The 72,089-nt window shown below is 42.8% G+C and overlaps 1 protein-coding gene and 2 long non-coding RNA genes across 3 annotated transcripts; 2 read left to right on the top strand and 1 right to left on the bottom strand.

Moving 5' to 3' along the window:
• The first annotated feature begins 6,164 nt into the window (after positions 1-6,164).
• On the top strand, positions 6,165-12,463 carry LOC106587392 (ammonium transporter Rh type C). The gene is made up of 11 exons (XM_014175744.3): positions 6,165-6,472; positions 7,228-7,420; positions 8,580-8,730; positions 8,923-9,070; positions 9,257-9,423; positions 9,677-9,814; positions 10,042-10,178; positions 10,485-10,609; positions 10,727-10,800; positions 11,051-11,136; positions 11,365-12,463. The coding sequence occupies exons 1-11, from the start codon at positions 6,247-6,249 to the stop codon at positions 11,402-11,404; spliced, it is 1,485 nt and encodes a 494-aa protein (XP_014031219.1). The 5' UTR covers positions 6,165-6,246; the 3' UTR covers positions 11,405-12,463.
• Positions 12,464-50,917: 38,454 nt separating this feature from the next.
• LOC106587390 (uncharacterized) lies at positions 50,918-67,901 on the bottom strand. Its single transcript, XR_014382831.1, has 5 exons — positions 67,097-67,901; positions 65,092-65,317; positions 63,059-63,147; positions 61,361-61,702; positions 50,918-52,465 (listed from the first exon to the last, which is right to left on the bottom strand). It is a non-coding gene; the product is annotated as an uncharacterized LOC106587390 (long non-coding RNA).
• LOC106587391 (uncharacterized) lies at positions 53,716-64,544 on the top strand. Its single transcript, XR_001324435.3, has 2 exons — positions 53,716-59,471; positions 62,727-64,544. It is a non-coding gene; the product is annotated as an uncharacterized LOC106587391 (long non-coding RNA).
• Positions 67,902-72,089: the final 4,188 nt, after the last annotated feature.

Genomic DNA, 72,089 nt, shown 5'->3' on the forward strand with positions numbered 1-72,089 from the left:
TTATTTCACTGTAGAGCCCCTAGTCCAGCTCAACATGCCTTAGATAGCTCTTTTGTCACACACCCCACACATGGGGAGACCTCACCTGGCTAAGCTGGTGTCTCCAGAGATGCAAGCTCTCTCATCGTCACCCAATGCCTAGGTTTACCCCCACTGTACTCACATCCTACCATACTCTTGTCTGTACATTATGCCCTGAATCTATTCTACCACGCCCAGAAATCTGCCCCTTTTATTCTCTGTTCCCAACGCACTAGACAACCAGTTCTTATAGCCTTTATCCGTACCCTTATCCTACTCCTCCTCTGTTCCTCTGGTGACGAGCTAGGCCAATCTCCCGGCTAGCCGAAGAGGTATACCCGCTAATTCGTGGGCTTCAATACCTCTTTTGCCAATCGGCCTGGACCCTTTATTGCCGACACAGAGCCCCGCATTCATATTGTAACGTAAAGTAGGCCCTGTAGCCACCAGCATCACACCTACTCTCCAGGCGCTCTCATTTGTTGACTTCTGTAACAGTAAAATCCTTGGTTTCATGCATGTTAACATCAGAAGCCTCCTCCCTAAATGTGTTTTATTTACTGCTTTAGCACACTCCGCCACCCCTGATATCCTAGCCGTGTCTGAATCTTGGCTTAGGAAGGCCACCAAAAATTCTGAAATTTCCTTCCCCAACTACAACGTTTCCCATCAAGCTAGAACCGCCAAAGGGGGCGGAGTTGCAATCTACTGCAGAGATAGCCTGCAGAGTTCTGTCATACTATCCAGGTCTGTGCCCAAACAGTTTGAGCTTCCACCTTTCTAGAAATAAGTCTCTCACTGTTGTCGCTTGTTATAGACCCCCCTCAGCCCCCAGCTGTGCCCTGGACACCATATGTGAATTGATTGCCCCCCATCTATCGTCAGAGTTCGTACTGTTAGGTGACCTAAACTGGGATATGTTTAGCACCCCGGCCATCCTACAATCTAAGCTAGATGCCCTCAATCTCACACAAATTAACAAGGAACATACCAGGTACAACCCTAAATCCGTAAACATGGGCACCTTCATAGATATCATCCTGACCAACCTGCCCTCTAAATACACCTCTGCTGTCTTCAACCAGGATCTCAGCGATCACTGCCTCATTGTCTGCGTCCGTAATGTGGCAGCAGTCAAACAACCACCCCTCATCACTGTCAAACGCTCCCTAAAACACTTCAGCGAGCAGGCCTTTCTAATCGACCTATCCCGGGTATCCTGGAAGGATATTGACCTCATCCCGTCAGTAGAGGATGTTTTTTAAAAGTGCTTTCCTCACCATCTTAAATAAGCATGCCCCATTCAAAAAATGTAGAACTAAGAACAGATATAGCCCTTTGTTCACTCCAGAGTTGACTGCCCTTGACCAGCACAAAAACATCATGTGGTGTACTGCATTAGCATCGAATAGGCCCCGCGATATGCAACTTTTCAGGGAGGTCAGGAACCAATATAAACAGTCAGTTAGGAAAGCTAAAGCTAGCTTCTTCAAACAGAAATTTGCATCCTGTGGCACTAATTCCAAAAAGGTTCGGGACACCGTAAAGTCCATGGAGAATAAGAGCACCTCCTCTCAGTTGCCCACTGCACTGAGGCTAGGAAATACTGTCACCACCGATAAATATACGATAATCAAGAATTTCAATAAGCATTTTTCTACGGCTGGCCGTGCTTTCCACCTGGCTACCCCTACTCCGGCCAACAGCTCTGCACCCCCTGCAGCAACTTGCCCAAGCCCCCCCCCCCCCGCTTCTCCTTACCCCCAAATCCAGTTAGCTGATGTTCTGAAAGAGCTGCAAAATCTGGATCCCTACAAATCAGCTGGGCTAGACAATCTGTACACTCTCTTTCTAAAATTATATGCCGAAATGATTGCAACCCTTATTACTAGCCTGTTCAATCTCTCTTTTGTGTCGTCTGAGATCCCTAAAGATTGGAAAGCTGCCGCGGTCATCCCGCTCTTCAAAGGGCGAGACACTCTAGACCCAAACTGTTACAGACCTATATCCATCCTGCCCTGCCTTTCTTAAGTCTTCGAAAGCCAAGTTAACAAACAGATCACCGACCATTTCAAATCCCACCATACCTTCTCCACAATGCAATCTGGTTTCCGAGCTGGTCATGGGTGCACCTCAGCCACGCTCAAGATCCTAAATGATATCATAACCACCATAGATAAAAGACAGTACTGTGCAGCCGTTTTCATCGACCTGGCCAAGGCTTTCGACTCTGTCAATCACTGCATTCTTATCGGCAGACTCAATAGCCTTAGCTTCTCAATCGACTGCCTCCCCTGGTTCACCAACTACTTCTCAGATAGAGTTCAGTGTGTCAAATTGGAGGGCCTGTTGTCCGGACCTCTGGCAGTCTCTATGAGGGTGCCACAGGGTTCAATTCTCGGGCCTACTCTTTTCTCTGTATATATATATCAATGATGTCGCACTTGCTGCTGGTGATTCTCTGATCCACCTCTACGCAGACGACACCATTCTGTATATATCTGGCCCTTCCTTGGACACTGTGTTAACAATCCTCCAAACAAGCTTCAATGCCATACAACTCTCCTTCCGTGGCCTCCAACTGCTCTTAAATGCTAGTAAAACTAAATGCATGCTCTTCAACCGATTGCTGCCCGCACCTGCCCGCCCGCCTAGCATCACTACTCAGGACAGTTCTGACTTAGAATATGTGGACAACTACAAATGCCTAGGTGTCTGGTTAGACTGTAAACTCTCCTTCCAGACTCACATTAAGCATCTCCAATCCAAAATTAAATCTAGAATCGGCTTCCTATTTCGCAACAAAGCCTCCTTCACTCGCTGCCAAACATACCCTCGTAAAACTGACCATCCTACCGATCCTCGACTTCTGCGATGTCATTTACAAAATAGCCTACAACACTCTACTCAGCAAATTGGATGTAGTCTATCACAGTGCCATCCGTTTTGTCACCAAACCCCATATACTACCCACCACTGCGACCGGTATGCTCTCGTTGGCTGGCCCTCGCTACATATTCATCACCAAACCCACTGGCTCCAGGTAATCTATAAGTCTTTGCTAGGTAAAGCCCCGCATCATCTCAGCTCACTGGTCACCATAGCAACATCCACCCGCAGCACGCTCTCCAGCAGGTATATTTCACTGGTCATCCCCAAAGCCAACACCCCCTTTGGCCGCCTTTCCTTACAGTTCTCTGCTGCCAATGACTGGAACGAATTGCAAAAATTACTGAAGCTGGAGACATATCTCCCTCACTAACTTTAAGCATCAGCAATCAGAGCAGCTTACCGATCACCATACCTGTACACAGCCCATCTGTAAATAGCCCACCCAACTACCTCATCCCCATATTGTTATATATTTTTTTGCTCTTTTGCACCCCAGTATCTCTACTTGCACATCATCATCTGCACATCTATCACTCCAGTGTTAATGCTAAATTGTAATTGTTTCACCATTATGGCCTATTTATTGCCTTACCTCCCTAACCTTACTACATTTGCACAAACTGTACATAGATTTTTCTATTGTGTTTTTGACTGTACGTTTGTTTATCCTATGTGTAACTCTGTGTTGATGTTTTTGTCGCACTGCTTTGCTTTGTCTTGGCCAGGTCGCAGTTGTAAATGAGAACTTGTGCTCAACTGTCCTACCTAGTTAATAAAGGTGAAATAACAAATAAATAAAACATTACAAATTATAGGAAGTACTGTACTAGTCAAAAGTTTTGGACACATCTACTCATTTCAGGGGTTTTCTTTAGTTTTACTATTTTCTACATTGTAGAATAATAGTGAAGACATCAAAACTATGAAATAACACATATGGAACCATGTAGTAACAACAAAGTGTTAAACAAATCAAAATATATTTTATATTTGAGATTCTTCAAAGTAGCCACCCATTGCCTTCATGACAGATTTGCACACTCTTGGCATTCTCTCGGCCATCTTCACTTGGATTTTTTCCCCAACAGTCTTGAAGGAGTTCCCACATATGCTGAGCACTTGTTGGCTGCTTTTCCTTCACTCTGCAGTCCAACTCATCCCAAACCATATCAATTGGGTTGAGGTCGGGTGATTGTGGAGGCCAGGTGATCTGATGCAGCACTCCATCACTCTCTTTCTTGGTTAAATAGCCCTTGCACAGCCTGGAGGTGTGTTGGGTCATTGTCCTGTTGAAAAACAAATGATAGTTCCACTAAGCGTAAAGCAGATGGGATAGCGTGTCGCTGTAGAATGCTGTGCTAGCCATGCTGGTTGTGTGCCTTGAATTCTAAATCAATCACTGACAGTGTCACCAGCAAAGCACCTCCACACCATTTCACATCCCCCTCCATGCTTAATGGTGGGAACCACACATGCGAAGATCATCTGTTCACCTACTCTGCGTCTCACAAAGACATGGCGGTTGGAACCAACAAATTTGGACTCAGACCAATGGACAGATTTCCACCGGTCAAATGTCCTTTGCTCGTGTTTCTTGGCCCAAGCAAGTCTCTTCTTCTTATTGGTGTCCTTTAAATAGTGCTTTTTTTTACAGAAATTCGACCATGAAGGCCTGATTCACGCAGTCTCCTCTGAACAGTTGATGTTGAGATGTGGCTGTTACTTGAACTCTGTGAAGCATTTATTTGGGCTGCAATTTCTGAGGCTGGTAACTCTAATGAACTTATCCTGTGCAGCAGAGGTAACTCTGGGTCTTCCTTTCCTGTGGCGGTCCTCATGAGAGACAGTTTCATCATAGCGCTTGATGGTTTTTGCGACTGCACAATTTTCACAGTTCTTGAAATTTTCCGGATTGACTTACCTTCATGTCTTAAAGTAATGAAGGACTGTCGTTTCTCTTTGCCTATTTGAGCTGTTCTTGCTATTGATGGGTTCGGATTTCTAAACTTTAAATATTGTTAATCATCAGTTATACTAGAGACACGAGGAGTGCCTTAGTCTGGTTTATACACCAGAAGTTAATGGGTATCTGTAGGAGGAATGTATATGGTTGGGTCAGGAGGAGCCAGGTGGCTTTGGGAGGTACTGAGTAGAGAGGCAATCACATAATTGAGGTCACTGATAATGGTGGAGAGCTGTGGATTAGTGAGAAAGGGGGTTGAGGTCAGGTCAGGTCAGGTCACATTAAGGGAGAAGGAACAGTTTATTGCCCACATCACTTAACGTCCTGCCTAGTAATAAAGATGTAATATTTAGAGGGAAGGAGGAGACTCCTCCCAAATTGGGGTATATATACTACCACTGGTGGAAATATGTTTTTGTCTTATGCAGCTGTATGACCCAATGGGTGAATAAACTTGGTTTAAGCTTTACTAATTGTCCGTGTGTTTTACTCGGTTCATTTAGAACCTAACACCATAATATGAACTTAGCCCTATTTGGTCAAAACGGCTATCTTCTGTATACCACCCCTACCTTGTCACAACACAACTGATTTGTTCAAAAACATTAAGAAGGAAAAAATTCCACAAATGACATTTTAACAAAGCACACCTGTTAATTGAAATGCATTCCAGTTGAGTATGCGAGCTGTCATCAAGGCAAACGGTGGCTACTTTGAAGAATCTCAAATATAAAATATATTTGGATTTGTTTAACACTTTTTTGGTTACTAGACAACTCCTTATGTGTTATTTCATAGTTGTGATGTCGTCACTATTATACTACAATGCAGAAAATAGTAAAAATAAAGAAAAACCCTGGAATGAGTAGATGTGTCCAACCTTTTGACTGGTACTGGTACCATCATATGTCTTACCCGGTTGTACAGTACAATAGCATACAAATTGGATGACTTAACTTATCATACATCTTGGAGGATGTATAGTATTATACTTCTTTCTCTGAGACCAGGTTGCTTGTTGCCCAGTAACAACAAAGGAGATCTCCTCTAACAACAAAAAATGGCAACCAAATGTATTTTTTTCAGGTTTCCTCTAACCCCTCTTATGCAACATGTTGTTTGGGACAAACAATCAAATGCACGGGACTCTCTGCTGCCTCGTGCCAGATGTCATCTATCAAGGTGCCAGAGGGCAGGAGGGGGGAGGGAGGGTTTGGCGCTGGGTAGGGCAACAACTGGCTCACACTGAGGACACACCTCTCTTTGGTCCATATATACCTGTGCTGATACAGCCTGTAGTTTCAGGGTCACAGCCACACTCAGGGCAGGTCAAAGAGCATCACTGTCTCAGTACTTACTCAGCCACCACCATGGGGAATTGCATCCAGGGATGCAAAGACTTCTTCTCTCGGCAAAAGAACACCAACATCCGTCTTACACTGCCGGTTGTCTGTTTCTTCTGGCAGATTGCCATGATCATCCTCTTCGGAGTCTTCATCCGCTACGACGAGGAGTCGGACACACACTGGGTAGAGACCAAGGCCCATGAAAACATCACCAGCGACATAGAGAATGACTTCTACTTCAGATACCCCAGTAAGTACATTCATTGTCACTGGACTGCCTGGTGCATCGTTTAGGTTGACAATATACAGTAAATGGTTTCATCTTCATTGAGATGATAAAGATTCAGGTTATTAATAAGAAGCATGCTTGCTGTTTGATCAGATGACAACCTTTGATCTGTAGGATGTTTGACAATTTCCCCTGTGAAATCCCCTGGACAACGATCTCAGTCTCAGTTATTTTGAAAGCATCTATTCATTAGTGGACAAATGCAGTGGCAGTCCAAATTTGCCTCTCTAACTTGGGTTAAAACTACGTATCCTCTTTACCAAATGTAGGTCAGTGGTTATTTCCAATTTGTCTGATTCTAGCTTGGTTTATACCAGCTTCTGATGGTGCATCTTTGCTGATACCCAGGCTGAATGAGTGACAAGTAAAGTTTACTTGTGATGTTATGTGGCATCTGTTTCCTCTTGTAATATGATGTTTTTTGATTTGTCAGGGATTATATCCTACCTGTAGCTCTGGCGTGTAAACTGATAGGGTGTGTATCCTAAACGTGCTAATCTGATGATGACATATCCAGTTGAACATGTTGAGTTAACAGCTTTAAAACTTTGACCAAATGGTACAGAACATCAGGACTGATTTTTATCAAAAACTATGCAACTACTGAGCCCCTTGCATTGGATGCAATAACATGTTGCATTAACTATTAGAATTTATTTCACACTTTGAATAATTCTCTTTCTCTCTCATTCTCCTTCTAACCCTCCTCTCTCCAGGCTTCCAGGATGTCCATGTGATGATCTTTGTGGGTTTCGGGTTCCTCATGACTTTCTTGAAGAGGTACAGCTTCGGCGCAGTCGGCTTCAACTTCCTCATTGCCTCCTTCGGCCTGCAGTGGGCTCTGCTCATGCAAGGCTGGTTCCACTCTCTAGATCCCCATACAGGAAAGATCTACATCGGTGTTGAAAGGTATGCAACTGCACTGATATGCATCTATGAGGCTGCAATTTGTTCAGTAATTAGAGTGAGAAATGATGAGGTATGCACACACATAGGAGAGGGGAGGAGGCTTAATCAGTGAGTTGCTACTCATACTGAAAGAACAGCAGAATGGTTCTTTTTTATTTGACCTTTATTTAACTAGGCAGGTCAGTTAAAGAACAAATTATTATTTTCAATGATGGCCTAGGAACAGTGGGTTAACTGCCTTGTTCAGGAGCCGAATGACAGATTTTTATCTTGTCAACTCAGGGATTTGATCTTGCAACATTTCGGTTACTAGTCCAACGCTCTAACCACTAGGCTACCCTGCCTCCCCTACCCTGCCCCTATTGGAGCAATAGACTGTACCATAGACTCTCTTAGGGTTAAGCAAGCTGCCACCATGGGTTAAGCGGTGATGGGTTAAACCAGGTACGGGCAACTGGCGGCCCATGGCCATCATATTAACATTTTTATTAAATAATTGAGGGGGGGACTCAGTCGGGGTCTCAACTTACTATTGAGAGTTAGAATAATAGAATAAACTAAGTACAATTTCAAAATGTGGATGTGCATCAGCAGTCACTCGAATTAGCCCATTTCAGCTACATTTCTTTTTAGATTGGCGAGTTAGTCTAGTGGCCAGCTATCTAAGCATGATCGTATTACCGACCAGTGTGGGGCCTATCGATGCAAATATTTGCCTCCGCCCCATGGCAAAATGTGTAGAATTGCAGCAAACTTGCTTTGGAACAGCAACATTTTCTTTACGTCCCATGCCAAAATGTGCTTTATTGCAGGAAATGAACTTTGAAATGTAAATGTCACAAGGGGGGTCACCCCATCAAAGTTGGGTTCAACTGATGGATGGGTTCTTGTTCTGAGTATCTCAATACCAAGAGGCGTGGAGGTTGTAACCATTTAGGTTGACTTCATCACAAATATCATTATCCTTGAGACTTATTGGTATTCATCTTGTAGGGCAGACTATAGCTGAGAGAAAGACCTGAAGGAGGATTACCTGAAGGAGGATTACTTACTGATCTAGTCATTCAGGTTTTACTACTGTATACATGACTGACTCTCTCACACGACTCTCCAGTAATAATCTGTCTCCACCCCACCCACCTGTGTCTTCTATCTGCAGTCTGATCAATGCTGACTTCTGTGTGGCGGGCTGTCTCATAGCCTACGGGGCAGTGCTGGGCAAAGTCAGCCCGGTCCAGCTGTTGGTTATGACCCTGTTTGGTATCACTCTGTTCGCTGTGGAAGAGTACATCATTCTGAACTTACTTCATGTGAGTCCCATCATGCACTCTCTGGGCGTACAACTATTAAATTAAACACACTGCATTAGCCATGGCTGGATTCATTTAATTCACCCTATAACCCTGATATAGTAACTTATGTATCTAACCTCAATGGCCTGCAGCCACGTAATCACATGGTTTGGTACACCTGGTAACAAATGACTGTTTCTGTCTCCACAGGCTAGGGATGCCGGTGGCTCCATGGTTATTCACACCTTTGGAGGTTATTATGGTCTGTCCATCACCTGGGTCCTTTACCGACCTAATTTACACCAGAGCAAGCGTATGCAGGGCTCTGTGTACCACTCCGATACCTTCGCCATGATTGGTGAGTTAGTTGTCCATTGCATAAACATATGAATGGTTCTGATTTGCTCTGTGTGGGTTTCAAACCCTCTGGTGATGGTGACCTATCTTTAGTTTGTAGAAGTGTTCTGTCATGGCACTGTTCCTGTTCTGAAGAATGTGTGATGATCGGTGTGTTTTAACTGTGTTGTCCCTTCTCTCTCCTCAGGCACACTGTTCCTGTGGATGTTCTGGCCCAGTTTCAACTCGGCCATTACTGACCATGGAGACGGTCAGCACAGGGCAGCCATCAACACCTACCTGTGTCTGGCCTCCACTGTCCTCACCACAGTGGCCATCTCCAGCCTCTCCCAGAAGACTGGCAAGCTCGACATGGTAAGGAACCATCGTTGTGTGTGTGTGTGTGTGTGTGTGTGTGTGTGTGTGTGTGTGTGTGTGTGTGTGTGTGTGTGTGTGTGTGTGTGTGTGTGTGTGTGTGTTTGGACGTACACATTTGTGACATTCTCTGTAACTGTGTATTTGTGACACTAACTGACAACCTCTCAGTCTGCATAATCTTCCTCTGCGCTCATCTTGTTGACTGACAAGTTTTCTAGTGTCATGACTGGTGCTCTCTCTTGCTTAACAGGTGCATATCCAGAATTCCACCCTGGCTGGGGGTGTTGCCTTGGGGACAGCGGCTGAGTTTATGATCTCTCCCTACGGCGCTCTGATCGTGGGCTTCTTCTGCGGCATCATCTCTACCATGGGCTACATCTTCATTTCTGTGAGTCTCACTCCTGGCCACTCACAGCTTGTTTTGTAGGTTCTGTCCAAAGAAAGTCAAGACAACTCTTACAACTCTTATTTTCTTCTTATGAATGATGTTGAGCCACACAAAAAAAGGTATAGCACTCTAAATGGCTGCCTAATCTGTATTGGGCAGATTCCTTTGCCATAAACGGTAGTACACTATTTGGGTGTGTTGTTAAACCTTTCCCTGTCTCCTCCCAGCCCTTCTTGGAGAAGACACTGAAGATTCAGGACACGTGTGGAATACACAACCTGCACGCCATGCCTGGGGTGATTGGTGGGATAGTTGGAGCCATCACTGCTGCAGCTGCCAGTGAGTCAGTCTACGGAAAGCAGGGGTGAGTCAGGAGACCCGAGGGCCTAAGGCTACACAGCCAAACCACATGAACCTGAACATGTATCCTTGTTACCAGACAATCAGAACACATTTTCCCCCACAACCTCTCATCAACCAATCATATCACACAGTTACTGTATGTCACAGGACGATTAATGTCATTTTACACCAAACAATTTATGTCACAGTCACAGTTTAGGCTGTAATCTGACAGTTAGTTGGAAATATACAGAGTCATTAGAAGACTCAACATAAAGCCTAAATATGGGACACAATCTGATTCTGTACATTGTTGTTTTCTGTCCAGGTTGATCAACACGTTTGACTTCACTGGAGACTTTAAGGACAGAACCGTGTTAACTCAGGGTGGATACCAGGCCGCTGGCATGTGTGTGTCCATCGTCTTTGGGGTTGCAGGCGGAGCTATAGTTGGTGAGTTTGGCCGGCCATGGACATATAAAGGGTGACCTAGATGTGACATGGGTCGTATAGGGGGTGACGTACCTGAAGGAGAGGGACTGAAGTTGACACTATCTCCTCTGTTCACAGGTTCCATCCTGAAGTTACCCATCTGGGGTGATCCTGCTGATGAGAACTGTTTCGATGATGAGGTGTACTGGGAGGTAAGGGAACCAGCCACTCATCACCTGCTGTTCACAATACAACCACTGGGTGGTGCCATTGTCTTTGATTTAGTCTCACGTGACGAACTACAGACCACCTTTGAGAGCTACATTGACTTTTTATGACTAAATGGAGAAAAAAAATATCAACTATAGTAGTCAATAAAACTATTGCATTACACTGACCACACTGAAGACATTTCACACAAGTAGGACAATAAAACCTAAATCATCTATGATTTCTTCACAGCTCCCTGATGAAGAGGAGGAGCATCAGCAGAGCATCCCTCCCATTCTGGAGTACAACAACCACATGATCCACAAGCAGCAAGACCTGTAAGTCCATTCAGCATGCTCTGTTTGACCATATCACAAAAATAGTTTGTGATTTGTTGAAGTTATAATCAAGGATTAGTTTTGAATACAGTACTTGTTTATAGATAATCCAATCTTTCCTCAAACCATTATGTTCTCTGTTGATTGTAATGACTAATCATTCCACAGGATAGAGCAGTGTAGGGAAAGATGTGTGTTTCACTTTCTGTGATGTTTTGCTCCTAACAGATCCGAGTCCAACTTCTCTGTGGAACACTGTGAAAGCTAAATACAGAGGTGTGAGGACACCACCACCCAAACACGTGTTGCTGGATCATGGAATTACCACGGAAATCCAACAGACAACCGCACTCCCCCTAAATGAAGACACCTATACAAGGCACATTAAAACATGCTTTCTTGCATCTTATGTTAAGGTCATTACCTACATTTGAAGCCATTAGATACTGTAGGTGCCTCCACCCCTCCCCCCACCACCCACCACCCACACCATTAGATCACATACACTTCCTGGATGGTTCTGCACTGGCACGGAACACTGTGTCCTGAATTCTGGTAAAATGCTGATCTATTGAAAGGACCTCAAAGTACTGCACTTAATCCACATGATGTATGTCTAACTATAACCTACCACACAAAATGGCCAATAGAGCGTTTCCTGAGCATTGGTATACTGTGTAATATATATATATATATACACATACATACATACATATATACATATAAAACAATCACACACTGTGAAATCTTTGATGACAACCACTGAATTGAATGAGGATGAGGAAAGGATTTTTCATGAAATTACTTTGACCAATCGTCATTCTGTGGCCTTGTATGTTGTACATTTTCTTCCCATTTTCTTTTCAGAGAAAATTGTATTTTAATATAGCTGGTGCATATGTAAAGAGGACAGTAGTTTACTTTTAGTTCAAAGTGAATATTTTGTCTCGAGTGCTCTGAAAACACCAAAATGGTTTTGCTCTATTTTCACAATGCAGGAGTACCCTTTGAGTCCCCAATATGATCGTTTTCTTTGTTTGGGATAAAGATTTAAAGTATTTAACCAAAGAGTTAGTGTTGAGGTGTAGAAGTACATTTAAACTTTACTTGAATGTTTTTGGTGACATGATGTATTTAAACAGCTTTTAAAGCTATGTACATGCAAACACATTTTCATCACTATCTCTAATGATTGAATGTATCCCCTGCCTCCTGAGATGCTTTCTATGTCTTCCACCTCTTAATTATGTTTTTACTGTACTGTTAAAATCATGTTTATTTAAATGTTGCTACTCATATAACTTAATAAATAAAATGTGATGTTAGATATACTGTTTGCCTCTTCTCCTTGAGAGCTCCACAGTCATGCAAGATGAATGTTAGTATGTGTATATCTGATGTCATGCTCAGTGTGAATGAGAAGATACTGTACACAAGATGTACATACAGACCAGCATGATCAACATGTACTGTAACAGGTGGGGCCTTTTGAACGTCCACCACTATGGTGAGGTAATGAAGGGCTAAAATCAATGACCTGCTATCCTTTTAAAAGGCAACTGCAGTCAGCAATTTCGGAGAGGGGAAACGCTTTTCACTGCACACAAAATTACTTTTTTTGCAGCAGATTAGGAAAATTAACGTAGCACGTTAGGAGACTGAGGATAAGGTTAAGAAAAAGGATTTGGGTCAGAGCTAGCAAAAACTAACCTGCTACGAAAATCCCTTTCTATGGAAGTGCCGTGACTACTGCTATGGGGCCTACACCATGTGACCATGTCTTTTTGAGGATGATGAATTGTTTGATGATTGTTTGAAAGTCATGGTAAGTCTTCTATTTCAATTCAGTAATATTATTGAAATTGTTTTGAATATATGAATCCTGTAAATATTGACTGTAGGTGTAACACGATGCTTTGGGACAGACTACCGCTAAGGAGAGTTTGAAAGGAGTTTTATGTAAGGTGCCTCTGAAATTGATCTAATGTCTGTATATTTACGAGTTTAAATGTGACTAACTGGCATTTTCATGTATTTTCTAGAGGCTTAATACAGCAGCTGTATTTTAATTTTGATAAAACAGTTTTTTAGTCTAAAGCCACTAAACCCAAAAGTTTAGCTATTTCATTTTATTGAGTACATTCTTGGTTAGAGTTTAGGTAGGCCTATGTCTGCCTGTTTTTTGGGTGCTCCAACTTGTTTCACAGGAATTGGTTATTTTTGGGATGTTTTTCTTGGGCTATCACTATATTCTTGGTTAGGCTAGTGCTTCAGTGGTAACTTAAAGGTGTGTTTGAAAAGTGTGTTGCACTCAAGTGTTTTCCTCATTGAAGTGCTGTAAATCACTATTTTCGAGTCCAATTACTCTGAGCATACCTACCAGGAATCAGCTTTGGACCTTTATTGTGTGATGCTATTGCCCCTACAGTTATCATAGAGCTTTTGCAATGTATGTAGGGTGCTCTGTCCTGTCTACGCTAAGTGAGATCTTAGACCAGCACCTTTGACCTCACCCTGTGTTCAAATCTGAGCTAGTAAAAAAAAAGAACTTGCTCCAGTGCTTTGAGCCACAGCCAATCAGAGGTACGTAGCAGGGTTCTCTGTCCTGACTCACGAGGCACACCCCGATGTCATTGTGACCTAGCCCGGCCACTTCCTCCGGTCAAAGTTGGGAGTTGGAGGGCTTAGAGAGATCAATCCAGGGGCCCAAGGGGCTGTATTACATAACCAGAGACACTTGTTTAGCCTTATACGGCAACATGTTAGAGGTTCAAGGTTAGATCAATCTCTGTCACACTCTGTGAAGTGAAGAGCACCCCTCTGACTAACTGTCAGGGGCCTGGTGTTGGCCCTACCATCTGTTGCTCTCAGCCAAGTCCCTCCCCTCATCTCTCGCCCTGTGTTTTCTGTGAACAGGTATTATTTTAATGTATTATTGTGTATTTTAATGTGTATATGGATGTGTAGTTTAATGCGTATATTGTATTTTGATGTGTATTGTTGTGCTGAACAGGGCACATCTGGAAAAGAGACCTTGGTCTCAGCATTGACTCCCTGTCAAAATAAAAGTTAAATATGCCACTGATGTGGAATATGTCCTGTGTCTTCTGTCTGAGACTCTCTATGGTATGTTCATTACAGGTCTGACAGACATGATTATCACCATCATTGTACCAAGTACCCCTGAATAACTCTTACTTTCACTCTCACATACTCATACGCATTTCTACTTCAAGAGTATCTGCATCAGGTCAAAGAGGGGTGTTATTAGTAGGACCATAAACACAGACAGAAAGCAAACCATGTCATTGCTCGCTGAGCATATGTGTGGGTGTGGTGGGTTAAGGAGAGGGGTGAGCTGGCCTGATAGAGGTCTGTGGCCTGTCCATTTTGGTCGTACCAGACTGGTCACCCTCAAGGCCAACCTTTCCAATCCCAGGATTCTCATGGTAATGAGGCCTAACAGAGATCCCGGTCACTGGACAGACCAGTCAATAGGGTCATTTCCTGATCCATCACCATGGCGTTTAATGAACTCTAAACACTCAGTGTGGACACTAGCTTTGTGCCTGCCTGACAAACTAGCTGGTTTTATGAGTGAAGAGGACACAATAAATTATGATTTATATATTTAAGCTTAATTATGAGGTTACTTATCTTAACTATCAGTTTGAACACAATAGTTTGCTGAATATTTTACAAGGGACCCTTTATTCACAATGGAAATGATCTTGTACAGGAATGAGTGGCAAAATATACTGTATATATCTGCATTTGGAAAGAATTGGACAGCTTCCTCATAATGAATCTACTCTGGAGTAAGTTCAGTGAGCGCATGTCCCTAGGTTTGGCCCCTGAGTCCTGAAGTGACTTTATGAGGAATTCCTCACTTCTAATCCTGATGGGAGGAAAGTCAACCAGGGGAACCCTGACACTAAGGCAGTGTGCAGCAACTCCAGCCCAGGTTTAGGGGATTACATGGGATAAATTAGATGGACAGCAGGGGAGAGCAGGGAGGGTGGAGCAGCAATTTCCCTGATTCACATAGCTTTCCCATGAGGAGGAGGGAGGGGGGATTGGAGCTTCAAACTGAGGGAGAGAGAACGCTAGACAGAAGAGCTAAAGAATGAGAATAAGGGGGAGAAAGTGAGAGGGAAATGGCTTCAAATATCTTCTTCTGGCTAATCAAACAAGGCTGTGGGAGTTTGAGGGGCCGACAGAGGGGGATGGAGGCGGGATGCAAAAGGCAGAAGGAGGAGGAGGCAGTGGGACTGTAACAGAGATGTCCCTGTTAATCCTGTGTTTGAAGAGTGCAGGAGGACAGGCAGGTGGGCAGACCCTCCTATAGTCCCGGGGTGCTGGAGGAGAGTGGAGGGAGCTCCTCTCCTGGATAACATGACCCTGGGAGTGTGTGTGAAACCACTCTACCCACCATTGTCCCCCCTGGGGCCAGCCCCATGTGAAAGGCTGCAGAAAGCCTGTAATCAGATTAAAGGTTGCTAGGAAGAGGGGGGCCAGATTTTCGGGGAACGTGAAGGGGGGGTGGTCGCTCTCTAATCAATACCTGCCATTGAAGTGCAGGAGAGGGGCTAAATAACGCAGCAGGTGGGTGTGGGGTACTGGGCCGCGGGGACAAATTGGCCTGTTGTTGGAGGGGGGATAACGGCTGGGCCAGGAGGAGTGGCACAATCAGTAAGCTTGGAGTGTGGTAGAATGGGTGGGTGGGAAAGGGGGGACCGGGAGAACTCAAAAGGTGGCGGCCCTCTCCCCTCCCGCCCTGGTAATTATATCACTTTTGTGAGCTGATTGGAGCAGGCTGCAGGGTCCATCTGGGCTGATAGATCTCTATTCTCAGACTCACACTGGTCTCACCAACCCACCACTCAATGAACTATCAGGGGCTCCTCTGCTCTTAATAGGACTCATCATCATCAGGCTTCCTGAGAGGTCTGTCCCTGTCAGTCAGCCATCACACAACACCCCAGCTCACTAATGACAGACAATAGGCTCCTCTCTGCTTCCCTCCAGGTCCCAGGTGGAGCATTAATGGAGAAAGAACTTCAACTAGTTGCACCATTTCATTTGAACACTGAGGCTGTGGATGGTCTTTTGTGCTTAGGTGCTTGAATGGATGTGATGTGGAAGGAATGAATTAATGTGAAAGCGGTTTCTGGTTGGGAAGGACAACCTCTTGAAACATTCTGGAAAGTGAGAAGCATCAGGGGTGGAATATTACATAAAGGAAACTTCTCATCTCCGTGTTTCCAAACACTGAACTAGGCCTATCGCCATATTTTTTTTATTTAACCTTTATTTAACCAGATAAGTCAATTAAGAACAAATTCTTATTTACAATGACGGCCTGGCAAAATGCAAAATGCCGCCTGTGGGGACTGGGGATAAAAAAAACTATGTAAGACAAAACGGACAACACAGACAGAAGACACTGGCAACAGCACAAATACACCAGCAAACAAACAGTGGATGTGTGTGTGGTGTTTGTTAAGTAAAACAACATGTTTCCTTACGTAAGGAAATGCAAACTAGTGACATCAGGTGACAATTAGAAACAACTACTACCAGATCCTGGCGCTTTAGGTTGGCTTGGAGAGAATTCCAAGACCAGGGGACTGAGTAATGAAAGGACATTTTTCCATGCTCGGTTCTAATTTTCAGGACTGTTAGCATAAAACAACATTGAGATTTGAGATTGTTTTCATTTCGAGCTAGAAGAGAGGGTAGATAAAATGGCAGTTTTCCTAAAATGGCCTTCTAAATAAGAATGTACCAGTGTTTGAGCCTGAGTGTTGCTAGTGATGTCCACAGCACAGTAGAGATCACATGGGTGAGTTAGACGTCACTGATTGGTTACAAAACAAAGGGCCCCACATGAAAAGATAATACAGTTTACTATAGAATACTACAGTACTTATTATAGAATTCTGTAGTAAACTGTAGTATACTGTAGAATATTATACTACGCAATATAGTATACCTAAATCATGTGTATACTTACTATAGAATGTTGGATATACCCACTGGCTCCAGGTCATCTATAAGTCTTTGCTACGTAAAGCTCCACCTTATCTCAGCTCACTGGTCACCATAGCAACACCCACCTGTAGCACGCGCTCCAGCAGGTATATTTCACTGGTCATCCCCAAAGCCAACACCTCCTTTGGCCGCCTTTCCTTCCAGTTCTCTGATGCCAATGACTGGAACGAATTACAAAAATCACTGAAGCTGGAGACATATCTCCCTCACCAACTTTAAGCGTCAGCTGTCAGAGCAGCTTACCGATCGCTGCAGCTGTACACAGCCCATCTGTAAATAGCCCATCCAACCAACAACATACCTCAACCCCATATTTATTTGAGTTTTTCTGCACACCAGTATTTCTACTTGCACATCCTCATCTGCACACATATCACTCCAGTGTAAATTGCTAAATTGTAATTACTTCGCCACTATTGGGCTATTTATTGCCTTACCTCCTTACTTCATTTGCACACACTGTATTCAAATTTCTCTATTGTGTTATTGACTGTACGTTTGTTTATTCCATGTGTGTTTTTGTCGCACTGCTTTGCTTTATCTTGGCCAGGTCGCAGTTGTAAATGAGAACTTGTTCTCAACTGGACTACCTGGTTAAATAAAGGTGAAAAAAAACTGTAGAATAAATAGTATAATAGTAAATACTACATTATACAACAGACCGCAAAAACACTACATTAAATTATACATTAATGTCTGCAAAAACACTACAGTCTGCAAAAATACAACAGTAATTACTATACTATATACTACAGTATTTAAGTATTTGCACATACCCTGCCCATTCCCCTCCCCATATCCCAATTTGTGCCACCCATAAGTGAGAAAACTACATGCCAAGTATAGACCATATTTTCTGTTCCCTACAGGTTATCCTCTACATGATTGGTGTCCTGACCTCGGGATGGTTGAGCTAACGTAGGCTACTGTGATTAGCATGAGGTTGTATGAAACAAACAAAAAATTCCCAGGACATAGACATATCTGATATGGGCAGAAAACCTAAATTCTTGTTAATCTAACTGAACTGTCCAATTTACAGTAGCTATTACAGTGAAAGAATACCATGTTGTTGTTTGAGGAGAGTGCACAATTATGAACTGGCACAGGACGTACCAAACTGGGGAGGCGCACTGGATATCTGGAGCGTGGAGCTGGCACAGGAGGCACCGGATTGGTGACACGCACTTCAGGGAGGGTGCGGGGAGCTGGCACAGGACGTACCAAACTGGGAAGGCGCACTGGAGGCCTGATGCGTGGAGCCGGCACAGAATTCACCAGACTGCTGACAGGCTCTTCAGGTCGAATGTTGAGCAGAACACACCTGCACAACATCCCTCTCCTCTCCTCTCCCAACTTCTCCATCGCCTTCCTGACGGTCTCTGGCTCTTCAGGGCGAGTGCGGGGAACCGGCACAGGACGTACCGGGCTGGGGAGGCGCACTGGAGATCTGGTACGTGGAGCCGGCACAGATGGCACTGGACTGATGACCCGCTCTTCAGCCCGCTTGTGCTGCAGCCTACTCCTTGCTAACCCCTCTCTCCGGGATCCTTCCTCACATTGTTCCATCGACTCCCAGGCGGGCTCTAGCATTCCCCTCGGCCTGACCGACCACCCCTCGTGCCCCCTCCCCCAAAAATCTTGGGGTTTCTGTGGCCGCGGTCCCCGGAATCGGCGCTGTCCACCTATGCTCCTTGGCGACTCCCGCCAAGGAAGGGTCTCGTGTCCTCCCATTATCTCCTCCCAGGTCCAACTCCCTTTGTTCTCCACCACATGCTGCTTGGTCCTTTCTTGGTGGGATATTCTGTCACGGTTGTTGTAAGAGACGGACCAAGGCGCAGCGTTTGTTGAGTTCCACATATTTATTTAAAGTGAAACTTCTTTAACCAAAACAATAAACAAGCAACACAACGTGACTACATGGTGACACAAGCACCAATACAAACAATATCCCACAAACACAGGTGGGAAAAATGGCTACCTAAATATGATCCCCAATTAGAAGCAATGATTACCAGCTGCCTCTAATTGGGAACCAAACAAAACACCAACATAGAAATATTGAACTAGAACACCCCCTAGTCACGCCCTGACCTACTACACCATAGAGAACCAAGGACTCTCTATGGTCAGGGCGTGACAACTACAGATCATGGAAAATTTGCTCTTTGAGGATTTTGTCCCATAGATTTCCTCAAGGACAAAGCCCCCACTTCTATCACAAAGTTTTAAAAAACTATAGTAAATACTACATTATACTACAGCCCACAAAACACTACGGTAATTACTATAGTATATTACAGTTTTTTTACTACAGTATTTATACTATAGTAAACTGTGAATAGTACAGTATACTACAGTCATGTTCGCAACACTACAGCAAATATTGCAATAAAGTCTTCAAAAACACTACAGTGAATACTATAGTATTCATACCATAGTATACTATAGTCTTTTTTTCATGTGGGGCTGCATGATTTACAGAGTCGAGAGCCTTCAGTGTAGAGCTTGGGGCTTACACATAAATAGGATCACCTTAGTCCAACACAGATTAAAAGTACGATAAATCAACTATTTTCTGGCGACGAAGGAACAACAAGCCTCAAATCGTACAGATTATGTTGAATGATGTTAAAAGCTGTCTGAGCTTTTTTAAATACCAAAGTCAAATGGCTGCCATTTGAATAGAGAACAGTGTCATCCGCATAAAAATGTACATCAGCTATCTCAATATGTCTCCAAATGTCACGCCCTGACCTGAGAGAGCCTTTTTTATGTCTCTATTTAGGTTTGGTCAGGGTGTGATTTGGGTGGGCATTCTATGTCCGTTTTTCTATGCTTTGTATTTCTTTGTTTTGGCCTGGTATGGCTCTCAATCAGGGACAGCTGTACATCGTTGTTGCTGATTGGGAGTCATACTTAGGCAGCCTGTTTTCCTTTGGGGTTTGTGGGTAGTTAATTTCGGTTTAGTGTTTTGCACCTGACAGAACTCTTTGGCTGTTGGTTTCTTGTTTTTTTGGTTCTATCTTTAATAAATTCATGATGAGCACTAATCACGCTGCGCCTTGGTCTACTCTCTTCAACGACGGCCGTTACACCAAATGTTGTTGATCTAGATAATAAACAACAGGGGACCTAAAATTGATCCTTGAGGCATACCTGAGCACAGCTCTATGGTGTCCGACTTAGAACCCAGTGTGTTAAGACAGATGGTTGTATTTGACAGGTAGTTCACAAATCACTCCAGAGCATGAGTAATCCCAATACCCTTCAATCTCTGCACCAAGACAGTATAGTCCACAGTGTCGAATGCCTTTGACAAGTCTATGAATGCAGATACACAATGCAGCTTCTTATCCAGGGCACAGTGAACATCATTCAGAACCTCCAAAGTTGCTGTGACAGTGCTGTGGCCAGACCTGAAACCTGATTGCGTACCACTGAAAATATTGTTTTCCTGGAGGTAGGCTTTAAACTGCTTAATGACTAGGGATTCCAATACCTTTGCCAGAACAGACAATTTAGATATGGGCCAATACTTATTCAGTAGAGTGGGATCACCTCCTTTCTAAAGAGGTAGGACAAATGCTGATTTCCACAACTTGTGGATTTCATTACATTCTAGGGTGAGGTTAAAGTTGTATGTTGAAGGAGGAGCAATGATGTCTGCAGCTAACTGTAGTAGGCGGGGGTCTAGATCAACAGGGCCAGGGGATTTGCTGACATCAATTGCTTTCAGGGCTCTACGTACCTCTGAGTCAGAGAAAGACGAGAAGGAGAACCTGGAGAAGGAGTGCCTTGGAGAGGGAGAGGGAGTGTCAGGTAATATAGTCATATATCACTACTCTTTCCTGACCCACATTCTTTCATGTCAGGTGACATAACTGGATGTGTGTTGATTTTATCTATCAAGTTCTTTCAGGTCACTGAGAAAAGGATACTGCTACCTGAGACTGTTGTAGTCATAGATTGGTTCTTTTCCACTCTGTGAGAGAGGTAGATTCTAGAGACCATGTTTTTTTTGACAGAGGTGGATGCTTATGTCGATGGAGAACTGCCCTACAAAGGCTCCACGTTCCTCTCCCATCACCAATCGTCACCTCCTCACAGATAGCGCACTGTTCTTTGTAAAACATTTGTTTTGCCATCTGACATTAGTCCATCTGTTGGGGTCAAAGGGGGTGTTCTTGGGAGGGGATGAGTCTGTAGAGGAGTCACTGAAGAGGGAGAACCAGAGAAACATCAATTCATAGATGGACTGGGCTTTGATCAGGACACAAAAGCAGCAGAATCAGTGATGGTGTGAAAGGGGTGGCGAGCGGGGCTGGATTAAAAGGATCCAATTAGTTGCTCCACCTGCATCAGGCCACCAATTAGAGTGGGAGTAGGCTGGTGGGGAAACGTCTCATAGTGCCGTCTAATCGAGAGGTGATCATTAGCCTTTTATAAACCAATAGCTTGGTTTGATTGGCAGGTAGAATCAGAGAGCGAATAGGAGATGGAAAGGGTATAATGTGAGTGAAGGTTCTGTGTAGCTGCTACAATGCTCATTGTGGTGCTCATCATGAACCCAACAGTAAGTTGAAATGCATATTATATGTTGTGATTATTGCTGGCAGCATCTCTGGTATCTGAAATCCCTCCCTTGGCGATGCTGCTGGATAATTAACTACTAGTCAGGACTGTAAGTCTCGACCAGGGGTAGGCAACCCTGGTCCTGTTTTTGATTTAACCAACCTGGAAGACCAGGTGTGTTGAATTTAGTCAATCACTGAACTGATCAATTAGCTCAGTTGGTCTGGTGTGGTACCTAGTTGGGACAAAATCCTGCAGTACCTGTCATTCCAGGAACACCCCTGGTCTAGACAGTGTAAACAAAGTTTTGTAGCTAGGTTCACTCGTTAGTTGACATGTTGTCATATCGGGAGGATGACTCACCCGACTATGTTGTATTTTCTTACTGTCACTCAGTTGTTTTATTGCACACCAATGCCCTCGGAGCATTCAGGACTTAAAGGTTCATTGAAAATGCAAGTAGAACATCACAGACATTCCTTTGTTTATTTCGTTTTCTTAGTTGCTAATAAGTTTCTGGAATTGGAGGTGGAGAAATAGCTGGAGGACATTAAGTCAAAGGGTAAAACAGACAGACAATTTTCTTTTAAATATTGTTTGACAGTACACCAATACTTTATCAGTGGCAGACCATTGACTGTAAAATAAAGCTATTCTATTTCTGGTCCTGAGAATAAGTTAAGATGTGATTGTGATTGCAAGATGGTATTCTAAAACCGAGCTGAAAAGAAAGCTTCTGTAAAGCAGTTATTAGAGCAGCCTGGGTGCTCATCCCCACGCCCAGAGCGGTCTCTGAGTGGGGCCCATGTCCTTTCTTGCATCAGGATGCTGCTGGAGGAATAGAGTTACTGATAATGACAGGGTTTAGGCCCTGAATACAGGCCCACTGACCTGCCCCAGCCCTGATAGAGACTAATGGATCGGAATAAACTGCTTGACAGACTTCTGTAAAGGCATAGTGCAGCCGAAAACATTATTTTCCTGTGTTTTATATATATTTACACACTATGAGGTTGGAATTACACTGTGAAATTGTGAAAATTATTATAATGCCCTTTTAGTGTAACAGCTGTTTGAAAAGATCACATGAAATTTCAGCCTGTTTTGATGGGATTGAGTTTTGGCCTGCCAGGCGACGTCACCAGGTGATATAAGTTAATAGACCAATAACAAAGAGACTTTCAAACCTCTCTGCCAATAACAGATAGTTTTCAGGTTAAATATCCCTCCCATTAGGCTCATCCAATTAAGCCCATCACTCAGACCTTTCACAGACAGTTCTAGCAAAATTCTTGCTTGAGAAATTGCTGTCACGTTCGTGTGTATAGACGGACCATGGTGCAGCGTATGTTGAGTTCCACATAATTTATTAGAAAGTGAAACTTAGCAAAATACAAAACAATAAAGAATAAATGAACCGTGACGACAATGCAGTGCTAACAGGCAACTAAACATAAACAATATCCCATAACCCACAGGTGGAAAAAATTCTACTTAAGTATGATCCCCAATTAGAGACAACGATAACCAGCTGCATCTAATTGGGAATCATACAAAACACCAACATAGAAAAAATAAACTAGAACCCCACATAGAAAAAATTAACTAGACTAACCCCCCAGTCATGCCCTGATCTACTCTACCACAGAAAATAAAAGCTTTCTATGGTCAGGACGTGACAATTGCTCTTTGCCCAGAAGCTATTTTTGTTTATTTTTGAGGATTTTAATTGAAAACAATCACAGTAAAGTACTTAATTGCTACCCATAAATGATTTGATGTTGAGATTAAAACAGCTACATTGGACCTTTAATCAATCCCTCTGTTAACAGGCAGGAGAACTTAACTGATCCTCCTTCACTGGCCCGGGAAAAAAAGGATGGCTACCTGACAGAGTGAAGGAAAAGATAAAGAGAGAGAAAGAAAGAGGGAAATACAACAGGCCCCTAAATTTAACCCACCATCAAAAAAAGGAAGCACAAAGAAAGTACTTAGGACAATTACACCTCTCCACAGCTCTTCTGTTCCACCATCTACACCTCTCCACGGCCCTTCTGTTCCACCATCTGGGGGTGTTGTTAGGATGTTTTTTTAAGCCAACACTTTGTGAATGGATTGACTTTTTGGTTTATTTTCCTAAACGCCAGTCACATCGGCGAGCTCTCAAATGAATCTCTCTCCGGTAGCACAAATCTGTCCCTTTAGCATTCGAGCAAGTTGCTCTCGAGTAACTTTTCCCATATTCCTATTCCTTCCTCATTCTACGTTCCCGCTCTTTTCTTTCATATGCAAAGGAGAGCCTGTGCTCCAACCCCCCAGCCCGTCATCATCATTCTGTACCAGTGGCCTGCCGCTCACTGCAGTTGTTTTAGAGTCTCTGTCAGACCTCCACCGCAAAGAACAACCATTAGTCATGATCTTATCCTTCAAGTATCTGCCCCTTTCTTTTCTTCCTCTCCAAGTTTATGCCTCTCTCCATTCTCTGTGTGACAAGTGACGGAGAGAGGGAGGGGTCTCCTCTCCGAACCATCAGATGAACTTCACACTGGGTAAATAAAGAGGCCTTTTCAGTCGGTCACAGAGAAGGCCCTCTCTACTGCAGGGCCCCGTTGCTAAGGTGCAAGGCCTTTTCATTGCTCGGCTCCTGTTGCTAGGGATGGCGCTTCTCTCTCACTTGAGGCTGGTTGCTAGGCAAGGCAGAGAGCTAGAGAGTGCACGCGGCCCGGTCTGGCGGTATTGTTCTGCCTGGCGAGACATCTCTGTCCAACGGGAGCCGTGACTGACGCGTCCCTGCCTGCCTCATGTTGGCCTGATCCCTCTGAGGGACCCTGAGGCTGCTGGGTGCACACACACACACACACACACACACACACACACACACACACACACACACACACACACACACACACACACACACACACACACACACAGTCTTGTGAATGAGTCGGGCTGATTAAAGGCAGGTCTGACTCCTCTCGGCAGCGAAGCACTCCACACATTCCTCCACACCCAGGGGAGGGACACAGTAATTGTCGCTGGCCCTGATGGTCATCCATTCAGGCTCTGGACTCGGCCACAGCCAAGCTATGTTTCGTAACTGCAGTTGAATTTGAGTCATCTTTTTGTAAGTGTGTTTGGTTTTCTATGAAGGACTATCTCAAAAAGAATGTGTGAAAAAACTAAATTGAGGTAAATGGATGGAGTCTTCAATGTTATTTCCAATCCTATTTCCAAAACTATTATCCTGGTTCTTAGAACACACATTGTCCATTACAGTGCTGGTATGCCCTCACGTAGACATTCCCATGCATGTAAATCAAGGAGCTGAGAGTGACATGTCCATGTGTTGTCAGACTGTCCCATGGTGACTGGTGGGGAGATGAAACAGAGAGGCCGAGTGGCTGCCCATTGTGTCCCTGTAGGGATTGGCAGCCCAGAAGTGGTCCCAAGTGGCCGCATTTGCCACACATGCATATTTATGCCCACATGCAGATGTATGCAGATTGAGGGCTGTGGGAGGCTGTAGATGTGTCTGTGTCTGACTCTGCAGTGAGAGAGACAAGGGAGAAAGCAGGGGACTGACCTTGCTGTCACAGGGCTTCAATTGAGGATGGGGGGCTGAATACCCCTCTCTCTAGCCCTGTCTGGGTGAGACCACCCCAGGCATTGCCCCAGCCTAAGCCCCAGCCCCAACCACAGCCCCAGCTACAGAGCACAGCACATCACAGCAGCCACACAGACAGACAGGGTTGGGAATCAGACAGGGGAGGTGAAGGCAACATTGTTCCCCTCACCCAGCCCCCAGAGGCCTTGTCTGGTCGTGGTCTGGGTCTGGAGCCCCTTCCATGGCGCTCACTACAGTATAGGCTAACTACTATGCCCACCGTGAGAGATGGGGCGGGCTGAGAGACCACAGCTACAATAGGAATCTAGACGCTGGGATCAGATGTCACCATAGGCTGCAGGTGCTGCTGTTGTGTGTCCTCCATTGATGATGCATATTTGATTATGATAGTTTGCATGCATGGGAATACAGTGCCTTGCAAAAGTATTCACCCCCTTGGCGTTGTTCCTATTGTGTTTCATTACAACCTGTAATTTAAATGGATTTTAATTTGAATTTCATGTAATGGACATTAACAAAATAGTCCAAATTGGTGAAGTGAAATGTAAAAAATTACTTGTTTCAAAATATAAAAAATAAATAAAAATGGAAAAGTGGTGCGTGCATATGTATTCACCCCTTTGCTATGAAGCCCCTAAATAAGATCTGGTGCAACCAATTACCTTCAGAAGTGACATAATTAGTTAAATAAAGTCCACCTGTGTGCAATCTAAAGTGTCACATGATCTGTCACATGATCTTAGTATATATACACCTGTTCTGAAAGACCCCAGAGTCTGCAACACCACTAAGCAAGGGGCACCACCAAGCAAGCGGAACTATGAAGACCAAGGAAGACCGCTATGAAGACCTCTCCAAACAGGTCAGGGACAAAGTTGTGGAGCAGTACAGATCAGGGTTGTGTTATAAAAAATATCTGAAACTTTCAACATCCCACAGAGCACCATTAAAACCATTATTAAAAAATGGAAAGAATATGGCACCACAACAAACCTGCCAAGAGAGGGCCGCCAAAACTAACGAACGATGCAAGGAGGGCATTAATCAGAGAGGCAACAAAGAGACCAAAGATAACCCTGAAGGAGCTGCAAAGCTCCACAGCAGAGATTGGAGTATCTGTCCATAGGACCACTTTAAGCCGTACACTCCACAGAGCTGGGCTTTACGGAAGAGTGGCCAGAAAAAAGCCATTGTTTAAAGAAAATAATAAGCAAACACATTTGGTGTTTGCCAAAAGGCATGTGGGAGACTCCCCAAACATATGGAAGAAGGTACTCTGGTCAGATGGAGCTTTTTGGCCATCAAGGAAAACGCTATGTCTGGGGCAAACCCAACACCTCTCATCACCCCGAGAACACCATCCCCACAGTGAAGCATGGTGGTGGCAGCATCATGCTGTGGGGATGTTTTTCATCGGCAGGGACTGGGAAACTGGTCAGAATTGAAGGAATGATGCATGGCTCTAAATACAGGGAAATACTTGAGGGAAACCTGTTTCAGTCTACCAGAGATTTGAGACTGGTACGGAGGTTCACCTTCCAGGAGGACAATGACCCCAAGCATACAGCTAAAGCAACACTCGGAGTGGTTTAAGGGGCAACATTTAAATGTCTTGGAATGGCCTAGTCCTAGCCCAGACCTCAATCCAATTGAGAATCTGTGGTATGACTTAAAGATTGCTGTACACCAGCGGAACCCATCCAACTTGAAGGAGCTGGAGCAGTTTTGCCTTTTAGAATGGCCAAAAATCCCAGTGGCTAGATGTGCCAAGCTTATAGAGACATACCCCAAGACACTTGCAGCTGTAATTGCTGCAAAAGGTGGTTCTACAAAGTATTGACTTTGGGGTGGTGAATAGTTATGCATGCTCAAGTTATCCGTTTTTTGTCTTATGTCTTGTTTGTTTCACAAACAATATTTTGCATCTTCAAAGTGGTAGGCATTTTGTGTAAATCAAATGATACAACCCCCCCCCACCCAAAAAAAATCAATTTTAATTCCAGGTTGTAAGGCAACAAAATAGGAAAAATGTCAATGAGGGTGAATACTTTCACAAGCCACTGTAAACTCAGGAATTTTCAGTGCTGGGAAGAACATCCCCCACCCTTTCCTTGATTGCATTTGTATTCTGATTTGAAAAGGGTTAAAGTACAGTACATTTAGGGTGAGAGAAGAGACAAATGGAACGTAAACACAGCTCCTGTTTGGCTGTTGGTCTTGGTGTTAAACGTGGTGAAATGTACAAATCAACACCTCCAAGTTGTCACGTGCTTTTTTCCTCTTGTTTTGTGAAATCCTGAGTTGTTGTTTTGTCCAATTCTGATTGGTTTAGGACCTCCTGTGTGTATTGTCCTTCACTAAGCCCTTCCACTATGGCCTCTAGCAGTGTTGTTTTGAGCTTAGGTGAATGACAGAGCTTCTTCGAAGGTGTCACCATGCTTACTGTCAGACTGTCGATGGAAATGCTGTAAACCAACTGAAATTGTATTAGTATTTTGCATTCCTGTTGTACTTACAGTACCAGTCAAAAGTTTTTACACACCTACTCATTTCAGGGTTTTTCTTAATTTTTTACTATTTTCTACATTGTAGAATAATAGTGAAGACATCAAAACTATGAAATAAAACATATGGAATCATGTAGTAACCAAAAAAGTGTTAAACAAATCTAAATATATTTTAGATTTGAGATTCTTCAAAGTTGCCACCCTTTGCCTTGATGACAGCTTTGCACACTGTTGGCAATCCCTTAACCAGCTTCACCTGGAATGCTTTTTTAATAGCCTTGAAGGAGTTCCCACATATGCTGAGCACTTGTTGGCTGCTTTTCCTTCACTCTGCTGTCCAACTCATCCCAAACCATCTTAATTGGGTTGAGGTTGGGTGATGGTGGAGGCCAGGTCATCTGATGCAGCGCATCAGCGCATCAAACTTTCAACGTTTTAGAAATGTTCCCTATTGACTGACCTTCATGTCTTAAAGTAATGGACTGTCATTTCTCTTTGCTTATTTGATCTCTTCTTGCCATAATATGGACTTGGTCTTTTACAAAATAGGGCTATATTCTGTATACCAACCCTACCTTGTCAAAACACAACTGATTGCCTGAAACGCATTAAGAAGGAAAGAAATTCCACAAATGAACTTAAGAAGGCACAACTGTTAATTGAAATGCATTCCATGTGACTACTTCATGAAGCTGGTTGAGAGAATTCCAAGAGTGTGCAAAGCTGTCAAGGCAAAGGGTGGCTATTTTGAAAGTCTCAAATATAATATTTCTTTAACACTTTTTTTGGTTACCACATGTTCCCATATGTGTTATTTCATAGTTTTGATGTCTTCACTATTGTTCTTCAATGTAGAAAATAGTCAAAATAAAGAAAAACCCTTGAATGAGTAGGTGTGTGCAAACTTTTGACTGGTACTGTATAGGTTTTCAAAGTAGAACGTAATAGAAACAAACTGCAGGGGAAAACCTGAAAAGTTTGCCCATTGGGAGTCAGGTCCAGCACATTACTTTTATAGTGTGGTGTAAAGGATTTGGAGACAGGTGCAGGAATACACAATAGGGTTTTTTAATACATCCGAAACAAACACGCATACAAAACACTTACCCAAACAAAAGAACAAGGGTAAACCTCGTTGAACGACACGGAACGATACCCATAATACACAATATATAAAGCACGCAGCATAGCAGCTGCACCAACGCATAGGTACTCACACGACCAACGGACATGGGAAAAATAACCGACAAAGACAGACGGAACCGAGGGCATATAATTTATATAACATACTGATCAGGGGAAATGGGAACCAGGTGTGTGTAATCAGACAAGACAGTCTGGGGATGATGATAATGAAACCCGTTCAGTGAAGCCTAGAAAGCTGGTGACGTTGACCTCCGGAACTGGTGAACAGAATAAGCAACAGTAACGGGGGGATCCGTGACAGTACCCCCCTCCCCCCGACGTGACACCGGCCTCGGGGTTGACCACAGAGGCGCGGTGCGGGTTGGTCTGGGCGCCGACGGTGAAAATCCCTGGTCAGTGAAGTGTCCAGGATGTCCACCGCAGGAACGCAGCACCGCTCCTCTGGGCCGTACCCCTCCCAGTCGATGAGGTACTGAAGAAGCCCCTCCCGACGCTTCGAAATCCAGGACCTCCCGGACCGAGTTCGCCGGACCTCCCTCGATGTCCAGAGGAGGAGGCGGGCCGTCACTGGGTCCAGCCTCAGCGAGGGAACCAGGCACCACTGGCCTGAGGAGAGACACATTAAAGGTTGGGTTAATGCGCTAATCAACAAGGAGTTGTAAACGGTATGTTACCTCATTAACCCTCCTCAGGACTTTAAACGGCCCCACAAACCACGGGGTCGGCTTCCTGCAGGGCAGGTGGAGTAATAGGTTCTGGGTGGAGAGCCAGACCTGGTCGCCTGGGGAGAAAACAGGCACCTCACTGCGGTGGCGGTCGGCTTGTTCATTGTGCCGACACACGGCACGCTGGAGACGAGTGTGCGCAGCGTTCCAGATCTCCTCAGCGCGCCGAAACCACTCATCCCCCGCAGGAGCCTCGGTCTGGCTCGGATGCCAAGGTGCCAGGGCTGGCTGATACTCCAACACACACTGGAAAGGAGTGAGGTTAGTGGAGGAGTGGCGGAGTGAATTCTGCACGTACTCCGCCCAAGGTAGAAAATCTGCCCACTCCCGCGGCCGATCCTGACAGTAACACTGCAGGAACCTGCCCACCTCCTGGTTGACCCTCTCCACCTGCCCATTAGCTTGAGGCCGATACCCGGACGTGAGACTGACCGTGACCCCAGGCGTTCCATGAATGCCTTCCATAACCGTGAGGTGAACTGAGGGCCACGATCTGACACAATATCCTCCGGGATCCCGTAGTGCCGAAAGATGTGCATGAAAAGAGCCTCCGCGGATTGCATGGCCGACGGACACCCAGGCAGAGGAAGGAGGCGACAAGCTTTGGAAAACCGGTCCATAACAAAGAGAATGGTGGTGTTCCCCTGGGAGGGGGGAAGGTCAGTGACAAAGTCCACCGAGGGTAGTTCTGGAACCGGCAGGGGAAGGAGCTTTCCATAAGGGAGTTGTCTGGGTGTCTTTGACTGAACACAGATGGAGCAGGAAGAGATGTAAACCCGGATGTCCCTAGCCAAGGTGGGCCACCAATACTTTTCCGTTAGGCAGGCGATGGTACGGCCTATCCCAGGATGACCCGACACAGGCACCGTGTGCGCCCAGGAATGGAGGCGGTCCCGCACCCCTGTGGGCACGTAGGTGCGGTTCTCCAGGCACTGTGCAGGTGCGGGTTCCGTACACAGGGCCTTCCGTAGGTCGGCGTCCACATTCCATACCACCGGCGCGATGATGTGGAACGGAGGGATGATGGGGTCTCCTCTCCCTGCCTCTCCTCTGCGTCATAGAGGCGAGACAGTGCGTCCGCCTTCATCTTCTTCGAGCCTGGCCTACAGGAAATTGTGAATTGGAACCTTGCGAAGAATAGAGCCCACCTGGCTTGTCTCGGGTTTAGCCTCTTCGCTGCCCTGATATACTCCAGGTTGCGGTGGTCTGTCCACACCGGGAAAGGGTGTTTCGACCCCTCCAGCCAGTGCCTCCATGCCTTCAGAGCCTTCTTGACCGCCAAAAGTTCCCGTTTCCTACGTCGTAGTTCCACTGGGCGGGGCTCAGCTGCTTAGAGGAGAAAGCACAGGGCCCTTGCTTTGGAGGGGTTCCAGTACGCTGGGACAGAACTGTGCCATATATCCTACTTCAGAGGCATCCACCTCGAAGATGAAGGGGAGTGAGGGGTCGGGATGTGCCAACACGGGAGCAGTGGTGAAAAGTGCCTTCAGCATCTCGAACGCCCTCTCCGCCTCCACCATCCAAAGAAGCCGCTGGGGACCTCCTCTCAGCAGGGAGGTAAGAGGCGCGACCACCTTGCTGAAGCCCTGGACGAACCTCCGGAAATAGGTGTCGAACCCCAGGAATTGCTGGACTGCTTTCACGGAATTGGGGATGGGCCATGACCTGACAGCGCTGACTCGTTGCTCCTCCATCTCCACTCCTTCCGTGGCGATGAGACGGACCGCTGGAAAAACTAACTTTTCTCCTGTTTAACATATAGATCATGTTCCAACAGTCTTCTCAGCACAGACCTGACTAACGAGACATGCTGGACGCGGTCAGAAGAATAGACCAAAATGTTGTCTATATAGACCACTACGCCCCATCCCAGCATGTCCCGAAACACTTTGTTGATGAAGGCCTGGAAGACTGAAGGAGCATTAGACAGGCCAACGGGCATTATGAGATACTCATAATGACCCGTGGTCATGAAAAAAGCAGTCTTCCATTCATCGCCTGCACGAATGCGCACCAGATTGTAGGCGCTCCTCAAGTCCAGCTTCGTGAAGTACTGCGCCCCGTGCATTTGTTCGACGATGGTTAGGACGAGGGGTAAAGGATAGCTGAACTTGATGGTGGCCTTGTTCAGTGTTCAATAATCAATGCAGGGGTGCAGTCCCCCCATCTCTCTTCTTGACAAAAAATAAGCTTGAGGAGGCTGGTGACTTAGAGGGGCGGATAAAACTCTGCTGGAGACTCTCCTGTACATAGGTCTCCATGGCCTCGGTCTCCGCATAGGAGAGGGGATAGACATGTCCTCTCGGGAGGGCTGCGTCAGACAATAGGTCAATGGCACAGTCCCAGAGGCGATGGGGAGGAAGGCGTGTAGCCTGGGTCTTTGAGAAAACCCTGTGCAGATCCTTGTACTCCTCCGGTAAATCCACTTGAGGAGCACAGTCCGGACATTCCACTGTAGTGGTGTGACAGACCGCGAGACACCTCCCCTGACACTCCTGCAACCAACCCAGCAGTCTCCTCTCGGACAAGGAAATAACCAGGTTATGCAAACTCAACCAGGGGAGACATAAAACAATGGGGTGCGTGGGGGTGTCTATAATCAAGAAAGTGATCTGTTCTGAATGAGTGTCATGGGTCAGCAAAGAAACAGGAACAGTAATGTGATGTACGAGCCCTGTCCCTATTGGACGATTATCCAGGGCTCAAACTGGAATTGGTGACTGTAGGAAAACCAAAGGAATGCGTAATGCAGTGGCCATTTAACAGATTTCCGGCAGCTCTGGAATCAATCAGAGCTAACGGGAGTGAAGGGCTAGGGTACTCAGGGAATTTAATGAGAAAACACACTGGTTGATTTGACAGACAAGGAGAGGAGACCTTGCCTCCTACCTGGTTGGTGCAGGGGAATTCCCTGGCTTGTCACCTCCTCGCCTCTTTGTGGATAGAGAGCAGGTCGGGGAAATTACCCCTTTCTCCACAATAGAAGCAGAGGCCCAGATTCCTCCTTCTCCTATGCTCTGCCTCGGGCAAACGTGCCGAGCCCACCTCCATCAGCTCTGGCCACGGAGCAGGGGTAGCCATGGGCTCCGAATTTTGCTCAGGTCTTCTTCAGGACCGCAGGAGGTTGTCCAACCGGATCGCCATGCTGATGAGCTGGTCGAATGACAGGTTGTCATCACGGCAGGCTAACTCCAGCTGTACCTCCTCCCGCAGTCCGCTGTGGAAAACGGTGACCAGAGCCAACTCGTTCCATCTGGTGGAGGCCGTGATGGTCCGGAACTCCAGGGCGAACTCCGAGGCGGTCCTAGATCCCTGGCATAGTCGGAGTAGATGCTCACCCTCCTCTCAGCCCTCCACAGGATGACCAAACACTGAGCGGAAGAGGAGGGTGAAGCGCTTGTAGGACTCGACCTCGGGTCCGCCCATCTCCCAGACCGCGGCACCCCAGTCCAAAGCCCGTCATGTCAGTGCCGAGATGACGGTGGCAACCTTGTCTCTTTCGGAAACAGACCTGGCGTAGCAAGCGAGGTACAGGTTGCATTGTAGAAGGAACCCCTTGCATCTTGCTGGTGCGCGGTCGAAGCGCTCCGGGAGGGACAGGGGTATTCCATGGACCGGCTTCGATGGAACGGAGGTAGGTCGTGGTGTGGGAGCTGGTACCGGGATCGGTGCTGGAGACTGGAGGGACTGCACACTCCCTTCCAAGCGCAGGATGGTTTCCAGCACACTGTCCATGACGATACTGAGTCTGGAGAGACAGTCCTCGTGGTGCTGTACTGTCCCTACAATGGTCGCCAGCTCGGCCTTTCCTGCTGTCTCCATTTTGCTGTCGGTTATTATGTCACGCTGGTATAAAGGATTTGGAGACAGGCGCAGGAATACACAATAGGGTTTTTTAATACACCCAAAACAAACACATATACAAAACACTGGGCTGTACCCAAACAAAAGAGCAAGGGTAAACCTCGTTGAACGACACAGGACGATACCCGTAATACACAATACATAAAGCACGCAACATAACAGCTGCACCAACGCATAAGTACTCACACGACCAACAGACATGAGAACAATAACCGACAAAGACGGAGGGAACAGAGGGCACATAAATAACATACTAATCAGGGGAAATGGGAACCAGGTGTGTGTAATCAGACAAGACAGTCCGGTTTGATGATAATGAATCCGGTTCAGTGAAGCCTAGAAAGCCGGTGACGTAGACCTCCGGAACTGGTGAACAGAATGAGCAGCAGTACCGGGGGGATCCGTGACATATAGCATGAAGCCAATGGTGTACACACTTTACTCTTTCTACTTTGATGCATTTTGATGCATAACATTGTCCTGTGTGGCTGTGGTGAGAGGAGGCTGCTGCTACTGATGCACAGACAGGCAGACAGGGAGCAGGACAAGTGCAGTGGAGGAAGAGAGAGAGTCAGAGAGAGGGAAGGAAGGACAGACTCACAGAGAGGGAGGGAGGGAGCGAGAGAGCATGGGACAGGGAGGGAGGGGTGTATTCTCTGGGGAAGGCTGTGTGTTTGGGTGAAAGGCAACAGAGTGTGTATTGTTGGAGCCCCTGACTTGCCACCCTGTAGAGCCCCCTGTTCCCACGGTCCGCTCGGCAAACAAATGCAACCCACCTCCCCTTCCCCATCTTCCCCCAGTCCAACCCTCGCACTTCGAGGTGATGTCATTAATTACCATCAAAATGAGTGTGACAGCAAGCGAGTGTGCATGCGTCTGCCAGTGTGTGTGTGTGCGTGTGCATGTGTGTGTGTGGAGGGGGGTGTGGGGGGGGGGGGGATGAGAAAGAAAGAGACCATTGTCTGCTCTGGAATAAAGAAATCTCCACTGAACCATTGTTAACAAGGAAGGCAGAAATATTGACCAAAATACAGAGTTCTGTGAGTGAGAGTTGGCCTGTCACATCATGTCAGAGCCTCACAAAACCTGATCTCCACACACTGCCCTGCCTGACCACTGAGAGACACTGTGCCCCTGTGACTGTGGGAGGCTGTGTGTACTCCTGATATAATTCAGAGTTTTCCCTCCAATGTCTCGAAAGAGAGGGAGTGATCTTATTTTTTTATGAATGGCCGTGTGTGTGTTTGTACTTGTGAGTGTGTGTGTGTGACAGAGACAGAGACACAGTATTTTTGTGTGCGCTTGTATGCAATTGTTTCTTCATAATGTGTGTATTGGCGGGTGTATGAACACGGTCTGAATATACAGTAATAACACAGTTGCCTGGCCATTAGCCTCTTCCTCTGTGCTAGGATCTCTACTCATTACCATATATACAGTATACACAGTGGGAGAGAAATGCTTTGTGAAAATGGATGGAGTATGTGCCCTGTTTCCCTTCCTTCAGAAAAATGTAAACTGTATTGAACATATCTGGTAGCTTAAATGCTGCAGTGTTCTAGAATATGTGCGACGTCACATAACCCAAACCTTTGCGAGTTATTTTAATTTTAGTCGCATCGTGTTGTTTAGCCGAGGAGGCCACACAAACATGCTGCCCTCTCTCTTTGTGCCATGAGCAGGGGAACCGGATTATTGTTGATCAAATTTGCAGCCACATGAATGCATGGGAGTCCACCTCATCAAAGTCCACACAGATAATTGCTACTATTTGATCTCCACTCTCTCCAAGGACATTCAGTGTTAATTAGGAGCTCTGATTGGAGCAGAATGAGGCGAGAAATGAGGGGAATGTTTGTGCTTTGTTGTCCAGAACAAAGCTCTCTTCTCTGGGTTTACCCTGCTCTGCTAGGCCGTGGTGGATGGAGGTCATAGACCCTGACTGGCTCCTTGTTTCCAGGACCAGGCCCGTCTCTGTCTCTGGGAGAATGCTGCTCATCTGCCCCTCATCCTCCAAGCTCATCAAGGCATCCCAATGAGCTGAAACAATAAGCTGCATTGAGGGGAAGAGATGGACAAATGAAGGCCCTTTCCTCTGATTGCTAGTGTTGGGGCCACAGGAAACCTCTTCACAGACCCCTTGTTGTTAAACTCATCATGGCAGCCAGGCATGGTACCTTTGGATCCTTTGGATGGGAAGCCGGATATTTTAATTGGGTTTTATGTGTTTTTGTGTGTGTGTGTATGTCCACTTGTGTGTGTGTTTGTGTGTGTCTGCTTGTGTGTGCGTGCTGGTGATTGTGTTGTGTGCTTGTGTGTGTGTGTGCTTGAGTGTGTGTGTGTGTGTGTGTGTGTGTGTGTGTGTGTGTGTGTGTGTGTGTGTGTGTGTGTGTGTGTGTGTGTGTGTGTGTGTGTGTGTGTGTGTGTGTGCGTGCGCCAAAGAGAAGGAGCATAAATTAGCATGTGTATGTGCATGCCGACTTGCATTAAAGTACATGTAATAATTAATGCAACCAAAAAATCGAACATTAATATCACTTTAATATCACTTTTAAGTTCAAGATACAGTACATACATAATGTATTGGCATGGGACTAAGTCAATGGAAAAGTTTTACCACCCGGTTTTGACCCTTGCCTGTTTTTTCTGGACTCTGTACCCACCTGCCTGACCCTTCTGCCAGCCCTGACATCGAGCCTGTCTGCCACTCTGTTCCTCTTGGACTCAGAATTTGGTTTTGACCTTTTGCCTGTCCACAACCATTCTCTTGCCTACTCTTTTTGGATATAAATAAACAACTAAGACTCTAACCATCTGCCTCCTGTGTCTGCATCTGGGTCTCACCTTGTGCCCTTATATTGAGGTTTCGCCAGTTATTCAGAACATGTCATGGAGATCAGAATGTTGAGTTGAATTCTCTTTCCTACACCAGGGTCCATATCCACAAAGCATCGCAGAGTAGGAGTGCTGATCTAGAGTCAGTTTTGCTTTTTAGATCAAAATGAATAATATTATGTGGACAGATCCTAGATCAGCACTTATACTCTGAGAAGCTTTGGGGATATGGACCCAGATCTTACTTATCATAGTGTGAAATCAATCTCAAGGCACTGTTTCAACAAATGTTAAACCTCCTGCGATTACAGTAGTAATGGATAACATGTCTTCTTGACAGCTTATTATCTTTGATACATTTAATTGATATATATATATATATATATATATATATATATATATATATATATATATATATATATATATATATATACAGTACCAGTCAAAGGTTTGGACACACCAACTCAATTCAGGGTTTTTCTTTATTCTTACTATTTTCTACACTGTAGAATAATAGTGAAGACATCAAAACTATGAAATAACACATATGGAATCATGTACTGCAGTAACCAAAAAGTGTTAAACAATGAAAATATATTTTAGATTTCACATTCTTCAAAGTAGCCACCCTTTGCCATGATGACAGATTGGCACACTCTTGGCATTCTCTCAACCAGCTTTACCTGGAATGCTTTTCCAACTTGAAGGAGTTCCCACATATGCTGAGCATTTGTTGGCTGCTTTTCCTTCACTCTGCGGTCCAACTCATCCCAAACCATCTCAATTGGGTTGAGGTCAGGTGATGGTGGAGGCCAGGTCATCTGATGAAGCATTCCATCACTCTCCTTGGTCAAATAGCCCTTACACAGTCTGGACGTGTGTTGGGTCATTGTCCTGTTGAAAACAAATGATAGTCCCACTAAGCGCAAAGCATATGGGATGGCGTATTGCTGTAGAATGCTGTGGTAGCCATGCTGGTTAAGTGTGGCTTGAATTGTAAATAAATCACAGTCAGTGTCACCAGCAAAGCACCCTCACACCATTACACCTCCTCCTCCATGCTTAACGGTGGGAACCACACATGCAGAGATCATCTGTTCACTTACTCTGCATCTCACAAAGACATGGCGGTTGGAACCAAACATTTCTAATTTGGACTCATCAGACCAAAGGACAGATTTCTGCCAGTCTAATGTCCATTGCTTGTGTTTCTTGGCCCAAGCAAGCCTCTTATTATTATTGGTGTCCTTTAGTAGGGGTTTCTTTGCAGCAATTCGACCATGAAGGCCTGATTCACACAGTCTCCTCTAAACAGTTGATGTTGAGATGTGTCTGTTACTTGAACTCTGTGAAGCATTTATTTGGGCTGCAATTTCTGAGGCTGGTAACTCTAATGAACTTATCCTCTGATCTTCCTTTTCTGTGGCGGTCCTCATGAGAGCCAATTTCATCATAGTGCTTGATGGTTTTTGCGACTGCACTTGAAGAAACTTCCACAGTTCTTGACATTTTCCGGATTGATTGAACTTCATGCCTTAAAGAAATGATGGACTGTCATTTTTCTTTGCTTATTTGAGCTGTTCTTGCAATAATATGGACTTGGTCTTTTACCAAATAGGGCTATTTTCTGTATACCACCACTACCTTGTCACAACACAACTGATTGGTTCAAACGCATTAAGAAGTAAAGGACATATAATAAGGCACAGCTGTTAATTAAAATGCATTCCAAGTGACTACCCCATGAAGCTGGTTGAGAGAATGTGCAAAGCTGTCATCAAGGCAAAGGGTGACTACTTTGAAGAAGAAAAAGGCGGTGACCCGATCCTGTAGGTTCATGCTCTACAACATTCGCAGAGTACGACCCTGCCTCACACAGGAAGCGGCGCAGGTCTTAATCCAGGCACTTGTCATCTCCCGTCTGGATTACTGCAACTCGTTGTTGGCTGGGCTCCCTGCCTGTGCCATTAAACCCCTACAACTCATCCAGAACGCCGCAGCCCGTCTGGTGTTCAACCTTCCCAAGTTCTCTCACGTCACCCCGCTCCTCCGCTCTCTCCACTGGCTTCCAGTCAAAGCTCGCATCCGCTACAAGACCATGGTGCTTGCCTACGGAGCTGTGAGGGGAACGGCACCTCCGTACCTTCAGGCTCTGATCAGGCCCTACACCCAAACAAGGGCACTGCGTTCATCCACCTCTGGCCTGCTCGCCTCCCTACCTCTGAGGAAGCACAGTTCCCGCTCAGCCCAGTCAAAACTGTTCGCTGCTCTGGCACCCCAATGGTGGAACAAGCTCCCTCACGATGCCAGGACAGCGGAGTCAATCACCACCTTCCCGGAGACACCTGAAACCCCACCTCTTTAAGGAATACCTGGGATAGGATAAAGTAATCCTTCTAACCCCCCCGTAAAAGATTTAGATGCACTATTGTAAAGTGGTTGTTCCACTGGATATTATAAGGTGAATGCACCAATTTGTAAGTCGCTCTGGATAAGAGCGTCTGCTAAATGACTTAAATATAAATGTAAACGTAAAAATATGTTTTTATTTGTTTAACACTTTTTGGGTTATTAAATGATTCCATATGTGTTATTTCCTAGTTTTGGTGTCTTCACTATTATTCTACAATGTAGGAAATAGTAAGAATAAAGAAAAACCCTGGAATGAGTAGGTGTGTCCAAACATTTGAATGGTACTGTAAATATATATATATATACAGTACCATTCAAAAGTTTGGGGTCACTTAGAAATGTCCTTGTTTTTGAAAGAAAAGCTAATTTTTTGTCCATTAAAATAACATCAAATTGATCAGAAATACAGTGTAGACATTGTTAATGTTGTAAATCACTATTGTAGCTGGAAACGGCAGATTTTTTATGGAATAAAACTAATAACTAACTAATCCAAGTTTATCATTTTAAAAGGCTAATTGATAATTAGAAAACCCTTTTGCTATTATGTCAGCACAGCAGAAAACTGTTGTTCTGATTAAAGAAGCAATAAAACTGGCCTTCTTTAGACTAGTTGAGTATCTGGAGCATCAGCATTTGTGGGTTCGATTACAGGCTCAAAATGGCCAGAAACAAAGACCTTTCTTCTGAAACTCGTCAGTCTATTCTTGTTCTGAGACATGAAGGCTATTCCATGCAAGAAATTGCCAAGAAACTGAAGATCTCGTACAACACTGTTTACTACTCCCTTCACAGAACAGCACAAACTGGTCTAACCAGAAAAGAAACAGGAGTGGGAGGCCCCGGTGCACAACTGAGCAAGAGGACGAGTACATTGGAGTGTCTAGTTTGAGAAACAGATGCCTCACAAGTCCTCAACTGGCAGCTTCATTAAATAGTACCCGCAAAACACCAGTCTCAACGTCAACAGTGAAGAGGCGACTCCGGGATGCAGGCCTTCTAGGCAGACTTGCAAAGAAAAAGCCATGTCTCAGACTGGCCAATAAAAATAAAAGATTTAGATGGGCAAAAGAACACAGACACTGGACAGAGGAACTCTGTCTAGAAGGCCAGCATCCCGGAGTCGCCTCTTCACTGTTGATGTTGAGACTGGTGTTTTGCGGGTACTATTTAATGAAGCTGCCAGTTGAGGACTGTTTCTCAAACAGACTCCTCACAATGCAGTTTTAAGAAAATAGAGAAAATAAATTATTTACTAAATAAACTAAAGTAAAAAAATAAAAAAATAATGAGGCTATATACCTCCCCATGTGTGGGGGTACAGGTTAGTCGAGGTAATTTGTACAAGGGGGTGGGGGTGGCCGTTTGATGAATTGTTCAGCAGTCTTATAGCTTGGGGGTAGAAGCTGTTAAGGAGTCTTTTTGACCTAGAATAGACTGGATTTGTGAGAGTTCTCCATACTAGAGGTATAGTTACAGTACAGTTGACATGCTGAGTTCTACAGTGCAAGGCTGAGACAGAGGCCCGCGTTACCAGCAGATGGTGCCAACGTGGCATAGACTGGCACAGTGAAGCCTGGCGGCGATAGGGGCATCTGATCTTCACCCACTGGGTATACCATGCAGCCTCTGCTCTCTGTATGACACACAATACCTTATCTAGTCATCTGTATTACACTTACATTACACTTACATTGACTTTCTGCAGGCATGGCCTGTATGTGGGGGGTAGGCCTGGAAAAATCAGGTTTGTAATGTACTCTCGTGTTTAATGGCCCATATAGTTAACAGTGTGCATGCACATATAGATTGTACATACATAATTGAATTCATGTTCATTTGGAAATGATCTCAATATTTCTAAGTTGTTTTGAGCGACAAACATGAAATGGATTTGGAATGGCACTTTGCATGAGTTGATGCTGAGGCATTACAAGCTGCTATAATGAATATGTTTGTACATTGTTGCAATCATTTAAAAAGGTCAAGAGTTTAAAGAAAATTGATACCACATTGGAGCTCCACAGGATCAACAGAGATTTCAACATGACAATGCCATTACAATAGAGTGAAAGAAGTTACATAAATAGGTAACATACAGAAGATTTTTTTTCTCAAGAGAAATGGCAATGTCTTTATGAGTTGTGGTTGACATATATAATTATATATGTTTGACTGAGATGTGATGAATAAAAAAATGCATCACTTCACTTGGACATAACCCACACATAGGCTTAACTGGCCAGTCACCAAGATGGCAGTGAGTGGGCAACATTATTGAGTCCTTCCCACTACACAGGAACTGTATCAATCACTCAGAGAGACCCAAACGGAAGAGCTTAGCACATTACTCCCTCTTTCTTTTCCGCTTTTCACAATAAACAAAAGGGGGATAGAACCAGAACCAGTGCACAGATCCAGGTCTGTAGTAGGGCCGGCAGTAATGGTGGTGTTGGTCTTGGCTCGTTCCCCCATGGTCTGTTCTGTCTCCATTAACATTCTGAGACTGTGCCACTCGGAGCACCAGGCTCTGAAAGAGAGCGCTTAGACTCTCTCTCTCTCTCTGACTAGGAGACAGCTAGGACAATAACTCTACTGTGTGACTTCCTACTTTCTATATATTCAACCTCCCCCCTACAAATATACACACTGCACCACCGCCATGAATGGACCCCACTGTTAACTAACCCTACAGTGAGTGGTCATGATTAAATATAGGCCTCTGTGTTCTTTTTTAAATAATTTTTGGGGCTTAAGGAATGTGTTTAATACACTGTATGTCCATTCTAGAGCAGAGCCTCGCGTTCAGAGGACATAATACACATGTGTTAGATCATCTAAATACATGGACTCTATGCTTTCATCGAGAAATCACGGAATTCCCATCCGCTTCCGGGCCTACTTACGAATGAGCATTGATTACAGGATGCCACTAGATGCCGCACTCTTTGCAGCTCCTTTTCCCTTATGGGATGTAGTACAGTAATTCCACTTAGGACAGTCATTGTGATAAAATAGCCTAAAACATAGTCCCTGTTGTTTTAGAAAATGGTATAGCTAAAGCTACGTTTATTTCGATTTATTTCAGTGTCTTAAAAAAGACCCTTTGAGAAGAAAATATTAAATAAATAAAATACATCAAATGTTGCATTTATAAGGACCAAACGTTTTCTAGAAATGGATATATGTCACTTAATAGATCGAAATAATACTAGAGATTTAGTTGAACTAGATATATTTAATACAAACACATTATGAAAATAATCTCAATAGGCTATTTGATGAAAACATCTGAAAGGATGGTTACAATAAAAAATTACAATGAGAAGTCAAATAGTATTTACAAAAAGTACAATATAGCCTTTAAAATGTATAGGCTACTATTAATACAAAGGCAATCAGCACACATTTATAAATGCTTACAAACACCATATAAGTTGTAATACTGCCTATTAGGCTACAGTGGCATGCAAATATGCCTAGAAAAAAATCCTTTCATTTAAAAATTTGAAAAATAGAGAAACAAAGGTTACAGTAAGTATGATATTATGATAGTGTGGTTTATAACCCCCCTGTCTCTCCTACGAGACTCGCCTGATGGCAATTAAACGATTAAAAATCGATAATTATACAACTCTGAAGAGGAAAGTTGAAAACCATTTCCACTCCTCTAAAATAGAATTTTAAATATTTTTGAGGGACTATCCCGATTAATCTCAAATAAAAAATTGACCTATAAAATATGATAAATGACGTTCTGATGAGATCAAATCTGTAACTGAGATATAATAGAGAAATGCATAACGATTGAACTATAAAATCATATTTCCTGCTATGATGCTATGTCAATCCCTTTTGTTTCAAAGGGGCTGACATGAACAGTTGAAGTCACTTTTATCCGCAGCATAATTTGCAAGAAATGTGCTTGATCGAAATGTTTTATTGTCAATTCGTTTGTCGAGGGCTTTGTACAAGAAGACTTAAAACTATACAATTGAAAAGCTATAAGCATCGTAGTAGCATATCAAATGCATCACATAGTTAAAATAATGTCTTAATTTTTCCATGGACCAGATCAGGTAGGCTACAGACTACTGTAGCTGGCAACCACACCCCTGAAGTATGGTCAGCACATTCTTTTGAAAACTTATTTAAACGTTATTTCATCACTGTAACTTTATTTTAGTGTTTTAAGAAGTTATGCAACTACAACTGATACAATAACACATGCATAAAATGATAAATAAGATAGAGTTTATACTATGAGATTTCTGATGTCACAACTAGAAACGCTGAAACTATGAAGCTCTGAAACGTATCGAAATGTATCAACGCTGAAACAATAAGCAGCCCTCTGGACGGGAGCCTAATCAAAACGAGCCAAGAATAGAGACACCATTTGGACGCAATCTATTTAGACATTTAAATCATGATTTTCCATAATAGCTCAAACTTTAAAGCTCTTTATCAGATGTCGTTGGTCTTTATAGCATTGTATTGGAAGCAGTTGGGTTTTATCATATTGACACAGTTGAGTTCATTTCATTTGGAGATGAGAGTATTTCTCTGTCCGCCACGGGCTCTGTGAGTTAGCCCACTCAACATGCCCTGCTTAGCCTACCGATTTGCTCTGTTCTCTAAACACTATTCATTAAGCCTACAATACGTGGCCTCTCTATAAGCGGATATATTTTCACCTGATCTGTAGGCTATTTATTATCGAGCATACCAAGGTTTTCTAATGCATGCATAAAGCTATAGACCTAATACGGCAGTGTGCATTAATGTGCTGGTTATTAATTGCCCAACAAATAAGTTCCAAATACATTAGATATCTTATCGAATGTAGCCTTCAGTAGGTCTACTGGAGCACTTGGGGATAAATGACGGGTGTGGGACGTTATTTATCCCATACTCTGACTCAAAACATCTATTTAACTACACGAGGAGCTACATTGATGAGGAGCACTTATTTTACAACACGATAACACCTATTGTTAACAGGGTTATGCCCACGAAGAATTCAAACATCATTCAAACATCATGAAATTAGAGAGCACGAGTACTGCTCTTCTTCACTAGGTCTACACTGTAAATTAGTGCCACTCTGCGCTCGTTTGTCAGAGTAGGCCTACTTGGCATCATGTTTGAGGCCGACCACATGTTACTACGACCACGACGAAGGGCACATTCAGAAAACACTTACAAGCTATGTATCATCAATGGAGTGATCGAATTCGTTTTTGTTTCATGCGTGCAATATATGGGTCGCTCTCCTTGCTCTTTAAACTTTTCAGTTTTTGTTGAAACGTGTTTCATGTCTTGAGTCTAATCAGGCCACCGTCGTGCTTTAAGGAGTTAAATATGTTTCTGCCTTCGCTGTAACTAGGTCTATGGTTGGAGAAATGATGGTTGTTAGAAAACAGTGGTAATTACTGAGCTACGACACCCCACGATATGCTCATACATGCGTGTAGTCACATTGTTCAGCACCTTGTGTTCAGCACCTTGTACCCTGGACAGCGCCCAACTCGATTTTCTCTGCATAGCAGGTCTCTCTCTCGCTCTCTCTCTCTGTTCAAAATGATATTGAATGTTATTTAATATAGCTTATCACACATATATCATGCAAGTACAATATGTAGCAAATGATCTAGTTAGACAAGTGAGATGTTATTGCTGATAAAAATACAGTTGTATTTTTCTCAGCATCTTGAGAACAGAAACAGTGGCCTATACTAGTAATAAGAATGGAATACTAAAAGGACGAGCATGCGTCATAAAACAACAGAATAAAATACTTTGTGGGAGTGTTAATGACTGCTATTTGCAAATAGGATGACATTTTTTAAATGACTTTATGCTGTTGTACTGATCAAAATGCTTGTTGGCAGCATAATGGCCATGTGTCTATCCCTCTTGACAAAGAGAAGGCTTTTAAACCTGGACACTTGCCAAACGTCACACCTTCCCGCCTGCCCAGGGTGCATTAACAGTATAGCTGGCAGTGGTGAAGGAGTAATTATGTTTAATTATGTTTAACACTATGTAGTTAACACTGTAGCAGCGGCAGTGAGAGCATGTATACAATTAAATTACAAAGAACATGTATTTTAATAAAGCTATTTCAAGATGAATTTATGTTGGGCACATTGCTTTACGCGGACACAGTGTCATATCCGGATGAAATCATGTTTCATATCTAATGTTGACCTATTCCATCTCAGCGACACGTACTCTGTCATAACTTTAACCTACTTGATGTGGCTACAGTTTAACTCAATTTCTAATGAAGTATGAACACATTGCCAACTCTATTTAGGCTGATTTAGTTTATTGTTTTAAGACATTCTGATATGTGGCACTTTTTTGCTATGCTTCGCATAAGCACGTCATGTTCATGACTGATATATGATTGGCTATAATACGCTATCAAAAATGATTTCTTGAGATATTTCTCGAGAACATGATTTAGTAGAAAATGAAAAGGTTATCTTTTAAAAGTAATGTATAGGCTACACGTGCATAATTTGCTACTTTGCCAAAGGCCATTGCTAAAGTTCAAATAGGGCCAGTACTTCTTCATACAGAACGCTCTCCTTTCAGCTTTATAGTATACAGAGCTATATGCATCAAAAGTCATTGCCGAGATGCGTGCCTTTCTTCAGGTTCTCGGTCCACTACCACAAACCCCTGTGTTTAATTGGACTACAAACTGCTGCAGACTGTAGAAATGCATCCTCTCTCCTGAGGAGGTCGCTTTTGCACCTCTCCACTGAAATGCGCATGTGTGTTTAGGATGCTTGTGTCGTTACTTTGTCGTAAAGATGTTTGTGCTTTTATGTTGAGACAGATATATTGTTCCTACCGAATGGGATTGTAATACTGTTTTCAAAGAGTGAATAAAAATATGGATGAAATTGTTAAAAATGTCCCTCTCTCTCTCACGCACGCAAGCACGCGCGCGCGCACACACGCACACACACACAAGAGCGGAAGAGGGAGGGAGAGAGAGACGTGCATCGCTAAATCACTCCCCAGTTGTTCATTGTGCTTTGAGATTTTCAGGCATTTTGTCATCTTTTCATTCGCATTAACATGAACACTGATATAAAATAATCCTATGTGTAAAAGTCTAGTTATACAATGTCTCAGTTATACAATTACATTTGTACAGTTTGGGACTGTTCAGCAGGTTTAGTAACCAATAATACTGACAACGAGGAGGATCATCATTGAGAAAGACATTTAAATGTCTCTTCATCTACTGTCTATTAGGCCTATCCCCAGTGTTAAATGACCCTGCCCTTCCTCCTCTTCCTCTTCCTCCCACATCGTATTATCATGCATCCTCAGTGCACAACTCAATGAGGTGTGTGTGTATGTGTATGTGTGTATTTTCAGAGAGAGATATGCATGAGTGTGTGTGTGCCAGTGGCTATGATGGGCCATAATTTGCAACATATGTAAATAGTGTAGAATTATATCCAAGTCAGGGTCATTCTCTGGCATGGTTCTTCATGCCAGATTACAGTATCTCGCCTCAGTGAGGTTTCCTCTTTTTGTTGTCTTGATCTGAAAAGACTGAATAGTTGAGAAAACCTTTCTAATTATATGGAAGCACAGCTTATTTAGGTGATGAAAAGGGACTTGTAGTGTCATAGCAGCCCCTTAAATTTGCCAAATAAGGAGCGGCAATGATGAGGTGAGAAGGAGTGAATGCCTAAAACAAACTATAGAGGAGCTCCACTAAAGCAGCCAAGGGCTTAAGATATATTAAATTACCATGATTAGGACTTTAGGCATGGTTCAAGCCTGTTTGAGAGGCTGGGGAGCCTGAAAGTGGTGCTATTCATGTCTGGGGAGCAGGGTCAATAGGTCGGTGAAGTTCACAGGACCTGTTTCTATTCTTATGCTAACACAGAATACAGGCCCTAATGCTCACTGGCTTGGAAGATATAAATGATTGGGCAATAATCCACGGCCCTCCGTTGCAGGGGGAGCTGGTCTATAGCTAATTGCGCTCTGCCTGCTCTCCATTCAGGAGACGGCCATAATGATGTCAATGAAAGACTGGCCGTTTTCTCTGCTCTCCTCTTTCTCCACTTGCAGTTAGAGAGGTACACGATTGTGTTTTGATATCAGTGCACGGGGGCTCAGGCGTTTCTGAGTGCTAGTCTTGTACAGGAGGCTCTTGGTTCTATTGAGTTTATGGCTGCATACAGTGAGATGCTGTGTTCTGTTGACAATGACTGCTTACAGTCCATTCTGAAGTTGGCTAGGTGTTTTTCCCTCCACATCTCATAATGATAGCCACAGAAAATGTGTCTATTTTACAGTCCCATAAAGCGTTTTAGGGATGATAGAGTTTGAGCTGTTAGACTATAGGTGCCATCTTTAGTCACCTCCCTACTCCCCAGGACAGTTTAATTGTTCCTCCATCCAAGAACGCCTCTTAGAGTGTAGCAATGTAAATAGATGAAATTATGATGCCGAGTATTTCATTTATTTACATATTGTTAAAAGGTTGTTTTGTTCTCCTACGGCAAGCCTGAAGATTCATTTCTCAGTGATGGTAAGTATGAGGACCCTCAATGCCTCCCGCTACAATAGACCCTATCTATCTCCTTATGACAAGCAGAAAATCTGAGAAGAATAAATGAATGAATACAAATGATCTTGGAGTGCCATGTGACAGAACACCTGCAGTCAAGTTCCTGTGGCTGAGACAGAGTCTAGTCGGCTCATCTGGGAGCCTGGGCTGTTTCCCAAGTATTTTTCACATTCACACAACTAGTCTAGTTTAGGCTGGGCTGGGAGCATCATGGGAGTGGCTTCAATTTACACTGTACACATACAGAATGTATTTACATTATCATACACGTTTCACCCCAAGCAAGAGTAGTGAGGATTCTGTCGGAGATGGGATATCTAAAGTCCTGTGAAATGAATTGTACTTTTAGTCAGGGATACATTGTTACTTTTGATAGTTAAAAACCCTTAAAATGCAAGGAAAATTATGTATATTATTGGAATTTTAAGTCTATTGTGCATTGAAAAACTGCAAGGTCAAGGTTACAGAGTATGGTTTTGAATATACTGTAATTAAAAAACGTATATGTAATCCTTTATTACCTAATAGGGGATATGATTATAAGCATATTTCAGTGTCTGTAAGCAAACGATCACACTTTCAGTGTCACTGTGAAATAAATTCATGTCAGCTCCTGTCAATGGAGTTCATTCCATTGGCCATTGGGGAATAAACGGACAAGCCACTTAAACTGCGGTCATGCCCTCTGACCCCTGCCTGCTCTAGAGGGCCCTGGGGAGACACTTAATAGCACTGACATCTAGGATTCTAACAGGTCCCTCTCTGAATCACATTCCAAGCATCGAAACCCGTCATCCCATCGTCAAAGTCATATTTTCTATACACTGTATTGTTATATTGAGTTGATGAAAGCTATATTCGACATCATTCCTGAATATGAAGTACAGACACTTTTTAAGTACCTGCATTTCAACTTAACATTGCCCATTCGTTCCCCATGAACTGTCTGGTATCATAGAATGAAATGTAGAATTTAGGATAAAACTCTTTACATAAAAATACATATTATGAAAGGTTAAATTGATTACAATAGATGGGTAGTTATAGATTCACTGGATAAATTGTATGGGAATAAATAGAGAAGTATAAGGAATATCAATCTTCATTTTATAAACTATCTACAAACTAGTTAATTGTCTATAAACTATGTAAACACATCATCAACTACTGTATTTATAAACCTTTTAAAATAGCTATTTGTTTTCTTACTTGCCTGTTATCTATTCCAAGTTTAGGGAACTACAATGTTTTAAAACACCCCAGGTTTGTTGTGAGCAGGACATGTTGATAAGCACGTGTCACTTTATTGGTCTTTGCCGGGTCAAGCTGTCATAACCCTCTCTGGCTGGCGCATCCATCCAGCCCTGTTTGGCACTGGACTTGGAGATGGGATTGTCAGCAATAGACTCACACTCAGCTTACTGCTTGATCCCCTCCTGATACTAAAACACAATAAAGTGCACATTTATGATCATTTCTGTCATTATGTTTTAATTTCACCAAATTACATTCAGAGTGTTTTCTGAATGCTGTGGCTATTTGGGATAGCAAAATGTCTGCATTTTGGCGTAAATTAATACACATTTACCGACAAAAGAATGTGCAATAAACAATATTTTATTTGAACACTCACCCTAATTTTACCTTATGCAAAGCAATCCATAAACGTTTTATTGTAGGCTGTTGCATCAGCAATTAAACCTCCTTTAGGGAAGTAAACTCAACTGACTAGAATGTAAAGCTAGTATAGTGTTCACGTATAGGGTATCTGAAGCGCTAATACATGGAGGCAAAATGTTACAAGTACGTATTATTTTGAGATGTTCTACTGTAGGCACTCTAGAAATCTATGCTAATAAACGATTCATAAAGATGTATCGACATTATATTCTTAAACCTTTCATTTGTATAGGCTAGATGTTTCATTAAAAAGGTGTCAGAGATAGGTGGCCCATGACATCAAGCTCGTCATAAAAACAATATGTGAGAGAGTCAAAGAAGTAGCCAGCCGATCTATGGGCAAACGAAAGCGACTTCAGTTGGAACGGTCGAAAATAAAATATAACTTTTGATAACCGTATTGGATATATTTAGAATAAGAAATCACTTGAGGTATTTTGGCATCAACTAAACGTACGATTGGAGTGTGTTTCGGGCTAATCTATGACCAAATGTCAGTGACCAATGCAAATTATTCCCAACGTGGACGCGACTAATATTGCAGAAAAGACATAGCCGAAAATTAGTTGTCAGACACATGATCAATATCATTGCTTTACAGACAGGTTAAGCACAACACAAAATTAAATAATTCGCTACTTACCTTAATCGCAGGCTTTATGAAAGCAATGATTCGTGATTTAAAAACATCTTAAATTCAGATGTAGGCCTAGCCTATTAATTTGGGTAGAATGTATTTGATTTTCAGATTCTTTTTTTCGGCGGTCAATTCACGATGAAGCATCTTTGAGGGGAACGACGAGTTTCTTGTTTTGAGTCGACGAGTCTGTGCTATCCAGTCTGAAATCAAATGGCGAATGATTGGCGATACTCTATAGAATTTAAAGAGCAATTAACAATTAAATGTTCAAAACAACAACGCCGTCTGACCGAGAGGGAGTTAGCTCAAGGAGAGAAACTTCTGCAGGAGCATGTCTGTATTCTGCACCACTGTGTCTCAACCGGCTCGCTCAACTTCTAGACTTTCACTGTTTCTCTCTTTTTTGATTCACGTCTATTTTCTTTGCATGTTATTATGCCTTTGCACTTTAGATTTCGTCCAATCCATTAGCATGATTTCATTTCTCTCAGCGTATGCCTTATTATGTTTTTGCGGAATCATTTTAGATTATGTTCAATGTTTCTCAGCAATTTCGTGTCATCTGTCACTCAAAAGGCATAGGCAAAAAATGTATATGAAAGCAGTTACCGATCAAAGACCAAAAAACCTGAGAGCTTAGAATCCTTGGTAAGCTACTTTTTATTTATTTTAGGCTACTTCAGAAGACTTCATGAGGATGGTCTGTTTATGTCCAAACGGTTGTAGGCCTGTATTCACATTTCAAAATAAGGCATAATATTCACACTCATCTGGTAAATAGAAGATCCAGACCGATCTACCAACAGCTTTCTATTGTGGTGTGCTTTCCAAGGTGCTGATACACATACTGTCTTTAACAGCAACATACTGTCGTTCTCAGAGTCTGTGTCTCTAGGCTGCGTTTAGACAGGCAGCCCAAATCTGATCTGTTTTTCACTTATTAGTCTTTTGGCCAATCAAATAATCTCTGAAAAAGATTTGATGTGAAAAGATCCGATGTGATTGGTCTAAAAAAATGCAGAATTGGGCTGCCTGTCTAAATGCAGACATATACACTTCAATATCAATAATTTCTGTATTTCCAATAAAAAAAACAATGGAATCTTTTAGACATCTGTTGTATTATTTATTCTGCATACACATTCAATTCAAACAGCACAGAAGTCATGACAAGTCAGAACTCAATTACAAAAACATGTTTTGTAACACGTTTGTGTACAAGTATGTGTCCCTTTCTTTATTGCAGGTATGTTCAAAACTGTCTATCTCTCTGAATAAGGATAATAGTAGTAATCAGGCAATGAGACGGCTATTAATCTGACTGCTTCAATACTGTATCCAACACATTTCATGTTGAACATTCCCTGATCACTATGAACACATGCAGATAATATTTGTAATAGGAAAAATGCAGCATTTGATGGATATACAGTAAATGGATGGAATCTTCACCAAACAATGTCTTTCTTTTCACTGTGACAGTCAAACATTAAACAACATTTGCAATACAGCCAGAGGGTGAGTCATTCACATTTATTTGCATAGAGTAGTCAGTTCTATTCATAAAGTAACTAATTGCACATGACAGAGGGTAGACATCCAGAGAGCTTCTCTTGTAAACAGCCCACACATTAGGGCACTGTAGTGCTTCTCTGAAGCCCAGTACACTCCAGAGATCTCTATAGAGTACAATAGGGACCAAACCACACACACACACACACACACACACACACACACACACGCACACGCACCCACACCTGTCCTTAAATGAAATTATGAACACATGTTGATCACATCCCTTTGGATTTCACATCATACACACATTGTCTTACATTCTGCTGTAATGTTAAAAGTTATGTTGAAACTATACACTCTCAGCTGGGGAAAAGAGAACATTGATTACCCAAGTGCAATATATCAGCAGATAATCTGTGCGCAACTTCTGCAAACAATGTCTTCAAATATCTCCAAACATTGTCCTTACAGTAAATATCTCCAAACATTGTCCTTACAGTAAATATCTCCAAACATTGTCCTTACAGTAAATATCTCCAAACATTGTCCTTACAGTAAATATCTCCAAACATTGTCCTTACAGTAAATATCTCCAATTATTGTCCTTACAGTAAATATCTCCAAACATTGTCTGTTAACTTTAGGGGGGATTCTTCAGTGCCCTCATTTCTCAGTGTTTGACTGGAGAGGATGCCAATGAGGAAGGGCCCAGGTCCCAGGGCTCAGGTCCCAGGGCTCAGGGCTCAGGTCCCAGGGCTCAGGGCCCAGGGCTCAGGGCTCAGGGCCCAGGGCTCAGGTCCCAGGGCTCAGGGCTCAGGTCCCAGGGCTCAGGGCTCAGGTCCCAGGGCTCAGGGCCCAGGGCTCAGGGCCCAGGGCTCAGGGCTCAGGTCCCAGGGCCCAGGGCCCAGGGCTCAGGTCCCAGGGCTCAGGGCTCAGGTCCCAGGGCTCAGGGCTCAGGTCCCAGGGCTCAGGGCCCAGGGCTCAGGGCTCAGGTCCCAGGGCTCAGGGCTCAGGTCCCAGGGCTCAGGGCCCAGGGCTCAGGGCCCAGGGCTCAGGGCTCAGGTCCCAGGGCTCAGGTCCCAGGGCTCAGGGCTGATTGAAGAGGCTTCCCCTGGAGGTTGTCAACATCTGCAGGACCTGGAGACACAGAGATCAGAAACAACATGTAAGTCACCCACGTCACATTGCTTAACACAGGAACACAGGACAAGCTAATTGGCTAACTAAACAGTGAGCAGTATCTGAGTATTGTTTTAGGTCACAGTAAGATGGAGGGATGACAATGATCTTGGGCTTGACGCTTGATGGAATCTAGTTTGGAAGCAGAGAATGTGTCAGTCAGTGACTGATTGGTTAAAAAAGAAATACAGTCTTCCATCTATTTCTACATTCAAAACACATTAACACCAGTTTCGGTACTTGGAGTACGCCAATAGAAATGTTATGAATAATAAGGACAATTGTGTTACAGTATGTGCAAAGCAATTTCAGAGTGGATAGAAACAGAAAAGGGACAGATTTTACCAATACAAAGACTCATTGTGAATTCATGTGGGATATTAAGGTTCTCGGATAACTGTGTTTATTGCTTCATCCTTAACTGTCATCAGCTTAACAACTAAGACAAATCTAGCAGCCTCTCATCAAGTTTTGAATATACACAGGGGCAGTCTACCCGCACCATTACCAATTTCACCAAATTATATATAGAGAGGTTTCTGGACAATTTAATCCCACTGGGGGACTTGGCCAGACCCTTTCTCTGTCCATTTTCACCCTCTCCCTTATTCAAGCCCCCTCTTTTTTTCTCTGCCTCCACAATGCGGGATCTCTCCCTCTTTCTTTTTTATGTTCTCTCATATATTTTTTTCTCTGCGGCTCCCCCCCCCGCCAAACCCTCAGACAGCATGCAGCTTATGCAAATCATCAGCCTTTTATACTCAATACTCGTCTTCAGTCCTGAATGAGACCTCAACAAAACACACACACACACACACACACACACACACACACACTCAGGTTCATTTAAAATGTACAAATACACATAGCCCCCAGTGTTCTCACTCAAAGTCTTTAGCGCCATTCCAGTCGATTTGGATTTGAAAGCCCCAACCTGACTGGATGAGCTCCCGGCTAGTAGGGTAAGAAGAGGCAGACAGATGAGAGGGTCCTGCTTCTACTGTCCCAGAGAGGGAGGGAGGGATGCATAGGAGAGACAGGGTGGGAGAAAGATGGAGGGAGAGTGAAGGAGACAGGGAGGTAAGGAGTGAGTGATGGAGGGAGGGGGAGAGGGGAGTCTGATGAATATAAAATGTTCTCTGTGTTGCTGTGTTCCCATGTTCCCAGGCTCTGAGCTGTGTGCTAGAGGACAGGAGGGGGGCGGGAGGGGGACAGGAGGGGGGCGGGAGGGGGACAAGAGGGGACCAGAGTGGAGGGACAGGGTGCCTTTGCCCAGCTGTAAGGGGGACCTAAGGGACTTCTCACACACTTTCTGACAGGCTGTCCCTTTCACCAGCACATAGCTGGGCCCGCCAGGCCTGCTACCATAACAACGCCGCAGCCCCTCTGTCATAGCAACGCCACGGAAACACCACAGAACACTGGGCTCCCCCAGTCTGCCTTGGACATGACCATGAGGAGAGAGGATGGGAGGGGGAGTTGACAAAAGTAGATGAAGAAGTACTGAATGTGAATCAGAGTCTAGACATTCCCACCGCTGTGAACTTGAACTTGACAGACAGCCTGAAATGTTCACAGGCCGTGTGAGTGATGGGCAGATAGAGAGATACAAGCAGTACAATGGAGGTGCAGACTATCTAGTGATACATTTCCTTAACCTTTTTCTAAATGATCCCACAATAAATGGATACAACATGCCTGTCTAACATTTATGTTGAAGTGGTCATTAAAACTTGTTTGGTTGACCAATTGGTTGCCCGCATTTGGTGAATACACCATAGCCTTTAGCTAGGGCTGTTATGGCCGCTGTCTCCATACTAATGCCTGTAAGCTGAGGCAGGCCCATGTCTGGGGTCCAGGCTGTTTATGGCCACTGGACCGTGGGAAGAAAAGAGATGTGAAAGGTCCCCTGTTGCCGTTACAAAGCTGAGAACAACCCTTGGTGGGATAATCGCATTTATCCCCAGATTAAGACGAGATCGCAGCTGAGGTATTCTCACAGGGGGAGAGGAGAGGGAGCGTAAAACATACAATCCTTAGACAAAGCTCAGAGTAGGGTGTGTGATTCAGTCCCTTTTATGGACAGGTTATAACATTGAATGTGATGGAAGATGACTTCGCAATTGAATTGTGTTTGTCTGAACCCACCAGTCAGTTGTTAATTCTGCCTGGATCATGGTGAAAAAACTGGCTTGATACATTGGTTGTGTTTAGCAGGGGGATCTTGATAAAATCCACAAGGCTTCAGCGACAGTCAGTCACAGTACAATGTGGGATGTGGGATGTGGGAACCACAGTTCAGTGGAGGTGAAACAGAAGCTTTCACAGCCATCATTCTATTCTTATTGTTAGCTCATTCTCTAACAGCCCACTTGACCTCATGAGAAATGGGAGAATAGAGCTACGGTAACACTCTGGAAAGAAAGAACTCATTTTATAGTCATAACCCAAGTATGATCGGTATCTTGCATTTGATTCAGATTGAGCTCCTTAGTGGGATAATACAAGGTGGTTCCAGACAGCTCCCAGACCCCTGTTCACCCTGTCTATTAATATGCCAGCTGCAGCCTCTGCCACATGGAAACACAGACAGACACACAGAGGCAGACAGTACAGTCCCTCCCCCAACACACACACTGACTGTCCACACACACATATAAACACACAGAAGTGTTAATAAGTGCATAAATACACACATGCACGCACACACACACACACACACACACACACACACACACACACACACACACACACACACACACATCCTCCCCACCACGTTACATTCTGAATGGATAAGCCTGTTAACGCTCAAACATAATTTCTCTCTCATTACCACTGTTTCAAACGTGATATTTAAGTGAGCTCTTCTGTGCTATCCCTCTCACATTCTCTGTCATTACTTTTGTTTACCTCTCATTCCTTAGTTCCTGCATACATTATCACCTACTATCTTCATTGTCTGTATGCTTTGCTGTGAAATATTGTTGTCTGCCCCTTGGTAAAAAACAACAACTTCTCTCCCTCCTTTCTCTCTCATTTTACCTCTGGCTGCCTCCTTTTACAGGGTAATATATTGTGATTGCCGTTTAATGAATAGCCTGTCTGTGGTAGAAGGGGAATCAAGCACACAGTCTGCCACCCAGCTCAAATGTAACACGACATACTCAGTGCCAATTTGTTAATCCATACTTATTGGAAAATCTAACAAATTATGCTTTTTTAAATCCTAAGATTCTGTAAAGATATTATGTCTGGGAATTATTGAGAATTGTTCTCCCATAAACAACCATTAATATGCTGGCTGTTATAGACACAAGGTAGTTGAAGCAGGGGGGCAGTAACCCCCAGCGTACTCAGTGAGTTAAGATATGTTTAGGTTTTCCAACATTGTAACTATGAATTATGTTTTTAACACATGCATCTGACTATCCTTTAAGTTATTATTTTAACAGTGCAGCATAATTTCAAAAATAGCTAATTTAGGGCATTAAACTAATTTGATAATTTGTGCAAACACACGCGCACACACACACACACACACACACACACACACACACACACACACACACACACACACACACACACACACACACACACACACACACATTCACTAACACACACAGACATAAATACATAGAAAAACGGGGGGAGAGGGGCTGCTTTTCCATGGGGCACTCTCATGGTTTTGGCGCTAATGCAGGCATCTGGCAGTGTCTGGTCTGGAGCGTCTTTCCCACCCCATTACCCCCTGTGTCTCCTGCAGCACCCACCCACACAATGGTGGGAAAGAGGGGTGGTGGACCTCCGTCAAGAGCTCCCCTCACAAAGCAGTCATTGTGGAGGGGAGCCAGGAGCAGAATGATAATGTGGACTCCATCTACTGTTTACCAACAGGCAGACTAGCTACAGACAGACAGCTGCAGTACACAGTGCACTACACCGACCTGCAGCCCTGCAGCCCAGGCTTAAAGATCACAGCTCACTGTTTCTCTCTGCTCTCCCTTGTGCCAGGGGCTAAAAGTAACACTTAACAGGAATCTGTATGGTTGTTTTGTATGTGTGTGTGTGTGTGTGTGTGTGTGTGTGTGTGTGTGTGTGTGTGTGTGTGTGTGTATGTGTGTGTGTGTGTGTGTGTGTTCACGTGTGCATTTCAGACTTCCGTGTTTATGGGCACCCTACAATGTGGCATTAGTCACATTGCGGAAAGATAGCATTGTCCCATGCTCTTATAGAACACATTTAAATTCAGCCAGTTCACCTGTGACACAAGTCAATATTAGACATCCATCCATGTCTGAGGACATCGGGAGATGATGTGGAAACCGGCCACCAGGGGCAACATTGAGTGCTTTTACCGGCAAGTAGGTTTGGGATGGCTAGGGCGTTGTGGACTGGGATGGCGGATGGGCTTAAAGTTGCATGTTCTAATCCAGCGATAGAAAGTTGTTTTTTAAGATTTTTGTTTTAAACCGATCCCAAACCTTAAACCTTACCTTAACCATTCTGAGTTAATGCCTAACCTTAAGATTTTGAAGTTAATGCCTAAACTTAACCTTAAACACTTCAAAATTTGACGTTTGAGAAACATGGATGAACGTCTAATTCTGACGTGAGACTGTGAGAGCTTGTTGTTCAAATCAACGTGTTTTGGTTCACACAGCCAATGTCTAATTAAAACGTGCATCTACTCGGCACATGTGCATGCAGAATGCAACATCACCAGTCATTACAGTAAAAACCTGGTGCTGTCCTAGGTGCTGAATTAGATTCCAATGCTACTGCATTCACTGACAAACCACTGATTACATACTGTACCACTGGCTCCCACCACATCACCACCAAATAATTCACTGTGTCCAGCGTTAACAATCAGGGTTAAAGAGAATGGGGAGATATGCATGTAGACTACTGTAACAGCAATAGTCTTCTTCATTAGCGGGGAACTAGGCCATATGAAATCAATCCACCCAACGAAAACAAAGAGATCAGTCATGTTTACAGATTTCAAAACCTTTAAACCTGTCAACCAGGAGGATTATAGACAGAGCATTCTCTATATCACCCCCCAATTAGTAGTAAGAATCATCCATGTACAAGTCCACTGTCTCTGAGTAAATGGGACATGAAGCATCAGGATCAAAATACGTCTATTTTAGTCCCACAGTCAGTCTGAAACGGAACAGTCTTTTTATCTGCGTTCATGTGTTGAAAGTACAATATACAGTAAACGAGAATTTTATGACAGATATATGGTGGAAAAGGATCACTGTAAGAACTTCTCTCACATGAATGCAAAATGACTCACATCCGTGCTCTGTGCAGAATAGTTGCTATGGCACCTAATCCACATAGTGGAAATGATTAATTAATTGATACAAGGCAGATGTGATAGCATTTGAACACAGGAATAGACTTAACAAAGCATATTCAATGTCATAGGCATTTACCTTGGACGCACGCGCACACACACACACACACACACACACACACACACACACACACACACACACACACACACACACACACACACACACACACACACACACACACACACACACACACACACACACACACACACTTATCATCATATTTACATCAAATGCTATTAATTATGAGATTCCCTACAATTGATCGTAGGTTTAATTTACACATTGTGTGTAAAGCTAGTCCTTTGCTTCATCCAGTAAGCTATTTTATGTCTGCCCATCCCTGTATTCCACGCAGTGACACATCTGCGATGGAGGCCTTGAGAATATGCAAATCAGGTATGAGGAGGCCCCTCCCCCCTATGGAGAGACTGCTAGTCTAATTAAAGCTTGCTTGGGCATTAAAGGCACAGTTACCCTTTGTTGTATTAAATGCATAGTGGATTTCCTTCATCATATTAAAGGCACATTCTTTCTTTGTTATGTTAAAGCTACAGTAATCTTTGATTGTACTAAAATACATAGTGGTTATTTATTTATCATCCCATGTACTGTACATGATGATGAATACATGCGAATATGGGTAGGCTAGGCTACTGTAGATCTTTCATCCAATGCATGTAAGATGTTTAATCACTCAACAAGCATTGTGATTTTATTTTTGTTTGTGCAAACAATTAAGCATACATTTTTTGGAATACAAATAAATGTTTCTCCAAATGAATGCTATTTCCCTACAAGATTTTGTGGGGTATTATACCTTAATCAAAATCAAATACAAACATAATATAACATATGATGTCAGGTGGAATGTGTCTATAGGCCTATTTTTTGTAATTAAATTAAATCATAATTTAACAAATGACATTATATTTAACATATATGAGGCATTAGTCTATATGTATTATAAGTCACTCTCTCTTTGTATCTGGTGTGGTTTTGTTTGGCTGCCATAAAGGCTTCATAAAAAGATACCCCACTGTAAGGGATGATCTACACTGGCTTTTACATTTCATTACTTACAGTAAAGGGACTTCAGGATTTAGGGGATATTCGGTTAAACTGGATATTTTTACATTTGGCAAAAATTAATCCCACATTTTCCACTTTGCTGTCGCATGTCTCGTGCAGCTAAACCCCACGTGCATACAAGGCTGCAGCGCGCACCTCTAATGTGCTGCTGTGCCTTTAAAGAGGGCTCTGCATTCTCTCCTCGTTTCTATGCAATTATGTTAATATGCAGAGCTTGTCTGGTGCTCTTCATTAACGGCTGCAGTTGCATCATTGTTTCCTTTATTTGTTATCTCTGTAAAGCCAATGATTCAGTAACAGGCTATATTTGGGTGTTTTCTTCCTTATAAATATGTGGTCTTTAATAGTGATGGATGAAGTAGGCCGTATGTAAAGCCTTTTTATAAATATTAGCGTTTATTTGTGGGTTTTCTATTGCAACAAATGATCCTATCTCAAGGTCGTGATTTGCATCCGGTTTGTGTTGGACATCGGTTTCTAAATAGGCAGACAAGGTCCTACCTTCAGTGAGTATGCAAATAATTTATTGTTCAGAAGAATATGATTATTTATTTTTGATATAAAATATTTTCAGTACATTGTGAGATTAAATACATTTGATATTGCCATGCAGTCTCTGTAATATTAGACTTTATGAAATTCCGTTTTATACTAACGTTATATCAACCACATAACCTACATTAGGTAGCCTACCCTTTTTTCATTTATCATGCCATATTCATATTCCTAGCTTGTTAACATAATTGTCCAGCTAATTGTCTCAACGTGTAATTTCTAAGTTGCATAGCAACAGCAGTATGTGCAATGAAAGCAATGACCTGCTCTGATCATTAGAATCATTTCATCCTGTACTCTGACCAACAGACATATTTTTAGTTCAAGGTGAGGTGCCTATAAGGTAAACTTCAATACCTATGTCTTCTCAAACTATTATAGAAACATCTATAGTGTATAGAAATATATTCTATAGAAATACATTTGCCATGTTATATTGACTGATAATTTAAAGCTATGAAAAATCATACTCCAATTATAGTCTTCACCATAACCCAGATGATAATATAAACAGAACATGTCGTACAGTACACCATCCAACATGACTGGTAGGCCTAGCCTACAGTACTGTCAATCGTGTTTCCCTCTCTATGATAAACACACAGATACAATCATAGTTGCTGTTGTCTTATTTTGTGAATATGCACCTTTTTCATGACAGATGTAAATAAAAGAAAGTGCTGGTAATAAGGATATATAAATTGTAGTTAATCTCTGTTATACATAAAGACAACATCTGAAATGACTGAAACTAATTTGGGCTAAATGAGTCACCTCCTGTTCACATTTGTCATTTTTGAATAGTTTATAGCCTAATATCAAATACCCAAAGTGACCAAGAGTGGAAGTAAACAATGAAGTACAATGATGGAAAATTAAAAGGCTTTGTATTTTGTAATTCCATGTGCAACGTAAGCAATATCCACATCTTTGAAATTACAGTATATACAGGAATAAATGTAGCTCCAAGACATATGGTAGGGTGCATATGAATGTGCATATTATATACAATAGTCGTGAAACATAGAAGATGTACGTAGGTAGGAGACACATTATAGTGAGGCATGAATGCATACACGATAGACGTATCATGAGTGAGACAGAAGTTGTAGGCTAAGAAAACAGTGGGTTTAGATGTGAGACACATATGCAAGATGTATATATGAGACAAACAGCGGTTTGAGATGTGAGGGTTGATTGTAGGTTTGAGACAGATTGAAGGTGTAATGACTAAAGAGTGAGCTAGCTCTGCTCTGTGGCCAAAGGCCACGCTAGCTCTGCTCTGTGGCCGAAGGCCACGCTAGCTCTGCTCTGTGGCCGAAGGCCACAAGGACATCATCATCATCTCACATGACCAGATTTATGTAACCTGAGAGTGCAAGGATTGTGTGTGTGTGTGTGTGTGTGTGTGTGTGTGTGTGTGTGTGTGTGTGTGTGTGTGTGTGAGAGAGAAAAATACATGTTCAAAATTAGGATTAGTTAAGAGATAAATATTTATTCATATAGAAATGCTAGTATTTAATGTGGTGTATTGTAAAAAAATAAAAAACTGATTGTCTGTTGCAATGTGTGCTGAATGCACATTACAATAAAAAAATCATACAAGGCTATTGTCAGTTCGTTAATGCAATGCCTCGTTAACATCTAAACAGTAATGGATGGGGCTGCTTTTTCTCTAGCCTACAAGCGTTCATTTATCTAATATCTCCTAAGCCCTGCCACACTCGTTAGCCCGTTCAGACTGGAGAGGGTAAGATGAGAGGGCTGACAGAGGCTAGCCTACTGATGAGGGGAGTGATGGATAAAAGCCTGATAGAACCAATGGTGCAGCCAGCCCTACCTCATGCCAACACAGCCATTTTAGGAGCAGCAGCAAGACTCTCCATCAAGATGGCTTCCGTAGCTCAGCCCCAGTCAGTCACACAGAGTCCTCTGGCTGCCTGCGAGGGGGGCCGCTCTAACTGGCAGCTCCTTTGTCCCCGTTGGCACAGGGTGGAGGCATCTCGCCCGTCCTTTTCTCCGGGGGCACAGATGGCACCAAAGGCTTCCGGTGATGGAGATTTAAGGGAAGAGGGACAAGGGGGTTGGCCTTTTTCTTCCCCTCCTGCTTTCAGTTTTTTTGTGACGACTGTGCCACTTTCCCCTTGCTCAATCCAGACCTGGTGTGAATGGCTGGCAGTCACTGTGGAGGAAATAAAGCACAAAACAGACCCCCTTTTATCACTGCCATGGCAACTACCACATAATCTGTCTTTAGGGAAATAAAAGGACAGAATAACTGTAATTCCTTTGTATCCGACAGTCACACCACTACAAGGTACTAGACTCTGGGTGAAGCTTTTTATGGTAATCTTAATAGAGTGAAGAATTAAAACAGTCTGGTTATTTGACACAAGCAATGGTGTACAGTAGGCTGTATGGCATATATTGCACTGGCTTTGTGCTATCCATAGTGGCTGCAATGTTGCTTTAGTGTGTATGTGAGCCTGCTGTCGTTTCTGACCGTGGGAGGGGGTCCGTGTATTAGAGACAATAGAGAACGAGCCGCTCTCAACATGGTTAATTAATTAAAGGGGTTGCCAGCTCGTCAGAGAGTGGTTAGATGCCAGGGAGAAAAAACATTACCCGCCAGCCACCCTACATCTTTCCAGCACAAAATGCTTTGTGTTGTGGTGCGTGGTCCCGTTTAGCAGATGGTCTGGTGTAAAGAGTGTACTTGTTCATCAATAGTTATTTATCTCACAAAAAGATTCATGATTAAATTGATGTAAAAGACACTCGTAATACTAATTTCTATTTTAGCGTTCCAATCTATGCCTTCATGAATAAAAGGAGGAAATATAGTTTCAGGCTGTAAGATGTACTCAGAATAGCAATCTCCTTGCTACTGTGTCAGGTCAAATGAATTTAGCGTCCATAAAGGAGGTTATTCTATGATTAGCCTATAAAAGCAGAGAATGAGAGAGGGAGTGGGAGATGGAGACTGTAGTTCCTCCATCTTCAGGGAGAATGCATTTTTGAAGATCAGTGAGGAACGTGGGTGGTGGGTGGGTGGCGGGTCGGAAAACAAAACCCAGATGAGATGAAATAGACAGACAGCCTCTTTGTAAACAGAATGGATTCAGAGGAAAGAAGTGGCTCATGCAGATGCTGAAGTTTCAGCGTTTTTTCTCCTTTACTCCTCTGCTCTTTCCTTCTTTCTGTAGTACAAAGCTGAAGGCAGCAGCGTCAGAACCTGACGACTACAGGGAGCAGGCTCAGATCTGGGTCACACTGCCACCAGCACAAACCAGGAACATACTGGAGCTTTTACACATCTTCATCTCCACCAAGGCTCCCATGGAGGCATAGAGAAACCTGAAGCCAAGAGGCACAGAGCTGCATCCGAGCACCTGTCATTCACACCCCCATTGGTTCATGTTCATGTTCTGTTTTCAACCTCTCTCTCATATTCTCTCCTCTCATCATGCCTCTCTATATCTGCCATTAGGTGTTACTCTACCATATAATATGCACATGTACTGTATACCTTACTTACCATTTAGTAGACAGTTTGTGTTGTTCATACTGCAGAGTTTGTGGGTGTATCTCAGGCAGCCACTGCAGTGACAAGGGCACTGGATCAACCTTTGACAATAACAAAGACATTTCCAAATACAATACAACACAATAGTGCAACAACAAAAAAGCTAAACGTATCCATTAAAACAATACGCTTGAATTCTCATCACTAACATTCAGCATCAATTTATTTGATCATTGTCAGGTTATAGAATAGTCATGCCAAGGGTTTTTCTACAACAGGCAAAGGACACGTTTATATGGATTAGACCTAGAGAAGAACAGAGTGGTGAGATAGGTGTGGTTGAATTAGATAATGTCTCCATTCTTCTTTGTTGGGACTTGTATGGACCAGAGCCTGCATTACAGTTAATGATGAGGAGATTCAGATAGGCAGGCTGGAGGTGGTGGACACAAGGCTTTTGTTTTGAGTGTAGTAGAGGTACAATCAGAATGCAGTTAGTGAAGAAAGGTGAAGGTACAATAAATAATAATAGATGGATATTTTAAACATAAATTGAGATTGATTAGAATACAAAGTGTTCAAATCAAGTGAGTTAATAGTAGTTGTTCATTTCCATCATCAACAACTAGCATACTCTCAGTATTAAAAGACCTGAGGAGGAATTTAGAAATCGGGCTAAACTTGGATAATGTAAAGCTCACAATAGACGTCAAGAAGATGCGTTTTTGGTTAAGGACGAGATTATCAGAGTAGCGACTTGTAGGCCCTACGTCACTGTGTTGACCAGTGGAAATTCTAAATTGTCTGGTGACACACTAGAATGGAGAGATCCGGCCAGTCGTGGGAAAAGCTCGCTCGGACGTTTCACAAATCCAGCGTATAGCCTCCTTTACTGAATCAAACCAATTAGCCAGGAGCGCGCTCCAGCCATTGAGCGCCACTGCAGGCTCTGAGAGGAGTTGTTGGTTGAATGAAAATGCATCCCCGGATTTGGTTCTCCAAGAGAAGCTATAGAAGTGACCTTTTGAGGGACAGCTATAGCACCGTGAGGCAGAAAGTCCAAATTGAGACACTTGAATAATTTGGGCCGATTAGGTGTGCGCACAATGCGTAAATGTATTATGTGACTCACATGGGAGGTATAATGAATTTAAAATCTACAAAAACCATGAATATCTTAAGTGGTCTTCCTTTCTAGACAACACAACTCAAAGTATGCGTTTATGTAATGGCATGGATCGCTTGACTTAATATCGACTGAAATATATCATTAGCCTACGCTTTTCAGAATTTCAGTGCAAGGTGTAGGTAAGGCCTACATAGGTCATCATAATCAGGACAGTCTTTTTCATAGACGTTGGCCTATAGTATGCCTAAATACGTCATAAATGCTAATATCGGACATTTTCTGGAAAATCAAAACGTTTCCACCTGAGACAAGAATGATATCAATATGAGCTACAAATCTTAATCCATTTGATTAAACCTTAATTCAATATGTGTTTGCGTGTGCGTAAACCTGATTTATGCAGTGAGAACTATAAGGAATACAGGCTCAACTGCGGATACTTTGATGCGACAAAGCTTTATTCATATTCATGCGTGAACATCAATTGTTACAGTTCACTCATATGACTGGATAAAGTTATTTATTCCTCTGACCAGAATAAAGGCTTTTTATGAAGTATTTTTCGTTTTAGAAGATGTTTTCGGCAAAATCACTCTAGATGCCTTGCGTGATAATGTAAATGTGTTTATATAAATAAATATATAAAGAGTATTCTTGCTCCAAGCATACTAAACAAAAGTGGGACAAATATACACTTCAATTCACAACATGATTTTTAATCCATTGTTGAAAATGTTGACTTTTCATTTAAAGGCATGCTATAAAGATTATCCTACTTATATTTTGAGAATATATTCTCTAAATGAAATAAGAAAAAGCATTAAAATAATTTCGGGTTGTATCAGGTTTTGAGGAATTCAGAAGTGTTTCAACAGATGTTTATAATAAGTGATTAGGGAAAATTGTTATAACTTACCGGAAAGGCAATGAGGTATTGGCCTGTAATTGCATATCAATTATGTTATTTTGTGTCTTTACTCCCAGACACCATTTATTCCTGTCCGAGTCGCAGGTTTGGAGGACATTCCTACATTCGGTTAGCTAGCTTTATGACGGCCGAGTAACACTCATACAGCTAGATAACCAAAGATAGCAACCGACTCCTCCTCGTACATACTGCCAGAGTATCGTATGGGTTCCACCTAACATGAAAAATAAACATTTTGTTAATGCAATAATTAGCCTAATAATGATATTGCTACCACCAATTGGTATCCATAAATCTGCCCCCTTCCCAAAAAAAGATAATAATAATAAATAGGCCTACATCAATAGAAATATCTCCTATTATTAGTTGATGTGCAGGCCATGGGGTCGATGAATAAGACTCTGTGAAAGGTTTTAATCTGTCTCCATCTCTAACTATTCTCACTGATATAGACCCATGCATGATGACATCGCTAGCATATAGGCCTACAAGCCTGGCCTGGACGTGCAACCAGCTTCCCGCCTTTTGTGAAAGATCCTTAAATTCTGCATAACTTAAATCATCGTCATATTAAATCACAAGTCACTTTAGAGTAAATCGATCAATAGACTCTCAACCAGCGAGGACTTGGCTAACATTGAAATGTTCTATTTATAGGCCTATAGCTCTGCTCCCATACACCATCACCATCTTCACCACTTAACATTCCACTCCCACTACATATCTTATGACAATAATGAGGATCAATTCATGTAAAAACATATCACAGGCGATTTAACTGCATCGATTGACATCATATTTGCAGGCAGTGTATTATAGGCTTAGTGACTTTTCCAGAAAAATTGCCTGTCTATTATGGTAAGGACTGCATGGCACTATGCGATCATTATAATGAAATTATTATTATTATTACTGTCATATTATTATTGGAATCCTTAGTCTATAGGCTATTTATATCTGGATATCATGTAGTTTCTTACCCCTCCTGGAAAAATGTATCTATTTCAAAAGATCATAGAGGACACCCACAATAACACACAAGTAGGCTATTCACTCACTAATTCATTCATTTCTCACAAGAGAGTGTAAAAAAAACAAGCTAAATCATGTCATCAAGAAGAAAGCGTGTAGGCCTTTAGACCATAATTCTTTTACCGGGTTTAGTATTGTGGCTAGTCTATCTATAATGAGCCTTCTGCACATGTTTTAAGACAGACTAACCTCGTGATGAACCCACGTTTCTCTTTATCAGTGCGTCTGACGTCATAGCTTTTAATTGAAAAAGTCACGAATAATAGTGAGCTTGTAAGCAATTTCCAAATAATTTCGATTTAACACATCAATAATTTAACACAACGCAATGTTGTTTGTTATTAATATAATGCAACAATGAAAAGATTGACAGAAATGTATACAACTTTATTGCTATTTTAGAGAATAGCCCAAATAATTGCATATTCTATGTACATTTATTTGTATGTGAAAAGGTGTGGGTGACATTACACATCCTAATGTATGGATGAGGATATTCCTACAAAGCAGTTAGGTTACCAGGCTATAGGCTACATTTGAAACTGCTCAATTTCATCACACCGACTATCTTACTAAATGAATGTAGAAAATAATATAACCAATATACCATATAAATAAAACCCCTAGCAGTATATGCACGACCAAAATTACTGCGTTTATTTCACAGATAGGCCTATACATGTCATAGAGGCTATACAGGGCGATGTAGATCTATCCGCTCTTTCGACTATATAAGCCTAGGCTACAGTTGATCAGATCAAACACAGGTTCATTCGTCCCATAATTAGACAACTTTATGTAGACTAGATCAATTCAAACTCCTTAACACTGTATATATATAATTGATGCACAGAATTGATGGCTGCGATATGATAAACAAAGATGAGTGTCTGCAGCTAGCGGTATGTTATTTAGCCTAAAATAAACTCATATCGACGTCTATTGAATAAGGAATCCTTACTTTTCAATGCGAGGAAATTTGTCCTGGTTATTTTGCCATCCAATGGAGGGCTGCGTATCCGCGTGGAAGTCAGCAGTAAGGGTTCCGGTATAGGATGAGAAGCATATGGCTAGCCTATAGAATAGGTTTTACCGAGGAAATGAAATCAGATTATTTACCTATGAAGAGAGGACATGTGTCTGTACAGAAAACGATAAATGCTTCTCATTCCAAATTCCCCGTTCGAAGCAGGCGGAGGCAGCCGGTTTCTAAAAGCCGCTGTCGATGCTCAAACCTCAAACCTCTGTTATGGAACGATCCATGTCGAATTGGTGGTTTATTTCCGAGGTTGTGAGATCCCTTAACCATTATTTCACTTCTCTCTCCTGAATGGCATAAGAGATAGTATCTCTCTACGGATTATAAATCAAAGCGCGGTCCTCCCGTGGCCCGTTAGTTTATCCATTGTAGCTCTCCTCCGTGCCTCCGTGCCTCCGTTGCTCTCACTACGCTGAGAGCATAGAGTTTTTTCTCTAAATGCTTCTTCCTCTGACAGTTCTCTCCTGCAGGCACGTCACTCCAGCAGCAAACGGCCCAGTGACCAATCACAGACAGGCTACATAGAGGGGGACGTGTGCGTGTGTGTGTGTGCGCGCGCGGGTGTGTGTCAGGTACAAGAGTGAGCATGCACGTGTGAGTTTAGCATGCTTTGCGCGTATGCCATTATGTGAGAGAGCGCTTTTTCTATTCATTTTTAGTCTATAGGCTACTTGAGAAAATATTACCGCCTGGTTATTACACTATATAAGAAAAATATCGAAAGATTACCCCAAATTTAGGGCAACGGGTAGGCTACAATTTTGTTTGCATGGGCTTTAAGGACGTTTGGTGACTTTTACGCAGATTTATACCTCTGTGTGTGTTGTGTGTGTGTGTGTGTGTGTGTGTGTGTGTGTGTGTGTGTGTGTGTGTGTGCGCTTTATGCAAAATTAGGTAACAGAAATAGCTAAACACCTCTTTAATACCCAAACCATTTAGCCCTTAAAAGCACCTTATAGAGGCAAGCATTATGACAATGTTATTACAACAGTATTATTTGTGTTTATTAGATGCATTTCCCCCCATTAACTCTGTATGAATGTTATTGTATGACGACATACTGAGCTAGGCCTAGTATTGCACAATCCACCTTCGGGTTTTGGTGTGGCAGATTTAAATTAAGCTAATTCGGATGAAATAGGGTGCTAGAATAGGCCTATAACCGAAGGAGAGAGAGGGAATCTATTGAAACTGTATTTTGCCTTGTAGTTCTGTACTTTGATACTATAGGTGCTCAGTCTAAGATGTGCTCTGTGGTAGATGTGCTCAGTAAAGATGCTATACGTCTGTTAATATAATTTCTATGTCTTTATCATATTTATTAGGCTATATTATCCTAGTTTTTTATTATGGCATTTTTTTTCTACAACCGTTTTGGGAAACTGTCCAGGTGGGCTATGGGTTAGTGCGTGCTATGTGATGAGACGTAATCAATGCAGCTTGCTATATCTTCATTTATCAGCTGACCTATTTAGGCCTGCAGTTTACACTTTTAGCGTGAGCATTTTCTTCTCACTAATCCCCCTTTTTTTACCTTCAATGCTTGGCACTCTCCATGTTTCATGTTTGAAAGCAGATATTCTACACCACAACGATCCAGTCCAGCAATCCAATAGGCAATGACAATAGAGAAAATGCAATACTTTATGGAGGGTAAACGATTTTTATGCTTCATGAAATGTTGTGATCTAATTTCTCTAGCTATCAAACCGATTGAAGTTTCAATTAAGTTTGCAATATCACAACCAACAAATCAATTTTAAAGTAACTCAAAAAGCTAGTTGGATTATGTTTTGTGGGTATACAATTTTCCCCAGGCTTGGAAGACGAAATTCTTGAACTTATCTCTGATCTCCTCTCTCCGTTTGGCCCGTCGGACAGGGAAGTAGATAAAATAATATGCAGAGATACTGTAAAAAGTGTACTTTTTTAATGTACCATTTATGTACCATTTATGTACCATTTATGTACCATTTTGGATGGTGGACCAAACAAAGGTAATGCATGATTATACAGCTGTCGGTGATGAAGCACCTTGTAAGAAAATGATCCTGATCATCATGTTTTAAATAGAAATCAATTTATTTACGAGACAATGGAAATAAGGCATAAACAGACAATGGTACGTTCTTTTTTAAAGGCTCCTTGGAGTAGGTATAATAACTGGACAGCCTTGACTGTGCAGTTTGTCTAATGCAAAAAACGAAAATGTTACTGAAGGCATTCTAGTTTTTATTTTTGGTAAAATCATATGGTTAAGCTAGTGTGAAGGAGATAGTCTTTACTTTGCTATTTACTCAATTAGATCACACACACACACACACACACACACACACACACACACACACACACACACACACACACACACACACACACACACACACACACACACACACACACACACACACACACACACACACACACACACACACACACAATCTTTATCTCACACACGTGGAATTTCGAATGGATAAAAATGCATGTCTATTAGCCCATGTGTGTATCATATTCATGAATCGATCATAGACTAATGTCATGGACTAATGTCACGAGGGACTTTGAGGGGTTGATGGCTCAGGCAGTGACAGAACACGTCACTAACGCGGAGAGATCAGGTCAGTTCTTGACCTCTAAACCCTGGGTTTTGTTATAACAAAGTGGTTCTTTCCCTGAGAGTCCGGTCTCTCCATGTAGACAGGGTCATTTAAGGTTAGATTAAGTGCTCGTGTCTCTATAGACGGATGTATTACTAGCTTGTTAACCAGTTGTGCGAGCCATTGTCAGATAAACGATTTTACAATGCATTATCTAAATAAAATGTATGCAGTGATGTTACCCAGGTCAGCCTAAAAATCCATAGCCTATATTCACACATACATTAACCTGCTGAATCTCCAGATCAAATTGTTGAAATATATCCCAAATAGTAGGTTTTTCAATCCGTAAATCGATGACATCGACCAATACTGAGGTGCGTATAGGTTATTTTAATCTTAATTTTATGTCACTGACCCATGGATTGACCGTCATCTAAAAAAGAGGATAGGGCCTATAAGAAATCCATGAATTGGCTTGAACAATGGTCCATTGACTTGGGTTATACCGCCATCTAGCGCTCGGCTGATGTTTTTCATTCCTCGTGTTATACTCTAAAGTCAATGGGATATGCTCTAGGCATAACCTCAGTCTATAACGTTTGTAATCGAAAATGCAATATATAAGCTTAATTGGGCAATTATGATATTTTGTAAATATTAGGCCTATTTCAATTTGTTTCAGGATTGTAATATAGGATTGCGAATTGTTTGTGTCAGATGTTTTGTAATATATCAGAAATGATGGTAGTAAATCACCAAAGTTATGGTCGAGACACAAAAATCCTAATCTTTAATAGATCGTGTATATTTTATATTTCTCCCCCAATGCATATTCTCATCTTCTAAAAAAGTTTACAAACTACAATCGATATTCTATAAGATATTTTTTCTAATATGCCAATGTAATACACACTAAACCTAGGAATTAGATTCACTGCACAAAGAGTCCTTGTTTTCTTAGAAGTCAAATGCAATCTTTTCCATGTTTGGTGCAGACAAGACTGTAGAAGGATTTGTATAGTCCTAAAGTAGCTTTGTTCTTGCAGTTGGTTAACAAATGAATGAAGGTGAACTATACACTTCAACACTGTTCAATATGTAACTTTAGAACTAAAGATGTGTTCTAACAAATGGCAGTGCACAGTTTCAGAGATCTAGAATTATTGAGATGATCATGATTATTAAATTATAATAAAATGTTTTAATGTGTTTTAATTTGTTTGGATTATTACCTGTCTCCTTATTATAAACAATAATATGTTGGCATATTGTCGCGACACGCCATTTCGATACGTGTGTGTGAGTCAGTTGTTATAAATTGATAAATTAGCCTTACAACAACACGGTAACCCGCGCGCGTGTGTGTGTGTGTGAGTGAGAGAGATTTCTTAAGAAAAAAAATGGCTCATTAGTTTAAAACAAAAATAAAATATTATCTTACAATTGATTTCGTTGCAATTTTCAGTAAGTTGAAGCCTAAGGAAACTTTATATTTTGCACTCGGTTCTCACTACCGTTACGCGCGCCCCAAATTAGACACAGTATATGACCGATCAAGAATAATTTCCATAAGTAGAGTAAAATTGGATACATCATTCATTGATTTAGTTCATGCATACACCATTATTATGTGTGCAAAATAGGACATCATCTATTCGTTGAGTGTCCGTATGGAATAATTTTGGGAAGGAAGCCGCACCACCAGTTTCCACCCGCCACAGTGCATGATGGGATGGGATGGAATCCACCACAAACCTCCCTGAGCAGGTAGGTTACAGGCACAATTTAACGACAGGCCACATGGCCTTGAAGAAATACATTCATTCTTACTGTGAATACGCCTAGGCCTATTAATAAAGACAAAAATACAATATTTTCGTTAAAAGTTTGAGGAAGTCCAAACGAGAATTTGCTCCATGAATAGGCTATGGGCCATTCATTGCACATCTGAAATGACTGCAGGGAGTGGGTTTATTATTAGAAAGTTAAACGAAACGATCACAATTTACTTACCCCCCTCGAGTCCCTTAGTTCCGCTAGGGCAAGTCATCAACTGCAGGGAAAGAAGGGCTACAAAGTTTTTCGTTAGGAATTTAGGTGAAGTCGCTCCTTCTGGAAGGATATGAGTAAAAATGTTCCAGTCCTTTGCCGCCGTCTAGTGTATGAATCCATAAAGTAAAACAATTCAAATTGCAGGCTATTTTACACTAACAATCAATAATGAATAACAAACACACTTCGATTAAATAAATGGGATTGAAAAACAATTGATCAACAAATGGTTTCTACAAACTTATGTTCCATAATATGCATACAAC

Source organism: Salmo salar, chromosome 26, assembly GCF_965601325.2.
Source record: "Salmo salar chromosome 26, fSalSal1, whole genome shotgun sequence".
Lineage (NCBI taxonomy): Eukaryota > Metazoa > Chordata > Actinopteri > Salmoniformes > Salmonidae > Salmo > Salmo salar.

Excerpts from the sequence above, each read along its gene's own strand:
- LOC106587392 (XM_014175744.3), top strand. The coding sequence starts at position 6,247 with ATGGGGAATTGCATCCAGGGATGCAAAGACTTCTTCTCTCGGCAAAAG. Across the intron at positions 9,424-9,676 it reads AGACTGGCAAGCTCGACATG|GTGCATATCCAGAATTCCAC; the intron begins GTAAGGAACCAT and ends CTTGCTTAACAG. Across the intron at positions 10,801-11,050 it reads ATGATGAGGTGTACTGGGAG|CTCCCTGATGAAGAGGAGGA; the intron begins GTAAGGGAACCA and ends ATTTCTTCACAG.